The 71,283-nt window shown below is 40.5% G+C and overlaps 5 protein-coding genes and 1 pseudogene across 6 annotated transcripts; 5 read left to right on the plus strand and 1 right to left on the minus strand.

Annotated features, from left to right (window-relative positions):
* The first annotated feature begins 24,674 nt into the window (after positions 1 to 24,674).
* LOC115665522 (vestitone reductase-like) lies at positions 24,675 to 26,636 on the plus strand (annotated as a pseudogene).
* A 1,973-nt stretch (positions 26,637 to 28,609) lies between these two features.
* On the plus strand, positions 28,610 to 37,471 carry LOC115678142 (uncharacterized). Its single transcript, XM_030601457.2, has 10 exons — positions 28,610 to 28,928; positions 29,504 to 29,609; positions 30,860 to 30,920; positions 30,992 to 31,287; positions 32,271 to 32,410; positions 33,258 to 33,332; positions 34,559 to 34,649; positions 35,473 to 35,676; positions 36,469 to 36,513; positions 36,964 to 37,471. The coding sequence occupies exons 1-10, from the start codon at positions 28,716 to 28,718 to the stop codon at positions 37,047 to 37,049; spliced, it is 1,317 nt and encodes a 438-aa protein (XP_030457317.2). The 5' UTR covers positions 28,610 to 28,715; the 3' UTR covers positions 37,050 to 37,471.
* Positions 37,472 to 38,041: 570 nt separating this feature from the next.
* Positions 38,042 to 42,729, minus strand: LOC115678159 (glutathione S-transferase 2-like). 2 transcript variants are annotated; one of them, XM_030601487.2, is made up of 10 exons: positions 42,456 to 42,724; positions 42,255 to 42,354; positions 41,992 to 42,048; positions 41,720 to 41,805; positions 41,423 to 41,494; positions 41,122 to 41,175; positions 40,974 to 41,049; positions 39,922 to 39,983; positions 39,254 to 39,313; positions 38,042 to 38,489 (listed from the first exon to the last, which is right to left on the minus strand). In XM_030601487.2, exons 1-10 carry the CDS (start codon positions 42,471 to 42,473, stop codon positions 38,391 to 38,393), a joined length of 684 nt encoding a protein of 227 aa, XP_030457347.1. In that variant the 5' UTR covers positions 42,474 to 42,724; the 3' UTR covers positions 38,042 to 38,390. The 2 variants fall into 2 exon arrangements, with proteins under 2 accessions (XP_030457347.1, XP_030457349.1); XM_030601489.2 differs by lacking the exon at positions 41,423 to 41,494 and having other exon boundaries at positions 42,456 to 42,729.
* A 520-nt stretch (positions 42,730 to 43,249) lies between these two features.
* LOC115678191 (protein cornichon homolog 4-like) lies at positions 43,250 to 45,118 on the plus strand. Its single transcript, XM_030601531.2, has 5 exons — positions 43,250 to 43,566; positions 43,938 to 44,119; positions 44,360 to 44,482; positions 44,582 to 44,639; positions 44,776 to 45,118. Exons 1-4 carry the CDS (start codon positions 43,300 to 43,302, stop codon positions 44,613 to 44,615), a joined length of 606 nt encoding a protein of 201 aa, XP_030457391.2. The 5' UTR covers positions 43,250 to 43,299; the 3' UTR covers positions 44,616 to 44,639; positions 44,776 to 45,118.
* A 2,571-nt stretch (positions 45,119 to 47,689) lies between these two features.
* LOC115678138 (uncharacterized) lies at positions 47,690 to 49,925 on the plus strand (the record flags this gene model as incomplete). The annotated part of the gene is made up of 1 exon (XM_030601451.2): positions 47,690 to 49,925. A coding segment is annotated over one exon (1,971 nt), but the record flags the coding sequence as incomplete, so codon positions are not given.
* A 12,955-nt stretch (positions 49,926 to 62,880) lies between these two features.
* LOC115678203 (LOB domain-containing protein 18-like) lies at positions 62,881 to 65,911 on the plus strand. The gene is made up of 2 exons (XM_030601543.2): positions 62,881 to 63,333; positions 65,252 to 65,911. The coding sequence occupies exons 1-2, from the start codon at positions 62,995 to 62,997 to the stop codon at positions 65,651 to 65,653; spliced, it is 741 nt and encodes a 246-aa protein (XP_030457403.2). The 5' UTR covers positions 62,881 to 62,994; the 3' UTR covers positions 65,654 to 65,911.
* The last annotated feature ends 5,372 nt before the right edge of the window (positions 65,912 to 71,283 follow it).

The following is a 71,283-nucleotide window of genomic DNA, read 5'->3' on the forward strand; positions in this document are numbered from 1 at the left end:
TAAAAAATTTTCTAACTTCTTTCTCTTCCGCTTCATCCCACCTGAACTTCCGCTGCAAGCAATCAATAGAAAAACAATTGTACACTCAGTATGCTAAACCGAACTTAGTTTGTGAGGAAATAGAAGGACAAAACTTACCTTGAACTCATTCCACCACAATTCCTTTACTTCTTTTGGAGTGGTGGTCCAACTACTATACTGCCCCATTCAACAGTTATTGATTATTTTATTAAGTCTCCTAACAACATACGTAGCATCCGTGAATCTGCAAACGGGTTATAACGATGTCAACATACGTAGCATCCGTGAAGCATACGGACAATTCAGTTGACATACATAATAATTTACATATACTTAAAAAAATGAAGTACTTACGAATCTCCAAATGGGGCTATCATGAATCGGTTATCTTCTTCATCATTCGAGTGTTGCATTGAAGAAGAAGGTGGAACCGAAGGAGATGGAACTGCAGTAAATTCAGTTCGCATTTAAGGGTCGGAGGAAGGGCCAATGTGTCCATGTACTGGTTGAGGGTTAGATGAAAGGCCAGGGGAAGAGGAAAGGGACGGGGACGAGGACGAGGAAGGGGAAGGGCCTGGTCTTCTTTGTGAAGCATCACCACGACGCATTTGACCTCCACGTTTATACTAACAAGTTGGAAGGTTAGACAAAAATGTAAAAAATTATGAATATGTATTAGGGACACATAATGATGTGTGTCGTGAAGCTTACCATTTTGTTATTGAGAGCAAGAGAGAAACTTGGCCCCTGAAAAAAAGCAAGCTGTCCGAAAATGTCTACGAGCTAAATTTCTGGTCGTACAACAGTAAAAAAGGGAGAACAACTCATCTAGTTGGTCAGGGTCATCAAAAGGATCATCCAGTATATATGTGTGCCTGATCCTGCTCAAAACAAAAGGAAATTTACAGCCCAACTTTTCCTGCAAGACTTAATAAGAAGGAAATTTACAAATGGAAAATAAAAAATCAGATAAGCAGAGCGAATACAATTCATCTCATTGATGACATGATCACATTCACACATCTTGAAACAAAGGCACTCATCACCCTCATGGATTTCTCACCACATTAGAAATCAAAGAACCCTAAATTTTTTTTATTGGTTTCAATATGCAAACCTAGATATAAATAAAATAATAACGAAACGACTCCAAAACGCAAAAAAAAAAACTAAAAATTCACGGATAACACTGTTCACCAGAATAGTTTTTTGCTTAAAAACCCATCTGAACGACTCCGAAACGCCAAAAAACAACTTGTGTCACAGCCAAAGGTAGTGCTTTTGGATCAGCGGGCCGTTTCCACTTGATTGACTAAATTTCAGCTCATTCCGACCACATTTTACCTCATTCCGACCAAATTTCAAATGAATTTCAACCAAATTTCAACCCAAATCCGATCAAATTTCAGCTCATTCTGATCAAATTTTAACCTAAATCCGATCAAATTTCAACCTAAATCCGAGGAATTTGATTATGTTCGTGGGCGAAACAGAAACAGAACCATTCTGTTTCGCCCACGAATAGAATGAAATTTGTGGGCGAAACAGAACCATTCTGTTTCGCCCACGAAACATAACCAAATTCGTGGGCGAAACAGATTGGGTCTGTTTCGCCCACGAACAGAACCAAATTCGTGGGCGAAACAGACCCAATCTGTTTCGCCCACGAACATAACCAAATTCGTGGGCGAAACAGACCCAATCTGTTTCGTCCAACGTCCAACAGTAGACCTAACACAATGGTTCTGTTGTCCAACAGCAGACCCAACGTCCAACAGCTTGCCCAACGTCATACAGCAGACCCAAGGTAAGTCGTCCAACAAATACAAAAGAACGCCAAGAAGCAGAAGCACAGAAGCAGAAGCAGAAGCAAAAACAGCAGACCCAACAGAAACAGTAGAAGCAAAAGAAAACGTCCACAAATAACGCCGAGAACCAGACCCAAGCAAACGTACCTCACGCTTCCCAACAGAAGCAGACCCAACACTCTCGGACGACGATCCTCGCGCTGGGTGTCCTCGCTTCCCAGTGTCCGCCGCCGAAGAACGCCGAGAATCGCGCCGAAGAACACCAAAGAACGCCGAAGAACGCCAAAGGTCGCCGAGAATCGTTCGACCGAGAGAGAGTGACAGAGACACAGATAGAGAAGAGGGAGAAGTTCAAAAGAAGATTTGTTCGATTGTGACAGAGAAGAGAAGAAACCCTAATTTCTACCCGCACATGAAGATGACTCCGTTTTGTTAATTTCCGCTGAAATTTGCCACGAATTAAAATTCGTGGCTAATATCGTGGCAAATTAGCCACGGATCCAAATTCGTGGCTAATTCCGTCGCAAATTAGCCACGAATTTTATTCCCTGGCTAATTTGCCACGACATTAGCCACGAATTATAATCCGTGGCTAATTTGCCACGATATTAGCCATGAATTTTAATTTTGTCGCGGCAAATTTGAATCGAAATATAAAATTATGGCGGAAAACCTAATATTTAAAACTCGTGGCTAAATCCGTGGCAAATTTGCCACGAATTTAGCCACGAATTTTTAAAAAATAATTTTTATGCGTTTTTGGACATTTTTTTACAATTCGTGGCTAAATCCGTCGCAAATTTGCCACGGATTTAGCCACGAATTCCATTTTTTACTAGACTTTAATGAAATTCATGGCTAAATTTGTGGCAAATTTGCGACGGATTTAGCCACGAATTTTAAAACAACGAATTTTAGGCGTTTTTGGACTTTTTTTAAAATTCGTGGCAAAATCCATGGCAAATTTGCCACGAATTTTAAAAAAATACCCACACACATGCCTACGTAAATTTTTTTATGAAATTCGTGGCAAAATCCGTTGCAAATTTGCTACCGATTTTGCCATGAATTTTCATAAAAATGCCAGCAATTCATATTTGTTGAAATTCGTGGCTAAATCCGTGGCAAATTTGCCACGGATTTCATCAAAAAAATTACTTAGGCGTGTGTGTGGGCATTTTTTTCAAATTCGTGGCTAAATCCGTGACAAATTTGCCACGGATTTTGCCACGAATTTCATATAAATGCCCACACACACGTCTAAATAATTTTTTTATGAAACGGATTTTGCCATGAATTTCAACAAATATGAATTGCTGGATTTGTTATGAAATTCGTGGCAAAATCCGTGGCAAATTTGCCACGGATTTTGCCACGAATTTCATAAAAAAATTACTTAGGCGTGTGTATGGGCATTTATTTAAAATTCGTGGCAAAATCCGTGGCAAATTTGCCACGGATTTAGCCACGAATTTCAAATAAATGAACGGATTTAGCCACGAATTTCAAATAAATGAATTGTGGGCATTTATATGAAATTCGTGGCATTTATATGAAATTCGTGAAATTGTTGCCACGAATTTCCTTAAAAATAATTGCGGGCATTTTTTAAAAATTCATTTTTTATGAAATTTGTGGCTAAATCCGTGGCAAATTTGCCACGAATTTCGTAAAAATGAATCGAGCGTGTGTAGGTTAGTAGAAATGAAATTCATGGCAAAATCCGTGGCAAATTTGCCACGGATTTAGCCACGAATTTCATTAAAAATGAATTGTGGGCATTTTTTTTATGAAATTCGTGGATAAATCCGTCGCAAATTTGCCACTGATTTAGCCACGAATTTCATTTCTACTAGCCCACACACGCCTAATTCATTTTTTTTCCCGACAATTGCGTTTCATTAACAATAATAGCAATAATAATCAACAACAACAACAACAACAACAACAATAATAATAATAATAATAATAACAACAACAACAACAATACTAATAATTACGACAACAACAATAATAATAAATATGACAACAACAATAAACTCTTGTCATAATAATAATAATAATTATTATTATTATTATGACATAATTAGTAAAAAGTCTCAAAAATCTAAATCTTCATCTTCACCTTCGTCTTCATCTTCTTCTTGAGCATCATCGTCGTCGTCATCATCATCATCATCATCATCATCCTCATCATCATCATCATCCTCATCATCCTCTGTCTCAAAATCAGATTCTGCAACACCTTCTAAATTTGATTCGTGAATTTCAGTTAGATCTACATCTATCATTGCTCCACATGGATCTCGTAGAGTAGGAATGTTATATTCCTCAATTTGAACCGTGTTACAAACTTCCTCTTGTTGATATGCTATATCCTTCCAGCGTTCCTCGATTTTTCTTCGTACTTTGGTTTTACATACAGCCCACCAATCAACTTTGTCACGTTTCAAACTAGGATATGATGCATAATATACTTGAATTGCTTGTTGTGCCAACACAAATGGTTCATATTTCATATACCTTTTCTTGCGATTTATTTCAACCAAATTAAACTTCGTATGCACCTTCATTCCTTTGACGGGGTCGAGCCACATGCACTTAAATAACACAACCCACATTAATGGTCCAGGGTACTCTATCTCCATGATTTCATCAAACAAGCCATAAAAATCATCTTTTGAACTACCACAGTTGGATGACCGAACACAGACACCACTATTCATTGTGGCTTTTCCCATTCCATATTCTTGAGTGTGAAAATTATACCCGTTTATGAAATATGCTGGCCAAGTTCGTATGCTTGAGTTTGGACCCCATGACAGATAATATAGCAATCCTTGCTCTTTAACTTGATCATGATTACTGAGAACCTAAGACCACACTCGCAAAGTCAATAATATATATTTAAATGATGTATAAAATATTAATAACTTGGTTTTGGTCTATAGGCAACTTACATATATTTTGAACCATGCTGCAAATTGTTCATCGCACAAACGGTCAAACTCATTTGGTGGTAGTCCATACATTGAATTTTGAAAAATCATATTAACAATTTACATTTATATATTAGTAAATATTTGATACGCAATACATATATTTGCAAATATATACTTACTCGAAGTATGGCTCCACTTCTGGACAGTTCAGTAAAATATATGTATGGGCTGCCTGCCGTTCTTCGCCTGTTAAGCAACGAAACTTACATGCGCCGCTTGGTCGACCGAGATAATTGAAAATAGAGAATGATTTGCAATTGGGATCAATGGGACTCTCATCATTTCTTCCTGCTCTCCGCCTCTTGCACTGCACGTGCGGCTCAAAATAGTATGATGCAAATATTGTCACTTCTTCCATAATATATGCATTACAAATTGAAGCTTCAACACATGCCTTATTCTTCACTTTTTTCTTCAAATGATATAAGAACCTAGTTGCAATAGAAAGAAGTTTATCAGAACATAATATATAATAAAGTATTTTGAAATTTATTTTGAAAATTTTTTTACCTCTCAAATGAATACATCCATCAAAATTGGACGGGACCTGCAATTTTGGCCTCATAAGGCAAGTGAACTAAGAGATGCTCCATTGAATCAAAAAACGATGGAGGAAATATCATTTCTAAGTTGCAAAGAATAATTGGAATGTCTCTCTCCAGTTTCTCCATGTGTGATGCTTTTAACACTGTTGAGCAAATATCATGAAGGAAATTACTTAACTCTGTAATGGCGCCCCATACAAAGTTTGGTAGAAGTTCCTTGAAAGCTATTGGAATTAGTCTTTCCATAAATATGTGACAATCATGACTCTTTAATCCTGTCAACTTGCATTCGTTCAAATCAACACATCTCCCGATGTTCGAAGCATATCCACCAGGAAACCGCACAGATTTCAACCACTGACAAACGACTCGTCTCTGCTCCTTATCCAATGTATAAACTGCTTTTGGTTTTGGTCCCTTGCTGCTTGCATCCACATCTAATGTTGGCTGATCACAAATATCTCTTATATCTTTTCTTGCATTCAAGTTGTCTTTTGTTTTTCCCGTGACATCTATCACAGTATTTATGACATTGTCGAAAACATTCTTTTCAATGTGCATGACGTCAAGATTATGATGAATAAGATGGGCCTTCCAATATGATAGATTCCAAAATATATTGCGTTTAGTCCACTTATGTGTACTTCTGTACGCAATAGTTGTGCCATGAGGGTTTTCAACAACAGTTGGAATGTCCTGCACTCGCTCCCAAATTTGATCACCGGTCAACCTCAATGGTGGAGGTGTTCTTTCAATCCTATTCTTGATGAACTCTTTTTTATTCCTTCTGAATGTATGATTCATCGGCAAAAATTGTCTGTGACAGTCAAAATAGCTGGTCTTCTTACCATGTCTTAATCTGAATAACTTCGATCTCTCGAAACATATCGGACATCCTAAAATCCCAGCTGTACTCAATCCAGATAACATTCCATAAGCTGGAAAATCATTTATCGTTCAAAGAAGAGTAGCCTTCATTATAAATGTTTGATTAGTAGAAGCATCATACGTAACAACACCTTCATTCCATAGCCGTTGTAACTCTTCAATCAATGGTTGCATATAAACATCTATATTCTTTTTCGGATTTTGCGGGCCAGTCACGATCAATGTCAAAAACATATAAGGTGTCTTCATGCACATACCGGGTGGAAGATTGTACGGAGTTAAGATAACTGGCCAACATGAATAACTTTTCCCTGATTTTCCAAATGGGGCAAATCCATCAGCACAGAGACCTAACATGATGTTTCGAGGCTCTATCGCAAACTCAGAGTATGTTCTATCAAAATGTTTCCATGCCTCTGCATCTGAAGGATGACACATTAGAACCTCTTCTATTTCATGATTTGCATGCCAAGTCATGTGTTCAGCAGTGGCTTGAGACGCATAAAGCCTTTGCAATCTGGGGATTAAGGGCAGATAAAACATTTGCTTGCATGGTCTACGGTTCTGATTATGACCCTGCCTCCTGTTAATCTTGTACCTAGGTTAGCTACAGAATTTGCAAGATTCTGGATTTTCATCATCTCTCCAATATAACATACAACCCCTACTACATACATCAATCCTTTCAACTGGAAGACCTAAGTTATCCACTAACTTTTTCATATCGTAAAAATCACTTGGCATGATGTTATGACGAGGCATTGTTTCTCGCATTACTTCAACAAAAGAGTTGAAGCAATTCTCAGACACATTATGCTCTGCCTTGATATTTAACAATCTTGTTGTCACTGATAACTGAGTATGGTTGTCACAACCTGCCCATAAAGGTTCATCTGCTGCTTTCAACACTTCCCAGAACTGATTAGATGGAAACGTTTCATTACACACATTCTCATCAAAACCTGTTACTCCTATCTCTTCCAATTGTTCAAGTGTATGAGTAAAACTAGTACTTGCATGATTCGAATCTGAAACAACATTCTGACCGCTGCATCAATCACCATCCTCTGGTATGGGGGGTTCAATTGGTTATAATAGCTACATTCTTCCCAAACTGAAAATTGATCACTTATTCGATATCCTTCATCAGATATAAATGGTTCACGATGGCAAGTCCAATTATAGTAGTTCGGAGTAAACCCAAATCTATAAAGATGTTCTCTAACTTTATCACACACATGAAATTTACCATTACTACACTTGTTACACGGACACCGTAACTTATTTCCATCCATCAACTCATATTTACTACTAGCAAAGTCCAAAAATAGTTCAAACCCAGTACGAAACTCATTGGTCAATCCTCGACATCCAGGTAAGTTCTTATTATACATCCAAGCCCTGTCTCTTTGCATTGTATCTATATCAAAATAACAAAATCTCGTAAAATATTAAAACCATAAAATTCTAAAAATTAAAATTTTGTTTTTGATGAAACAATTACTTTGAAATTGAAAAAAATAAAACAATTACCATGTCAAGAAGACTTACCCAAGTATTTGACTGAAATCTTTACAGTAGAAAGTGCTCAATTTGATGAGAATTGCAACGTTCACTTCATCTGCGAGACTTTCAAATGGACACGTACCTACAAAAAAAAATGACTTCAGATTTTTTTTTAAAAATAATTTTTTTTCGAAATTTTTTTTTGAATTTTTTTTTCCTTGATATTTTTCGCCGGTCCGGCGACCGGCTGAGGCCGGCGAGTTGGACCTTGCCGGCCATGGGCGAGGTCGAGCGGCGGCCTCACCATGGCCCCCGTTGGACCTCACCGCGACGACGAGGTCCAACGGCGCCCATGGCGAGGCCGCCGCTCGGCCTCGCTGCCCAGATCTAGGCGCCGTTGGACCTCGCCTCGAGGTCCAACGACGGCCATGGTGAGGCCGCCGCTCGACCTCGCCGCCCAGATCTGGCCGCCGTTGGACCTCTGCGGCGAGGTCGAGCGGCAACCACGGGCGAGGACGAGCGGCTATGGCCGCCGCTCGACCTCGCTGCGACAGCGAGCTCCAGTGGCGGCGACCATGGCGAGGCCGCACGGCCTCGCCCAGATCTGGTCGAGGTCCAACGGCCTCGCCCATGGCCGGCGAGGTCTCGCCGGTCGCCGGTTGCCGGACCGGCGACCGGCGACGAAGTTAGGAAAAAAAAAAGAGAAAAAAAAAAACTCAATAAAATAAAAAAAATTCGAATCTAGCAATGAATAGTTTTGCAACGAACCGTCTTCGTCGCAAATTAGCCACGCCACTTACCGGCAGAAAAGCTTTACCGAGACAGATTTGCGCGCGGGCAGAGAGTTTTATCGAGAGAAATGAAAGAGGGAGAGGGAGGGAGAACAACGAAGAGGGGTATGAGGAATTAGCAGGGAGAGAGAGAAATTGGGGCTACAAGTAGCGAGGGGGACAATTAGTGACGGATCTATTTTCCGTCGCAAATTAGCGACGAATTTATTTTTCGTTGCAAATTACGTCGCAAAATTAGCGACGAAAAAAAATAAGTCGCTAACTCCGTCGCAAATTAGCAACGAATAATTTTTCGTCGCAAATTCCGTTGCAAATTAGCGACGGATTTTTTTCGTGGCAAACTCCGTCTCAAATTAGCAACGAATTTTTTTCGTGGCACATTCCGTCGCAAATTAGCCATGACATTTTTTTTCGTCGCAAATTAGCAACGGAAAAAGAATTCGTCGCTAATTCCGTCGCAAATTAGCGACGAATTTTTTTTTCGTGGCAAATTCCGTCGCAAATTAGCGACGACATTTTTTTTCGTCGCAAATTAGCAACGGAAAAAAATTCATCTCTAATTCCGTCGCAAATTAACCATAAATTTTTTTTCGTGGCAAATTCCGTCGCAAATTAGCCATGGATTTTTTTCCGTCGCAAAATTCGTCGCAAATTCCGTCGCAAATTAGCGACGAAAAATTATTCGTCGCTAATTTCCGTGGCTAAATCCTTGTTTTTTGTAGTGACACTCGATCTTCTGTATAGCTTTCCATGCTAGTTAGACAATTGAACCGAACTTAATATATTTTCGGCCAAATGATGTACATTACAATTTGGAAAGATATTTCCAGGACAAAAAGAAACATACCTGATATAAAAAAGATGTTGTGGATTCATTTTTCTACTTCTTTGTAATATATGTACTATGTATCTTCTATGTCAACTTTATATTATGATCTTTTTTTTTTTGGGAGGGGGGCTCAGAAATATTATGATCATTTGTGCAGTTTTTTTTTTATCAAGAATAAAGGAAAGTATGACTCTCTCAATTAATTATGCTCTCAGATTGACTTCCAAACTTTGTGAAATTCTCCTAAAAAAAGTGGACATGGTTATAAACAAATTGGATGATCAAAGCTATAGGTCTCGCGAAATCAAGCATTTGATCAAAATGGAGTTTAAGCTCCTTTAAAATTAAAAGTACAATTAGAAGAGTTATTAGGAGTTCAATGAGAGTTGGGGTCTAACGTGATACATAAAAGACATGAATAAGATTATAAATACATAATATGTTCAATGGAATATCTTCTTTTTTTTTTTTTGATAACCGAGGTGTCCGCGTGGCCGGCAAGCTAGGGCTCAAACCCAACGGTTCAATGGAATATCTTTATAAGTAATAAGATGAATGTTTAGATTCCCCTAGTATCTTTTGTGACATTCCGAATTTTGACCCATTTTTGGAATTTATAAAGCGTGTATTTCGTCAGTTTGCTTATAGTAAAATCTCGCCCGGAACTGATCACTCTTGGGTTATTTTTAAATTAGAGATTTTGCTAGAATCGCACTCGATCAAATTTGGCCGTTATTTTGCATCTGAACTTTGGTGTCGAATTTCTCGGAGTTTCGTGACGAATTTAATTGGATGGTGTCGATATTATTGTGGCCAGCGTCAATATTACTTGAAATTGTCGGAAAGTGAAATTTGGACCGGGTGCGAATTTTGACCAACATACCTCCCTCTTGGTTTATTTTATCTAGTGTCTTTTTAGCCTTTTCTATAATTTGAAATCTGGAATTTTCGCGGCCCTAGGATCTTGGCTTGCTCACCGAGATCAAATGAGAGCCCTAGGATGAGTCAAGAGGATTGGGTGGGCTTTTTGAAAAGTGTTTGACCTTCTCTCTCTCTCTCTCTCTCTCTCTCTCTCTCTCTCTCTCTCTCTCTCACGATCGTCCCCTCCCCTCTCTTCTTCTGGTTCGGCCGAGTTCTTCCTCCCTCTTCCGCACGCCGCTCGTCCGGCTGCCGCGGGCCGTCCGCCCAGCTGACGTCCGGCCGCTCGTCCCGGCTCGGAGCCGCCGTTTGCCGTTGCTGCTCTTCCCTGGCCGGCTGCTTCTTCCTTCCCCTCCCCTTCCCCTTCGCGTGAGCAGTAGCTCGCTAGCCGCCGGAGCCGCCATCGTCCATCTGGCCTTCGCCGTTGCTGCCACCCGCCAGCTCTTGCCGTCGCCACCTCTTTCCTCACTCACATTTCTGTCCCCATCTTCACCTTGCTGATCTCTTCGTCACCGCCTTTCAGCCCCTGCCTCCGTAGGTGCCACTATGTCCGCCACTGACCGAAGCTACCTAGCCGCCAACCACCACCGTCCCACCTTGCTGCCGTCCCTCTCCTTCTCCCTCCCCTTCCTAGTCGCTCAGCACCACCACCTAGTCGTCCGCTGCTCAGCTAAGGATGCCTGCCGCCGTCCGCCTTGCCTGCCGTCGCCGTGAGCCGTCGCTCGACCGTCGGAGCTGCTGCTGCCTCGGCGACGTTGTTGCTGCTGTTCTGGCGAGCCCCTCGCAGTCCGCCCATCGCTCGCCCTTGTTTTGCCGCCGTCCCAGCAGCCGCTCGCTCCTGCTATCCCAGAGACGGCGTGGCTACTTCGGCTTCTTTCTTCGCTGCCCTTGTCCGGTTTTCTTATTTCGGATTGCGGTAAGTGACTTCCTAATTCCGACTTAGGATGATAGGTATTGCTAGACTTGTTTAGGGGTTCGTGTGTGGGCTGATTGTAGTGGGTATAGTGGCTGCCGTGGGCTGTTCGGCAAGGTTTTGGTGGTTGTTTTGATGCGGATTAGTGAAGTAAACGGTGGTTGGTTCGGAGTGGGTGATTGGGGTTGAATCGTGGGCTGAACCAAGGCGGTTTAGGGATGATTTTGTGGCTGAGTTTGGAAGTCAAATAATGATGGAAATTTATGTCAAGTTTATTGATTGTTCGTGTTGTGTATATATGGCTGAATTGTGGTTTGAACATGGCTGATTTGTAGAATGATTTGTGGTGATTTGGAGGCCAATTAGTGGCTGTTCTTGGCTGATTGAATTGCTGGGATTATGGACTAATGTTGTGGAGCCTATGGTTGGAAAGTGCATGGAAATGTGATGTGTTGGTGATTGTGTGCATAGCCGGTTCATTGTGGCACTTGGGAGTGAATTTGGGTGCTAAGTATGGTTGGTTTGTGTGAGTAGTGGGTTGAGTTGACTCAATGATCTTGAAGCTTGACTATGGCGTGAAAATTGATTGAATTAAGTGGCGTGTGTGTTTGCTTAACCAAGCCCGGATCGATCGGAGGGCTGCCAACCTATGGGGTGTTGACCCGGGTTGTGAGAAAGGACTTGTGGGGTGTTGACCCGGGTCGTGAGAAAGGCCCTGAGGCGTGTTTATGTGGGACTAAGCTCGGATTGATCGGAGAGCTGTCAACCTGAGGCGTGGTTACGTGGGACTAAGCCCGGATTGATTGGAGGGCTGAGCCCGAGGTGTGTTGACGCGGGCTGTGAGAATGGACCTGAGGCATGTTGACGCGGGTCATGAATAGTTGCTCGGCCACGCATGCGATATGTGTTTGGTTAAATTGGGTGAATGTATGTGGTTATGGTGTTTGAGTGTTTATGTTATGTACATGAGATGTTATTTCATTAATGTTTATTGACTAATATGCAGAGTTGACGTGTGAATTGAGGGGAAGTAAGTATGTTTGTGTATATTCTAGTACGTCGAATGTTAGATTGCATGTGGAGACTTGTCTGGGTACGCATTGTCCTATGTGGGGTTTAGTGGTCTGCTTATTGAGATTTATTCTCATTACTGTAGTGCAAACAATTTCAGATCCGCCACCGTGATTGATTTGGAGACGCCGCTAGAGTACCTCGGGGATCGAGGATGGGTCAAGTTAACTCGTCTTTTGAGTACCCCTTTTGTAGAGGAGTTAAGCTCACCAACCACCGCCCCCTTTTTATGAATGTGGTTTGAAGTGAGTAGCCTGGGTTGATATTGTGTATTTATTAATGCTGTAAGTTATGCCATGCAATGGAAATGCATTTATTGGTTTGTGTAAGTACTACCCCTTCTTCATCATTTACTGTCTGGGTTATTTAAGATTTTGTTTCCGCTTGCGAATGACGTTGGGTGTTTCGTTTGGGTCGGCGACGAGTCCTGGGACGTCGCGTTCGATACGACCTTCGTAGGGGTGTCGCGAGCCCGTTAGGGTCCGGGGCATGACATCTTTAGTTGGATCTAGGTCAAGTTGAATTTTTCCAAATTAATATAGTTGGTTGATGGGACATATGATATTTTCCTTACAATTGCAAATGTCTTCGTCGAGTTGAATCTTTCCAAGTCTCTAGCTACAAACTTGAATTTCTTATTATTAAAATCCAAAAATTTAGCGACAGCTTTAGAAGCATAAAAGTCATGCAATTATACATTCCAATGTCATATCAGCAGTCCTAGAGATTACCGTGAAATTTCCAAGATTAGTATAATCTACTAATTACAAGGAATGAAAATATTATTAGATCACTTAGAAAATTGTTTTAGTATATATCGAAACGACATGGGCTTGTCACATTTGTATTGTAACTGGACGGTTATATCAAGTAGGAAGCAGAGCTTGTTCTCTCTCTTTCATATGCAAATTCTAGGAAAGAGCACGATCATATAACAAAGAGGATATTTGTCGTTTATCACAGATCAGAAAACGACACTATTGATCAATGAATGCGAAATTCACTCAAACTCACAAATTATTTCATTAACGAATGCAAAAGGTGTACTCAATTTGATAAAGGTGTAGTGCTCAGAATGAGCTTTTCAGATTGGGATTAAGGGACTCGTAACTCTTTATAGATCAAAAGTTATAGTCATTTTCTAGCACGCTATGCAGATTGTTGTCCTAAACCCGTTTGCCAAACAATCCAAAAAGCCATTAACAGCCGTGTTTGCATCAAGTTTGTTAGTATTTTCTGAACTAATGTACTGGGAAAAGGATCCTTTTTACCTTCCTTCCCCGCTTTCCATCCCCCTCGGATGATGTCATCCAATGAGACGTGCTGAAAATATAGTTAAATACTGCCCATAAAATGAACGTATATCCCAAAGTTTTGTCGCCCGTTATAAAACCACCTAAACTTAACACCATGCAAGTTCCATGATACATAGACGAAAATGCACCGGACTTGCTAATTAAATTCGACAGTCTAAGTCCAGTTTGGGTTTTGAATTTCTCGTTGAAGTATATGGAAAGTTAGGTGAGAAGTAAAAAGATGAGTTCATTGCTTGCATCATCTCTTTGAAATAAGAAAATTTTAGGAAACAGCGTGCTCAATTTCAGAAAGAAAATGTTAGACAATTTGTCTGATTGCATATTGGATTTTGACCCCATTAAGAAATCAACATATTGAAACAGTCTTGCCGTGTAGGTAATGCATAAAGGAAATTGTTGAAGAAAAGGAGGAGCTAGAGGATGATGTGTCTGGTGAAGGAAGAAAGATAGAACAAATATATGGTGTGAAAAGTCAAAACATTAATTGGAGGAAGTATAAACTGCTTTGTCATATATTCTCCATGCCCAGTTTGTTCCACTCGCCTCATCAAGAATTTTATACTTCTAGCCTACTGATTTTATCTAAACACTAGGAATAAGCGCAGGAGAAATCCTAAAATTTGTGTTTCAAGTACAGTTGCATGCTAGGTAAATTGTCCGAAAAGTCCTAAACATATTGCATTTTTGCCAATTCAGTCCTAAACCTTTTAATTTTGCCAATTGAGTCATAAACATTTTCATCTTTTGCCAATTGAGTTCATCCAGTCAAATTTAGCCGGAAATCGCTGATGTGAACATCGGCCATGCCACATAGGACAGCCAATGCTAGTGTGAATAATTTTTAATAATATTTAATATTTTTTAATTTATTTTAGTATGGCTAACATCTCTAAGCGTTACATTATCAAATCTTATGTAGGGAAAGATATTTATCGGGAATTTGAAAGTCATTCGTCACATAAATTTTACAACGTATATTTGTTATATTGAATTGTCTATCATAAGATAAATTATAGAGAAGTAACTAGCATTATTCATTGTATCTAAATTGATCTTTTTTTCGAAGGAACTGTTGCCTTAGTAAAAGTAATTTTATTAATTCTCGATTAGCACTATCTTTTGCTAATTTTAATAAGAAGAAAAGTTGGTATGGATCATTCAAAAAAAATCTTGTGAATTACTGACTAACCTAGATTGATTAATCAATCAAATAAATATAAAAATACTCTAGTACTTATATAAATATAGTGTTAATTAAGATAAGCTATGTATAAGAACTTATGCACCAAGTGTTTTCTAGTAACGATATTTTTCTCAATAACATAATTCCTTAGACGTAAGATTATCGATTGAGTTCTGCTGCACATACCCAAAGCAAGAATGATGTTTCGTAACACCACGAGCCGAACCCATGAACTGAGGCCCAGTGCATATTAATCATCAGAATCTACTTTCAAAATGTCATTTTGCTTGTGCCATATTCAAATTTTTATTTCATAATGTGTGACATTCCGAATTTCGATCAATTTTTGGGATTTATAAAACGTGTATTTCGTCGGTGCGCTTATAGTTAAATCTCGCCCAGAACTGATCACTCTCGGGTTATTTTTAAACTTGAGATTACGCTAAAATCGCATTCGATCGAATTTGACTGTTATTTAGAGGCCGAACTTTGGTGTCGAATTTCTCGGAGTTACGTGACGAATTAAATTGGACGGTGTCGATATTATTGTGGTTAGCGTCGATATTGCCCGGAATTTGGGAAAAGTGAAATTTGGACCGGATGCGGATTTTTGACTAGTAGAACTCCCTCTTAGTGCATTTTTAGTTAGTGTTTTGGCTTTTTCCTAATTTATAAATTAGGGATTTTCGTAGACCGTCGGATCGACTTTGAGTTTGAACGTGGGCCGTTGGATCGTACTCGATTAAGTTGACTTTCTCTCTCTCTCTCTCTCTCCGATCACGTCCCCTCCCCCCACTCTGCGCACGTCCCCTCCCCTTGCCCCATGCAAACTCTCTCTCTCTCCTCCCTTTTCTTTTTCTTCTTCTTCTCTTTCTTCTTTACTTCTTCTTCTTTCTTTCTTCTTCTTCCCCTTCGCCGATGCTCCTGCTCCCCTCCGCCCGACCGCCGCGCACCCAGCCACAGCCCGTCGGCCGTCCGCCTTGCGCCGCTCACCGCCGCAAGTCTCGCTCAGCAGTCGCCTGCCTGTCATGCCGCCGTCGCCAGCTCGCCGAGACCAGCCTAGCCACCGCGACCGTCCGCCTTAGCAGCCGCGAGTCTCGCCGCCCCTGCTGTGTACCGGCCGAGCTCCCGATAGCTCAGCCCGCCACCAGCCGCCGCCGTCGCCCGCGAGTCCCGTCGCCCGACTCCCCTGGTCGCCTTGCCCGCGATCGCGGCTGCTCCCACCGGCTCGCTACCATCACCCCAGCTCCCCCTATCGCCCATCGCCGCCCCGGCTACCCGTCGCCGTCGCTGGCCGCCAGCTCAGCTCACCTAGCCGCTCGCCGGTCGCTAGCCTAGCTTGCCGGCTGCTCTCCTGCTCGCCTAGCCGAGCCCATCGCCGTCGCCGCCGTCGTCGCTCGTCGCCGTCGCCGCTCGCCCGACCGTGTCGCCTGGCCGCTGCCCAGGCCGTGGCCGAGCTCGCCTGGCCGCCGTCCCGGCCGTGGCCAAGCTCCCCAGCTGCTCGCCCATCATTGCCCAGCCGCTCGCCCACACTCCTGGCCGCTCGCCCGGCCGTAGCCAAAGGCTATGCAGAGTCGTGGCCGGCCACCTTGCCCGTTGCGCCCGTGCCGCGCCAAGCCGCCATTGGGCCATTTTGGCCCCTTGCCGGTTTTCCTTGGGCCATAACCTAGGTAAGTGACTTCCTAATCTCTACTTCGTACTTTGGGTATTATTAGACTTGTTTAGGGGTGATTAGTGTTGGTTTAGTGACTAAGTTAGGTATGGATTAATTAATTGAATGTGATTGGTTTATGGATTATTGTGGTGGTGATTTTGTGGCTAAATTAATGATCGATCGAGATGGGATCAATGATTGAGATGTAGTGGCGTTTGTGGGTGAAATTGGTGTTTGAATGTGGCCGACTTGAAGATCGGATTGATGGGCTAATGTGGTGAGCATGACTTGAATTTGATTAGTGTGACGTGTTAGATTGGTATTTGCGAATTGTGTTGTGGAGTATGTGCATGAGAAATGTCCTGAGGCGTGGTTACGTGGGACTGAGCCCGGATTGATCGGAGGGCTGTGAACTTGAGACGTGGTTACGCGGGTGTGGCTAGAAAGGCAAGAAATGACCTAAGGCGTGGTTACGCGGGTCCAAACATGGCCACGGTCCGGTTTTGGCCCGGAACCAGCCCGGGTCAAACTCGGAACCGGCCCGTTGACCGGGCCCGCGGTTCGGAACAGGAACCGGCCCGTGGTCGGCAGTTCCGGGGCCGGTTCCAAAAAAAAAAAAAAAGACTAACGCTGCTGCAGTCTGCAGCAGCAGCATCCCCCAAACTTTTTTCCATTTTCCCTACAAGCTTCCCCCTCCGCCATCTTCTCTCTCCCCAAACTTTTTTCCTTTTTCCCTACAAGCTTCCCCCTCCACCATCTTCTCTCTTGTCTTCTCTCTCTCTCTCTCTCTCTCTCTCTCTCTCTCTCTCTCTCTCTCTCTCTCTCTCTCTCTCTCTCTTCGCGGTTCAAATTCGATCGGAGAGGAAAACCCTACCTTCCTCCTTTTTCCCCCCTCCGGTGATCCGCCCATGGCGAAGAAGAGGAAGTCCGTCGCATCCCGCCTCGACGAGGTGGATCGGAGCCTCTACTCCTCCTTCGGCAACACCGCCAACTCCCTCTCCCAGCTCTACACCCAGGCCATGAACCACCAGCGCCTCTCTTTCCAGGCCGGGGAGCCTTCCCACCCTCAGATCTGACCCTCTGCGCCTGCGCCTCCTCCGGTCCTCCCTTTTTCTCCTCCACTCACCCCCGTCTTCCCAGATCTGACCCCCGCCGCCGTCGCCCCCGCCCATGGCCGCAGCCGCCGATGCCCCCTCCTCCTCCCCCCTCGTTACCCTGCACCTCCTCCCCTTTTCTCCTCCTCCCCCTTCAAACCGGAACCGGCCGGAACTGGAACCGGCCCGGAACCGCCGGTTCCGAACCGAAATCGGAACTGCCCCTTGCGGTTCCGGTTCCGGTTCCGGTTCATACATGGCCACGAACCTGAACCGTGGCCATGACTACGCGGGTCGAGAGAAATGTCATGAGGTGTGGTTGCGCGGGACTAAGCCCGAATTGATCGGAGGGCTGCCAACCTGAGGCGTGGTTACGCGGGTGTGGCTAGAAAGGCAAGAAATGACCCGAGGCGTAGTTACGCGGATCGAGAGAAATGTCCTGAGGCGTGGTTACGGGGGACTGAGCCCGGATTGATCGGAGGACTGGACCTGAGGCGTGTTGACACGGGTCGTGAATAGTTGATTGGACACGCATGTGAAATGTGTTTGGTTAAATTGGGTGAATGCATGTGGTTATAGCACTCGAGTGTTTATGTTATATTCTTGAGCTAGTATTGCATTATTGTGATTTGAGTAATGCGCAGAGTTGGCGGGTGATTTGAGGCGAGGTAAGTGTGCATGGGAATTCTGTTATGTTGATTGCTAGATTGCATGCTGGGACTCGTCTGGGTACGCATTGGCCTAGGTGGGGTTTAGGTTGTCTGCTTATTGAGATTTATTCTCATTGCTGTAGTGCAAACCATTTCAGATCCCCGACCTCGACCTTGATCATGCCGCCACCTCGGAGTTTTGGGGACCTTATACATATGGTGCATGAGGAGATTGAGTATCCAGTAGGTCCAAATCAAACTTACGTTAGGCACCTCACTACGGTCTGGGTAGACGTAGGCCTAGCCGACTTGCAGCGCCACACGTATTTGGCCTGGTTCTATCGTGACGGGTTGGAGCTAGTTGGCCCAATCCGGGGTTTTGAGAGACAGTAGCACGGCATTGAGGATGCCATGGATTGGGAGCCCGGGGATGTATATGCTCCCGATGGTGAGATTCTGGACGCCGAACATCCCCCGAAGAACCCTGGTCCCGAACCCGAGCCCGTACCAGAACCCGTAGTGCCTGTAGATCTCGAGCTCGAAAAGGAATTTGAAGAGCCCGAGCCTGTGCCAGAGCCCGTGCTAGAGCCCTTGGAGTCCGAGCATGAGGAAGAGCCGATCGAGATCAACTCTGACACAAAGTCGGAGTCTTCAGGGTTTGATTCAAACTGAGCACCGTGGGAACGTTTGGGTGCTGGGCTTAGAAGCTTTTTGGTAGAGCCCTTTTTGTGCAGCTAGCTAGCTTACCCTACCACCTGTCCCTTTTTGATGATAATGGTGGATGTTAACCCTAGGAGCCTAATGTCTGATTGCCTAGCCAAATGTTGTAAGTGACTGCTTTCCATTGTTATGAAATTATTGTTTTGTGCTATTGTTATCCCTTCGTCATTGTCTATTGTCTGGGTTGTTTTATTTCGGTTCCGCTTGCGTATTCATGTGGGTATTCCGTTTGGGTCGGCGACGTGTCCTGGGACGTCACGTTTGATACGACTGCCGTAGGGGTGTCGTGAGCCCGTTAGGGTCCGGGGCGTGACATCACCTGTTGATTTGGTATCAGAGCAATGTCAGCTCAATCCAAGTTGGCCGAAGCCTGGGGTGATAAGGAGCGATGACTTTGGGGTAGCTAGTTTGGGAGACTCGTGTGTCATGCGTACCCCAGACTGTGTGATTGTGGTTACTGAGTGATCTTATGCATTAATGTGTGAAGGGCAGGTGCATCAGGACTTGAGATAAGTGCATGAACCATGTTGGCTGCGATTGAGTGCTGTATGTGATTGGCTGCCTGCTTAGTGAATTGTTATTGTGATTCACTGCCTAGGACTTTAGACTGGTCTAGTTGGCCTAGGTTTCTAATTCCTGAGTGGAATTATAGCAGGTAGGCGAGTGTGAGATCCTGCGAGGATGAGCAGTCGAGGTCGAGGTCAAGGTCAAGGTTCAGGTAGAGGTAGAGGTCATGTGGTCCCGCAAGCTAGAGTTGCAGAGGATCCCCGGGTGGATGGAATTCTGAGGGTACTATAAGAAGTTGGGATTTTAATGGGTAGACAGACTGAAGAGTGGAATGCTACTGTCACTACTGCTGCTGAGGCCGCTGTTGCCTCCACCAACGGAGCCAATGGAAATAATGGAAACAATGGGAACAACGGGAATGGTGGGCATCTCGCTCAGGGCCAAGTAAATGCAAATAGGCCGATTCTGGACTTCAAGAGGCACACACGTACCATCAAAGGACTTGAGATGTTTGCAGATAATTTTTGTGAGTTTTCAAGTCAAACCTAACTCGAAAGGATCCCGTATGAATTATGATCAAAGTGCAACCGTCTGACCTCAGACATTGATTATATATATATTAGCACACTCTCTAGCTTGCTATGTACCCAATCAATTATATAATATATATAAACACAAAATTGATCCGGCAATTAATTTACAAATTATCAATAAAAATAAAAAGTAAAGTAGAGGGAAAAGTCACTTTAGGAGAAATTAAGCCTCTTGACTTAATTTGGATACAAGTCAGTACATCAACCGTCAATGAGGTAATCCAAGAAATTAAAATTGGAACTTGGAACCCTAACAATTAGATTCTCAACATGTTTATGAGGAGGGACTTAGTGGTATTTAAATGTGATGGATGATGATGGGAGCGTGGATTCTCTCTATCTTTTGACTCATTCGATGCGTACAAAAGCGTCCCATCATAGCTTCTGGCGAAGTTTCTATTTTTTTTTTGTTTTTTGGTCGTGAGTTTCTATTTAAGTGTTGATTTTATGTAACCTAGAACGACTTTAAAGACAATTCGCTCTACTCAAAATGGTTATTTCTTCGTGAGCCCATGACCACCAACTTTCTCCACGCAATGTGGAGGAATTAAATGATTCTCAACGTACATCCAAGCTCGTCCATGGAATTCTAACCTGAGTTACCGACTACTTGGGTTAAAAGTTCGAATCGTGTAATAGAAAAATTCTAATAATAATTGTGAACGATTTCTTGGGAAATATGTATCTTTCACAACGCTCATTGACGAAATTGAGTCCAAACTTGTTCACGCGATTAGTTTAGTCCACACAAAGTTCTTTTCATTTCACTGTCCATGTGATTGAGGGATACAAATTTCCACTATGAAATAATGGAAAATTAAATTGAGCTTGTCCATTGAATTTCATCCCGATTACCGACTAATTGGGGGGAAAATTCCTCGAACGGGCCAATTATACAAGTTATGTAATTGACAAATTCTAATAATAATTGCGAACGATTTCTCAAGGGATATGTATCTTTCACGACACTCGTCAAAGAAATTGAGTCCAGACTTGTTCACACGGTTAGTTTAGTCCACACAAAGTCCTTTTCATTTCACTGTCTATGTGGTTGAGGGATACAAATTTCCACTATGGAACAATGGAAAATTAAATTGAGCTCATCCATTGAATTCCATCCCGATTACCAACTAATTGGGGCAAAAATTCCTCGAATGTGCCAATTATACAAGTCATGTAATTGGCAAATTCTAATAATAATTGTGAATGATTTCTCGAGGAATATGTATCTTTCACAACGCTCATCGATGAAATTGAGTCCAGACTTGTTCACGCGATTAGTCCTGTCCACACAAAGTCCTTTTCATTTCACTGTCCATGTGATTGAGGGATACAAATTTCCACTATGGAACAATGGAAAATTAAATTGAGCTCATCCATTGAATTTCATCCCGATTACTGACTAATTGGGGCGAAAATTCCTCGAATGGGCCAATTATACAATTCATGTAATTGACAAATTCTAACAATAATTGCGAACAATTTCTTGGGGAATATGTATCTTTCACGATGCTCATTAACGAAATTGAGTCCAAACTTGTTCACGCGGTTAGTCTAGTCCACACAAAGTCCTTTTCATTTCACTGTCCACGTGCTTGAGTGATACAAATTTACATTACCGAACAACGGAAAATTAAAGTGAGCTCGTCCATTGAAGTCCATGCTGACTACCGACTAATTGAAGCAAACATTCCATGGACGGGCCTATTATACAAGTCATGTCGCAAACAAATGTAACAATAAATGTGAACAATTTCTCAAAAAATTTATATCTTTTACAAGGCTTAACAATGAAATAGTTGAGTCCACACGGAATCTTTTTCATTTCACTGTCCATTTACTTGAGAAGTACGATTTTCACAGTGGAGTAGTAGAACTCCAAATAGAGAGAGCCTACTGAACGTATATAGTGAGACTATTCTTCAATAAATAAACAAATGAAAACATAGCATTTCTCTATAGTATGGACCTGACTCACAACAAAGTTTTAACTAATTCATAAGCGCTTATTTTATGTGTTTGTCCAGCTCGGTATCATAGCTTATACTAGTAAAATGTCCGTGTACGGGTTTAAGAGTACAAATTTATATCTTGTTGACGCTTAAATTTAGAGACCCTATGTAGTCATTCATTGCATAAGAAAATTAGGATTAGACTCCGATCTCTAAACAAAAATATTGTTAATTCACATTTGAATATTAGGAGCAGTTTCCCTTGAAAAACATTAGGACCACATAAGTTGCATTATAATTAGATCGGTGCTAAAAGGGTTTAAAAAAAGGAGGTTCTAAGCTTAATTAAATTATCTGGGCCAAGCCCACGGGAGCATGGATTTTGGCCAAGCCCATTGAATACATGTGGTGGCCAAAATTTATATGTGATGTGCACATGAGAGGTGGCAATTAGGAAAGATCGCATTATTTGATTAAGTTGGGAGTGGATAAAGTTAATATCTTTAAAATTTATGGATATAAAGAAGAGAACTGCTTTAATATCTTATTTTGGACATATCACATATTCTCTTGATCCAAATTAGGAAATTAACATGTTTCTTACTCTTGCAAGAGTGCCCTAATTCCTCACCCTATATAAACCCTCTTTCTCTTAAGATTAAGGATAATTGAACACTATATATATCATCAATATCAAACCAACGAATAAGATTTTATGTTTGATATTTCTTGAGTATCTATATTGTTCTATTAATGCTAATGTGATACCAATATCAATATATAAGTGATAAAATTCGACTAAATTTCAAAAGCATCTATGTACAAAATAATATAAATTTGGGTTAATACCACGAAAAACCCTAAACTGGTTTACCTGTGATAATTTTACCCCGAACTATTTTTTTGACCACAAAAAATCCCAAACTGGTACACCAGTGACAATTTTATCTCGAACTATTTTTTTGACCATCAAAAATCCTAAACTAGTACACTTGTGACAATTTTACTTCGAACTATTTTTTTTACCACCAAAAACCCTAAACTGGTACACATGCGACAATTTTACCCCAAACTAATTTTTTAATATTATTATTTTTTATTTTTTTGATTTTTGATTTTATTTTCTTTTTCCTTTCGTTTTTTTTTTCCTTCATCTTCTTTATCTTCAACCTATGGCCGGCGAGGTTGGCCACACCAGCCGCTGGCAAGGCCGACCTCGCTGTTGTTGGGCGAGGCCGACCTCACCGGCAACTGGCGAGGTCGGCCCTACCCACCCCTGGTGAGGGGTCGTCCTCGCTGTCGCTGGCGAGGCTCGGCCCCGCCGTCGCTGACGAGGCTCGGCCCCGCTGGCAACTAGCGAGGTCGGCCTCGCTTAGAAGCGGCAAGGTTGAGCCTCGCCAGCGACGGCGAGGACGACCCCTCGAGGACAACTGGCGAGGTCGAACCTCACCAGGGGTGGGCAAGGCCAACCTCGCCAGTTGCCGGCGAGGGGTTGTCCTCGCCGTCACTGGCGAGGCCGACCTCGCCAGTTTCCGATGGGGCCGAGCCTCGCTAGCGATGATGAGGACAACCCCTCGCCAGGGGTGGGCAAGGCCGACCTCACCAGTTGCCGGCGAGGTCGATCTCGCCTAGCAACGGCGAGGTTGGCCTTGCCAGCGGCCGGCGAGGCCGACCTCACTAGCCCCCGCCTCTAGTCGGTCGCCGGACTGGCGACCGGCCATAGGTTGAAGATGAAGAAAAAAAAAAGGAAACGAAAAAGAAAATAAAATAAAAAAATAAAAAATCGAAAAAATAAAAGATAATATTAAAAAATTAGTTCGGGATAAAATTATTACAAGTGTACTAGTTTGGGATTTTTTGTGGTCAAAAAAATAGTTCGGGGTAGAATTATCACAAGTGTACCAGTTTAGAGTTTTTTGTGGTAAAAAAAATAGTTTTTGGTAAAATTGTCACATGTGTACCTGTTTAGGATTTTTCGTGGTATTAACTTTTTCTTTTTCTTCCGTCCTCGTCCTAAGATCATTAAGCTTTGAAGAGAGATGAGATAGCCGGACCATACTATAAAAGTGTGTGGGAATCGTGCCAATTGCTCTTATAATTGCAGGCTGCGACATTATACTATGTCTTAACACTCTCCATCGAGCAAAGGCCGATTGGACGAAGGAAGTTTCAATTGCGCAAACGCAACCGATATTTGTGGACGAAAGAATGTGCATTTTTCATATCGTGCGGAATTGTACGGGACCATTGCTAACCGCTCTAAAAGCGTAAGTAAATAGAGTGCGGTGCGCGACATATTTTATATCTTGATATGCAGGTTTAACACGCTTTCTAGTTGACCTGATATTCATAACCTTGAATTTGATGTTGTATCATTAACAATCACACACTAGCTGAAACTAGATTAACTAGTGGAATTCAAGCCCTCGTTTCCTATCAATAGAGGCAACCCAAAAAAGAAAAAAGAGTCGCGTTATGAATTCGATTGTTTAATAATTGAATTACAGCTAGTGACCTTCACCTTTTAGATCAATTTGATAAATCTATCCCTGGCAATGCTATGCTATTCCATATGGTTCACTTGCCGTTAAATCGCGACAGGAAACAAAAAGGACCTCAGCTATCTCAAAAACTTACCGGGCGCGGTGGAGAGACTCTAGATCGTCAATGCCAACCTAAGCGACCCAGACAGCTTTGGGCCGGCCATCGAGGGATGCGTCGGTGTGTTCCACACAACGCATCCCATCGACTACACCATGAGATCGCCGGAAGAGACCATCACGCAGATCGCCGTCAGGGGCCTCCTGTGGATCCTCACGACGTGCCTCACTGCCAAGACCGTTAAGCGGGTCGTGTACACTGCCACCGCCGGCGCGGTCTTGTTCCATGGCAAGGACCTGGGTGTCACCGACAAGGGCACGTGGAGCGAACTCGAGGTGTGCCGGAAGTCACCGCTCTACCCGAATTACCTGGTGTCGAAGATGGTGCTGGAGTTCGGAGAGCGGAACGGATTGGAGGTCGTCACCTGTGCTCCTCCCACGGTGATCGGGCCTTTCATCAGTCCCTTTATGCCGGAGTGCGTGGAGAAAGCCCTCGGCTTAGTGGCCGGTAAGCAATGACGTGTGTTTTCTTGATTTCTACTAAAGTTCTATTGGAAATGAGAAAGCACAAATACCAGGGAACGACTAAAAAATCTTAATCAACAAAGCTAGGCACGATCAAGGTTCTCCGGAGTATGGAATGTCTACACAGTCTAGGGGAAATTTTCACGATTAAAAATCTTGATGCACGCAATTAAATTTGCTTAATTTGACAATTCACGACAAAAACAAAACACTCTCGAAGATAAAACAACAACTAACAAAACCAAATTGCTCTTTTCTTGATCGTACTTGATGCGACCTTATGCTATAGGCAATTTACAATGGGACAAGCTTTTGCCCATGGGGACTTCGGATAAAAGTGCCAAAAAAGTCCTAAACCTTTTGTATTAGTGCCAATTTAGTCCTAAACCTTTTTTTTGTGTCAATTCAGTCCTAAACCTTTTGTTTTTGTGCCAATTTAGTCCTTCCGGCCAATTTTGACCGGAATTTGCCGACGTGGACGCCTGCCGGCCGGTCACCGGCGCTGACGTGGCGCCGACGTGGACAACTTTAATATTTTTTTAATATTTTTTTGAATTTTTATTTTTATTTTCCTTTTTTATCGTTTTTTTTCCACTTTTTTTTTTGGTCTCTCCCTCCTCCTTCTGGCCGGTCGCCGATCCGGCGACCGGCCAGAGGCCAGAGGCCGGCGAGCTCGACCTCGCCGACCACTAGCGAGGGCGGCCTCGCCCGGCGAGGGCTAGCTCGCCTTGGTCGAGCTCGCCGGCCTCTAGCCAGTCGCCGGACCGGCGACCGGCCAAAGGGAGGAGGGAGAGACCAAAAAAAAAAATTGGAAAAAAAAAAAAAAAAGGAAAAAAATAAAATTCAAAAAATATTAAAATAATATTAAAGTTGTCCACGTCGGCACCACGTCGCCGCCTGTGACCGCCGTCGGCCGGCAGCGCCCCACGTCGGCAAAATCCGGTCAAAATTAACCGGAATGACTAAATTGGCACAAAAACAAAAGGTTTATGACTGAATTGGCACCAATTTAAAAGGTTTAGGACTAAATTGGCACCAATGCAAAAGGTTTAGGACTGAATTGGCACCAAAAAAAGGTTTAGGACTAAATTGACACTAATGCAAAAAGTTTAGGACTTTTTTGGCACTTTTCCCGGGAACTTCGTCCACACGGACGACTGAACGAGGGCTCACATATTCCTCATGGAGAGCCCAAACGTGAAGAGTAGGTACATTTGCCGAGCAGTTGAGTTAAGGTCTCGCGAGCTGGTCGAATTCTTGTCCAAAAGATACCCCGAGTTCAACATCACCCATCCCAGAGTGAGTTTTTCCTCAACATTCAACACTGATTCCTCAACTCATCGCACAAAGATTGAAATCTGCCGGGCATGTTTTGCAGCAAAATGAAGGAGTTGAAGAATCAAAAGGCGACCAGCATGTCCTCGAAGAAGCTCTTGGATGCCGGGTTCGAGCACAAGTATGGGCTCGAGGAAATGTTTGACGACATGATCCGGTGCAGCTGGGCGCTGGGCCATTTTGGGCCCAAGTTTGGAGAAGAAAATAACGTTTGATGTGTTTTGCATGTTCAATTGTTCATTATGTTCCGGTCGTACCAAATGGAGTTCGGCTTGCGTTTGGAAAATTTGCGCTATCTGCTGTCCGTTGGTTTCCAATAATTCCTTCACTTACTCGTTTGGAAATGTATCGAAGAAATCTATATCTAATCAACCCAAAGAGAAAGGGGAATTACCCATCCCCTATTCCACACAAAAGCTGGAGAATGACTTAGCAAGTATATATAAATGTCGCCGTTAAAAAGTGTCGATAGAAAACCTTTCAAAGTATGGATCGATGAACCAATCGACAAAGGAGGTGATTGGTCATTTTCTGATTCTTGAATAGAAAACTAGATTGACGAGAAATTAAAAGTACTGAAACTGAAGGCAACTATGTAAACTATCCAAACAAGTACATGATTTCTAGATATGAAATTCTAAACTAGGAAACTCATATGGAAGCACTCTATCCTAAAATGCAATGCAAATAATCGCTTGCAATAATCAAAACCCACATAATTGAAGATTCGACACGCTAAAAAATAGGAAATAATGATAATCGGTGATCCGATCTTAAGTCTTAAAGATCGAAACCTCGATTATATGCACAGCTCAAAAAGGAAATTTCCTAATCGGCAAGCACATAAAAATGTCAAACAAAATCATATTAGAATTGAAATGATCCAAATCAGGCAATTGAATGTGAGCAACCAAAAACAGAAGAAGAATATGTGTGGATCGTTGTCTCTTGGTGATGTGTGTGTGCATGTGGATGATTGATTATGGTGCAGGTGATCGCGGCGATGAAGTAGCTCGCCGGAGGTACGCTAAGAATGAGGATGGCTCGCGGTTGGAGAGAACTTTTCTTCGAAATTCACTCGCTCTACACGTTCTCTTCCATGCTGATCGGATATTCTCTTGTGACTTACAAGATAATCTTGAAGAAATCAGTAACGATTTTTGGACACTTCGCAGATTTGAAATTAGAGTGAATGCTATGGATTTTTTTTTTGACAAAAAAAGTTCAGGACATGATTGAAATTGCACCTAAAGTTGAGGTTTTTTTTAATTAATTAGGCAATTTTTAAAGGAAATATTTTGAGAGAGAGAGAGAGACTGTGGATGGTTCAAAATTAAAATTGGAGTGAAAGTGAGATGTGAGATAACTATGAAGCAAGCATCAAATACTAAGAAATTGAGCACAAAGATAAAATTTATTGTTAGTAATTGCTGTGAGTTCCTTTAATAAATAATAATAAATGTAGAGATAATTAAATTTATAGGTTGTATTTTTCTAGAATTTTCTTTTTTTATTAAAAAATAAAAAGTTTAAGGATTACATTGAATAAATTAAATGTTTATGAATTACATTGAATATATTAAAAGCTCATGAACCACATTGTACATTGAGTAAAAATTTAAAAATCATTTGCGTCATTTTCTGTACTCAAAATGAAGTAATATGGAGGGAACCGAAGTTTATCGACAACTACTTTTTTATATGACATATGATATAAACCTAAGGGTATGTCGATAATTGTCGTCAACAACTTTTGTGAAAGTTTGAGGTTTTTTGAATTAAGAAAAAAAATCACAATGCATGAGTTGCGAGATTCAATTTAAACAAAATAACATATCTATGTAAACCTATTATCAGATTCATCGACTTCAGAAGAAAAAACTTGATTTGGCCATACATAGAAAGTTTCACAATACGATGTGGCGAACTTATCAACATACAAGCTTGCTACGAGCCTCATCATGTTTGGCATGTACCATTGTGCATTTCCAATTTTCGATCGGGTTGTTTCTCGACATGTCAATGGTAAGTGGTATAACCGTCACATTAAAAAAAAAACGATGGAGGGTCAATTGCCGAAGAATCGAAACCATAGGGGCTGGATTGTAATCGACCCTAAAGTACAGGGGCTAGTGTGCAATTATCCCTGAACAGTATAAATTCATAAACCCCTTTGAACTTTCTTCCATCTTCTTCTTTGGTTCCAGAGTAAAACCTCCTGAACCAGAAGCTGCTTCAAAATCCAATCGGCGCCGGGAAAGTTTTCCGATCGATCGTCTCCGATCAGAAGCCGCATGGATTCCGCCGTCGCGATCGTGGTGGCGTCGCTGGTGGTCGGAGCCGCGATCGCGCTCATTTTCTTCGGCAATTACTTCCGCAAGCGGAGATCCGAGGTCGTGTCCCTTGCCGCGGCGGACCTCCAGCCGCAGCACAAGAACCCGGCGAAGCCTCCTCAGCCCGCCGCCAGGAAGATTCACGCCAGGTCCAACGCTCATGGCGCTGATAAGGTACCGATCGCTTCGTTTTGCGCTGTTTCGGAGGCTTCATTTAGTGCGGCTGAGTAGAAATGGAGCAGTGGCGAAGGAGAGATTAGCGTTTGGGACTTGCTTGTGCGTTGTGGTTTTGCTTTGTGCTTCAATCGGATGAGGATTGAATTGCTTCGACAAGCGAAGAGGGGAAATGAAGAAGCGATGACCGGATTCCGGGGTTAAATCTAGTTCATTTTGTTTGATTTGGGAGCTTTGGGTGGCGAAAATGTCTATTAAGCAGTATGACCGAGTCGTCCCGAATCTTCATTGGCTGGCTCTGTGCTGCTTATGGTAATGCTAGTGATAAAAAAGGTAGGAGTGTCGAAAGAGTGAGCCGGTCAATGATGGACCGACTTTGATGTTCTGATGCAGCAGTTTCTGAGTGTCCAAGCGATGTTCATACATACTATTTTTCAACTTCCATGGAGATTTGTTTGAGTTTGCCCTCCTTTTGTAAATTTTTTGTTGTCTTTCTTGAGATTAGTTGCTAAGCTTTTATCGTCCATGCAATATTAGCTTGTGTATTTTACTTGCTTTGTAATTCTGGAATGTAGGATAAAAACAAGAGGCATCATCCTTTGGATCTGAATACTTTAAAAGGTCATGGTGATTCAGTCACAGGGCTATGTTTCGCTTCTGATGGACGAAGTTTGGCAACAGGTAACATAAGGTTCCTCACACCGGAAGATATGATATCTATAAACATAGAAAATTATTCAACACTATGTGACCTCAAGGTTAAAGCATCGTACTGTGGGATGGTTTTCTTTTGAAATTGTAAGTTTCTTTGCTTAGCATGGAAAGTAGCATCCATATTTCATGTGTTGCATTTTACTAAATGAATGCTAATTAACATTTTTTGATGTTATCTTCAGTGATTTTTACTGTTTCTTTATGCAAGAAAAATGGACTTTTCTATAAGTGCATGTGAATCTTAGTGGATGAAAGCTAGTCGAAAAATGGTCTTAAAAAATGAAACCAAGGTTTGAATCTCTTTATCTCCCTGTGACCCAAGGAAACAAGTGGTCATAAGTAGTAGTAAAAAGGGTAGTCAATTCGAATCTCTGCATTGTTACGTAAAAGTTGTTTTGGTTTTTTATTATGGAGGATGAGAGAACTCTGTGTTAGTCCATTCATCATACTTGTACTTTGATGTTGAGGAAGCGCAACTAGCTAGGTAGATCCTAGACCATGAAATATCCTCTAGCCTCATTCACCTAACCATAATTCTTTAAAAAAGGAAAAAATAATACAGGCTTTGCATTCCCTCGTTTCCGTTGATATGTTAGAAGAGCTCTCTGCCAGGGCCTTGCTATGAAGAGAAAAGTGAGAAACATTATCCTTTATTTGTGCCTTCTTACTGAACACGGTACTAGCTCTTTATTTGATATATGAGAGGTCGATCTACAAAAGAGTGAAATGCAATGAGGTGTTTGGTGTGGAAATCTTGAAGTATCCTTATTCATTTGCTCATATACCATCAAATCAGTTGAGAATCAAATGTAAAATTGTGTTCTGTGTGCTTTATCTGAAATTTCTGTGTTCAAGTAGGCTAAAAAATTGCATTTCGATACAAGTCAATTCTGTAGAAGTTCATCACTTTGCATGTGTGTAGGATGCTCTTTTTGTTATAAAGTTTTTGTGTCAACTGGACAGAAAATGAAAGTGCCAGCTCTTGAACTTTGAGATTTATCCTCTGTTTTGCTTCGCCAAGGTGTAATAGTACATCTAAATTTGTAAAGGAAGATGCAGAAGAAGGTGACTTGGATCCTTAGTACTCAATTGCTATATAAATGGTTTTCTGCTTTGCTGGAAAGAGAATGCATCATCCATCCTCAATTAAAACAGAATACTATTGAGTGGCTTTATTAATGTGAGATCTGATTCATACATCTCTTATTTACATGCAGCTTGTGCTGATGGTGTTGTAAGGGTGTTCAAGTTGGATGATGCTTCAAACAAAAGTTTTAAGTACGTCTCTCTCACAAGCTTTGCGATTAATCACGTTGTTTAATTTTTAACTTGACAACTCTCATCTGCAGATTTCTGAGGATTAACTTGCCTGCTGGAGGCCATCCAACTGCTGTTGCATTTGGTGATGATGTATCATCGGTAATTGTGGCATCTCAAAATTTGTCTGGTTGTTCTCTGTACATGTATGGAGAGGAGAAGCCCAAAAATTCGGACAGCAATAAGCAGCAGCCTAAGCTACCTATGCCTGAAATCAAGTGGGAGCATCACAAAGTACACGAGCAGAGAGCAATATTGACCCTTTCTGGGGCTACTGCAAGTTATGACAGTGGCGACAGTAGTACAATAATTGCATCTTGTTCAGAAGGTGCGGAGTTTATCTCCAAAATGTGTCCTAAACTAGCTCAATCTTATGTTTGTTTTAACACGAATTTCTTTTGAAATAACCAACGTTCATGCATCTAGTAAACATAGTTGAGGTAGAACATTGAGATTGAGATTTCATGAGTTAAGTTGATTGGTGTTAATTCATTTAGAAGTACTCCAACTGACTGTGCAGAAAACTCTTATCGTCTTCCCCCTAGTGTTGTTGCCTGTGTGGGAAGGAAATTGAAAACGACAGACTTTCTGGACTTTGAATTGATGAAAAAACAATTTTTTGCGTGCTAGTGTGTTTATTAATAGCTCAATGCAAAGTTTCTAGATATCGCTCATATTTTCATAGTTTGAATCAGTGATATGGAAAATAATTATATCAGGTTACACAAAGGAATCAATATTGGAATATGAAACATTGTGCCATTATTGTGGTCTTGATAGCACCCGTTAATATATTTGTACATGGGATGAGTGGAACTTAATGCCTTTTAATGAATCATTATGCGTAAAAGTTTACAGACTTCCTCTTGGAGGGATCTGAAGCTGTATAGAAAGTAGTCTTTGGGATAAATTGCTAGAGCTTGAATTTAATTTTTTTTTTCTGGCTTCTTTTTGACTGGTGTCATGTTGCCACTTTTCTGCTTCATTTGTGTGGTCCTCTCTCCTCCTCTCTTTTTCAACCTTCTATCGCCAAAGAGGCTGTCTGTGTTTCTAACGTCTCTGAATTCTTTAGTAGGAGCTTCAAAATTCGTACAACTATTAACTAGGTGTTACATAGTAATGTATTTGAGGTTTAAGGTGATGGCTATTTTCAGTTGTTACAACTAGCAGAATTATAAGAATGACCGGCAAATGTAGTTTCTCGTCTTTGCAGTAACATTCTTGATGGAACATCACAATGGTCAGTTAGCATATTATGTTAAAGCTGTATAAACTTTTATATTTTGCAGTAATCTTTTGCATCCTGTCCAGGAACTGACATCATAATATGGCATGCAAAAACTGGGAAGATCTTGGGGAATGTCGATACAAATCAATTGAAAAACACTATGTCTGCTATCTCGCCCAATGGGCGTTTTATTGCTGCCGCAGCTTTTACTGCCGATGTCAAGGTACATCATCCTTGATTAATTGTTCAGCTGAAATAGTGCTTTTTTTGGATAGTATATCTGGGTTATGTCTGATAGTGACTGCAGTCTATCAAATCATCAATAGTTTGGTGTCCGATAAGCATATTATCCATGAAATGAATGATGTGCAATTATTTCATCTTCTACCGCTGTGTGATAGGAATAGGTCTTATATATAAATTACAAACCCGCCATTTTTTACTGTATTTGAATTGAAATATCACGAAACATTGGTTTTTTATGACTAAATGTCAAAAGTAGAAATCTCATAAAATATATTCATGTCTTGTTGATCTTATATCATAAGTACGAAGAAAACTGAAGAGCCACAATTTTGCAAATCAAAACCAATTTACAAGCATCTTTATCATAAAATCAAACCATGTTCATGTTGTAAACTTTTAGAATATTCATTAAAGATGACAACGACAAAATATTTAGTCAAAACTTTATTTGGGACAAAACACATCCTTGGGTTTAGCTATCAAAAGATGGCCCTCACCCAAAAGCCTCCTCACTCTCAATCGAAAGAACTTGAATATGGAGAGAGTAATTGCAAGTAAGAACTTTGTGCTCACTCCACCTATATCTACACTATTCTAAAAGTTTAATTCCCTTGGCCACTACTAGGTACTAGACAACGTAGTATCTTCATTGTCTCAACAGAATTCCTGGTGTTCTTGCTTTCAGTGAACATGTCTGAGAAACAGATTGAGTTGCAGTTTTTAAATTAGGCAGATAATCTGTCACTCTGTTGTGGTACATGTTGCCATGCATGTGACAGTCTTGTGCTTCTTGTTATGTTTACTGAGTGCATATGTTTTGGCAGGTCTGGGAGATTGTTTATTCAAAAGATGGTTCTGTGAAGGGTGTTACAAGAGTCATGCAGCTTAAGGGACACAAGGTCAATAAGTTTATGAATGCTCTCCAATATTAGTTATATTTGGCCAAGTGTCTTCTCCATTCAATTATCTGTTTTATTCATGCTGCTGTGAATTGAGATGCATTACTTTTTCTTATAATCTTTGTGGAGAAAACCAACAAAAGCATAACTTGAGTACAGCAATGATAATTTTGTTAGAGTCATGTCTTTTAGTAAGGAATAACCATGCTATGCATGTGTAGGGGGTGTAAATATTCATGTCACATATTTTAAAACTGGACCTGACTAGCTGGCTACCTGTTTCAATGCCACTTCATTTTGTTTGGACCATGAATTGGTCAAAAACAGGTTTTGACTCAGTTGAAGCAGTGAACACGCTTGACTGGATCTGGCATTGGAAGAAATTCCGTTGATCAGGCAGAGTTGGGTTCAACCTTTTTACCTGTAAACATTTAACTTGGGATGACAAAACCCCAAAAGCATATAATTTGCCATCCATATTGCCAAGGAACCAGAGAAACCACCTTGCCTGATCTATGTTGGTGGCTTTGATTTCTGATTGCATTACGCACGCCCGTTGACCCTAAATAAGTTATCCTTTCTCCTTTCCTCTCCGATTGAGTTATCCATAGGATTTGACCAGCACAACATTCACGTATCCCGCCTTGGCTTGATGCTTAACAATTTCTCGAGCCATCCTCCATTTATGTTGGAGTTTACATTTGTTTTAAACTCCCACAAACTGCGAGCTATATCCAACTATAATTGGCTTGCACTTTTGTCTCTCTTTTTGATAATTTAGAGTTGATTTTGTTATCTCCACACATCAGACATTTGCCACAAAGTCCTTGAAGTTGTAGCATAGCAACAACTCCTAAGGCATCATTCCCTTCATAAAGCAGAACCTAACATTCAGTGAGGTTGAAAGAAATCCCCCCGCATTTAGAAGAATAGATTCATGTCAAGAGTCAAAAGAGTTCATTTGGGTCAGGTTTAAGGTTTTTGACTGACAGGTTTGGCAAGGTATGATAAACCCGTTTTCTTAGGAAGAGGTATTGGACTTCCCATTGTTTAAATTTTTCTATTTTATAGGTTTTCTTTGATTCGGATGATATTATAGTTTTCCAGATAGCTATATTTTCTTGTTAAGACTCCTAATTTCCTGTGGTAATTGTGCTTTGTCATGATAATGTTTTAATACCTAAAGGTCGTACTTTCATTTCTTAAATTCCTGTTTTCATATTTAGAGTGCAGTGACTTGGTTATGCTTCACTCCAAACTCAGAACAAATAGTTACTGCATCGAAGGATGGCTCTATGAGAATTTGGAATATCAACGGTACGTGCTATCCCAGTCAATTGACTGCGCATTTCTGATACATCCCCCACTTTTTGGTTGGGGTGGGGTTGGGCAAGGCTAAAAAAGCACAAGGAAACGGAGATATTAAAGTTGCTTACTTGCTGTTTACTGCTTGTTGCATTAATTGCATTTTTTTTTGTACAGAAGTGGCTCCTTCATGTCTCTTATGCATCCTGAACGGTATAATGTGTTGGCTCAATATTGAAGTATGGGCTGCATGCTCAAAGTTATTCTTTGTGTACTGCACAAAGAATCAAAAGATATGTAGGCTTATTGTCAGAAGATGAACTAGCTGCAGTTTATCAACGATTCTGGAAGGGGGTTTATACTCTATTGTCAGTGTTAGTCTCATTTGATCAAACTCACCTGTCACCAATTTCTATAGAAATTGAATGTTTCAGTTGGGGTTTAGGGCCTCATGGAATGAAAAGGAGGGAAGAGATGGGCAGATTTTAGTCTACTATATTTGTTAGTTTGAGCCTTTGCAAGTGCAAATAACTAGCTTATCCTTATGTTAAATGAGCCTTTGGGGCAAAACAACTAACAGAATATTTGAGGATAGAATTATGATCAGCTGATTGGGTTTTGCTTTTGTATTTTGCCTGGAGTCATTGAAGTTGATATTTCTCCAAGTTAACTTCTTATCTACCGAAGACAGCATTTGTTGATTGAGAAATATGATATACCTTTCGTCCAACTGAGACGCTAATAATATTTTGCGGGGTTTATCCCATTTCTTTGTTTTAGTATTTTTCAAATTCCTACTTCTTAGTTCTAAAGTTTCTTTCTTTATTCCTTGAAGTTCGATATCACCTTGATGAGGATCCAAAGACTTTAAAGGTGTTTCCAATCCCATTGCAAGATTCAAGTGGTGCTACTTTACACTATGATCGCCTCAGTCTATCCCCTGATGGAAAGATACTGGCAGCAACCCATGGTTCATTGTTGCAGTGGCTGTGCATTGAAACTGGAAAGGTTTTGGACACAGCTGAAAGAGCTCATGATGGTATGCCCCAGCCAGTAACATTTCTATGAAGCATTTCCTCCTTTTTGATCCTCAATAAGTGATGCATGAAGTTTTATGGTCCAGTTAAATGATTGGTGTTGGTTCTCTAGATGGCAGAACTTCTTTATCTATGGCTTTACAGTGTTGATCTATTTGTCAAGCGATGGTAAATTGTGGATTGAATGACAAGACTGGTCGATGGGATTAGTTGAAGGTCACCACCATTTTTTCACAATAACCAACTCCATCCCTCCGAACTCCCAGCAGAAAATGGAAAAACTTAAAGGCCATATAGTGTATATTCTTGCTTGCATATATGAATAAGTATACTAGAAATCCTGTAATGTGAATTGATCATGTAAAGCATTATATTTTCTACTTTTCATTCCGTGTTCATCGAGATTTGGATTGAAACATAGAAAGATTGCAAGACTGCATGGGCAGTGTGGTTGAAAATGAGATAGTTACCTGGGTCTTTAGCTTAGCCCCTGCGCATTCTCCTCATTTACCTTTTCCTTTGTTTATTGCAAAAAATAAAAGAAATGAAAGATGTTACTTTACCCAAGCCCCTAGAATCATAAAGGGCAATGAGAATCTTTTCTTAAAATGATAAGACTTATCAATTGATGAATATATTTCCCATTATAAGATTTTATGTGCAGCAACCGATCTTTATTCTCTATTCTCTTCAGTGGCAGCCAATGGACTCGATCAGCATTCCTAGTTTGAGTTTTACAGTTCTTTTTTTGGCCCATGTTGTATAATTTCACTCACAACTATACCTAAATGCAGGTGACATCACATGCATGTCCTGGGCGCCACAGAGTATTCCGACAGGTAAAATTATATTGATGTCACTAAGCACTGTTCTTCTATTATGAATAAATCTGTGGATACTGAGGAGCCTGCACTTCGCATGATGCGGCATTTTAAAAGAAATTTCACTTGTTAGAAAAGCACGTTGCCCCACCATACTGAGGCCTGCATGAGATGAGACAACTCGAGAGAGAGAACTGGAACAATACATCCTTATCTTGACCAGAGCATAGAATTGCTTCAACCTTTCCGTAATTCTCTATCCATGCACTACCACATGCATGGATAGAGATGCTTATCAGTCACCTGTTTTCATTTTTTATTTTATGAGCTCTCTTGATCAGAGCATAGAATTGCTTCAACTTTTCCGCTATTCTCTATCCATGCACTACCATATGCATGGGTAGAGATGCTTATAGTCGCCTCTTTCTTTTTGTTTTTTATTTAACTCTCTCTCTCTCTCTCTCACAGGCGATAGAAAAGTTGATGTTTTGGCGACTGCCAGTGTTGATAAAAAAGTGAAGCTTTGGGCAGCCCCACTACCCCAAACCTCATAGATGAGTTAATACAGGAGGCTGATATTCAGCATCAGAACAAAGTGAAGGTTGCTCTGGCGAATATGCTTTGCCATTTGAGGTGCATTGTGGGGTTCTAACTTATATCCGAGCCAAGTCACTCTTCACAAGAAACCTCTGGGTGTCCTATGGAACGTTCTAACACCGTCCGTTCTGACAGCATCCGGACATACAGTCCGTCCTTCGACATTGTTAGTCTTTCTTTAAAAATTTTGCCGATAAATTTGACCTAATACAGGATCTAACAGGAAGAGTTTGCTGTATTCCTTCTGTTTATTTGTCTGTTCTTTGGGGGGAATATTGAGAAGGTTGTGCCTGAGATGGTGGCTGAACTCCGAGGTGACGACAATCTAATGTATCTGAGCCGGACTGATCTGGGCGGCTCAATCGAGTGCTTTTCCTTTTATTATGCTTGCTTTTTGGGACAGGCTATTACACTTTCCAATTTGCATGGGTAGCTGAAGCCCCATTTTCTACTTGAGTAACTCAGCCTCAGAGTAGGGGGCCGAACATATGCGGATGCGCATTGACAAGTTTGAACACTAATTCCGTAGAACACTAGAGTCTATATGCTTGACTGCATATCGGTTAATTTAAGCTGATCCCAATAGTGTCACGGTGAACATGTGGTCTTCAAAACCAGTCATTCTTCATGATGAGCCTAGTGTTATAGAGAAGTGACTAAATCCAAGGAAGAAAGAAACTTCGCAACATCATGATTCCTAAGGGATTGAGTATAGATCTGCACTTTTTTCTCGCGATGAAAATTTTGAATGTGAAGAACGGGTTTGAGAGATACTGGACTAGTGATCATGGAATCGGGCACTTACTGGAGAATGTATTTGAGCAAAGACCATGAAGTCAATGTCGACCGTACCGAATAGATTGGAAGTCAAGAGTAACAAGAAGTCCATCTTTTCACGTGTAATGTGGATTGCAAGATTCTTAGTGCTATGGAAGCACATACTCATCACTTGACAGCAAATTTCAGAGTAGATCCCGACATTTGATAAAGAAACGATACAACCCTGTCTTACTTAGAGTAGCAACTTGACGAGAATTCGAAAGAAAACCAATAAACATGGGCTGGCGACCAACCAAAAACGTAAGGACAAGCACCACCAGCAAGGGGGTCATAAGCATACGTACCCATGAAGCATAATAAAATGGGAAGTCACTATTACACATGATTACAGTCAAACTCACATGCCATGGCACAGACAGTGCAATGGAAAGCGAGAGAATGAGCGTCATCGCAGAGATGACGCCTGATACCGAGACTCTTCGGCTTCCAACTTTGAGATTGGGAAGGAGATACCCAGGTCAGCTCGTGGCATCAGGTTGACTTTCCGGTAACGATGCTTCGTATTCAGGCAGAGTCTTGTACGATTCGTGTATCCTCCTCAAAGTAGGGAACTTGGCCTGCAATGAAGAATGTGGGACTCAGCTACGTTACTCAAGCAGCAGTGTAAAGACAACATGCACGGATGTTCGATCCACGAGTCTAGCACCGATGGGTTTCGAGAATTGCAAAGCTCTGACATTAACCATTCCAATCCAGAATGTGGATCATTAGAAAACCCTCACGCAGTGCCATACCATAAAGACAGTCTCGGTCTCGAGGTGCATCATGAATATATTTTCATATGTTTTTGCTTGCAAGACATATCTACAGTTATGATACATGGCGGTAGATTCGCATAAGATGAACTGTGAATTGAGAAGCAAGGGCCCTCTCGTCTGAAGATCTTTATACCCCTATTTGGTATTTGCAATTTGAAAATTCTCCCAGCGAGACAACTAAACCCAAAAATAAGATCTTCGAAAGAGGTGGCACCAACATACTTGTCTAACATTAAGCAGAATCGATCTGCATTTGCTATCTTCATTAAAGAGAAGTATATATAACATATCTGAAAGGCGTGCTCGCTTAGCTTTTGAAAACCAAGGAATTGTCTATGGAAATCGCACCATGATTCAGGTGGGATAGTATATAATCCTCTCATCAAGTACTCGCAGAAAAATCTTCCTAGCAAGGGAATGCTTTCACTGATTCTTCCAAGATGCTTCGCTATTTGCAGGAAAGAATAATGCACATGCAAATGACCACAAGATAGAAACAGGCACCATAATAGCAAACTCAAAATGAACTGATCATGGACAAAGAGACAGGGAAAGAACTTCACCATGTCAATGTGAAATCTCGAGGTTGAAGTAGCTATTTGTGGGGCCAAAAACACATCAGCCTGCATAACGTACATCTCAGGTTGTTAATACTGCGTTCACTTAAGTGCGATAAACGAAATCAGTATCAGGGGATTCGTGATATTTACATCATTCAAGTCCAGTCACTGTTTCAAAAAGAAGAGCGTCAGGACAAGGGATACACGGTACGACATGTTCTAATCTTCTCATGCGTCATTTTAACGAGTTTAACCTGCTCACATTTCATATGGGAATCTAAGTCCCAAACAGAAGCATGAAAAATGAATCGACTGTCGAGCTGAAGTGGGAATAGGCAGTTCATCTTTAAAGATGGCCCCCAGCACGAATGGCAAAGTAAGAGTAACAATATCAAGTAAAGAATCATACTTCTAGGCAGACACACGAGTTAATAGCATGGAAGGACAGCAATTGCTAGCTACCTTCCCTCATTAGCACATTTTGACAATTGACAATTACTTTTACAAGTCCAAAATACTTGTTACGTAGTTTATACAATGTGTTCATTGGTAGGACTAATGTTCTTTCATTTAGATAATTTTGAGGTTATAGAGTCGGTGTAGAGATTAAGAGACACAAAAAAAAAAAAGAAAACAGAGGAAAGATAAGATGTAAAGATTCAGAAGCAAACCAAGCACATTTCATCTCCGGTGGCATATCTGGTCGCAACATTTTCAAGCAACTTCTCGAGAGCTGCACATGGAGGAAATTGGTCTTATTCACAGCTAAGAAACATCTTCAGCTTGGTATACAGGCATGTGCTGCTAATATCCATTAATACTTTATGAGACTACAACACAATTTAAGATGCAAACAAGATAGGCTCATGAGCAGAATTATTATGAACAATTCTAGCCATTCAGTTATTCTTCTCTTCCAGGAATTGTGCCGACCTAGATGGTTCTACCTTTTCTTCTTTCTCTTTCAGTTTGGATATCCAAATTTCTGACCTGATAAATATGTCTTGCCAATGTGAAAATCTCGTTGCAATTATGTATGGCAGAAGTTATACAATATCCATTCTTTAATTTGAAGTTGTTTACCATCATGATCTTGTGATTGTTAAGCCTCAAAAGAGTGCCTAGCCTTCACTTTAGTTGGTGTTTCAAAAATGGTGGTCAAAGTAGCGTTGTTTCTATATACAAAAATTACAAGGCTCCCAATTTTTGGAATGAGGGTACGTGACAGAATTAAACAATGCCATCATTTAAACCACGCTATAATCATTTGTCAAAGGCTTGCTTTAACCATAGGTCCATAGCAAATAAAAGCAAAGAGACTGATAACATTACCGCAAGGAGAAGACAAGCCAAAGAGGGGTGGAGCATCTACTGCTAATGTCGATGAACTAAAGGTATCTGTTATCATTGCTGCCACTTATTCAATCAAGTGCCGAAAAAGTAATTTCTAGGTTTTGTGAGCAACTCGAAAATCATGTTTTGCACCGTGTGCTCAAAATGTGCTTCATTCCTCACTGAAGGTGGACTCTGATTACGCTCAAGTGATTACTAATGCTTTGCTACGGGGGAGCTGCAAGCACAGCCCAGTGTTTCTCAAGCTAAGAATTAACAGAGTCCTTGTACTTAGCATATGTTTCTTTCTAGAGAGAAATTCAAGGTCCATTCTTATGCTTTTAAAGTTAGTTCCAGAGATCACTTTGTACAGTCTTAATGAGACTTTTACCTTGGAAACCTCTCTCTATTGCATATTGAGCCCATGATAGCCTCTCTTCAGGGCCAGCTTTCTCCTCAATGTACTTCTGCAGAAAACAAAGTATGCATCTCACAGACTTCTCTGGTCCTAAGAGAAAGCATTACAAACAGAACTATACCAGCACATTCAGCATCTGAAGAGGTTGTACGCTAGAACTGATTATACTTGCAGCCTGCCAAATCATATGACAACACCAATCGTCATTCTACTGAAAACACCCACCAAATTGATTCTGAAGTCTGTTGTGAAGTGACAAAGCAGAGAGGATAAGGTAATGAGGAGCACGACAATGGAAGATCTCATCTAATCAATTTTGATCATGTGTGATTCAGCAAAAACTCCAAAGTTACGTGTAAATGATCCCCAAAATCTGCAGGAAACTTCAACTTTAAAGGAATGGAAAGCGCAAAAAAAATGACCTGGAGGTTAAGTGCTTTCAATCGAGGATCACGAGGTAACAATGCCCTCTCAGGATACTTTTCTTCCAAATACTGAGCAGAGATAACAGATGCTTTAGCAAAAATTCAAAATCGAAATGCACTCAAACCAATCAAATTGATCGAATCAAGAAAAGGGCCACGAAACTATGCATTGAGTCGAAAAGGGAGCTATGAAGCTTCTATGAAAGGCTCCTAAATGATGATCTCATCTAAGTTACACGTCCATCCAACTCTAATTTATTGTAAACTTTGCTGCATAGCCTAAATAACACCCACCAGCAAAATTGCAAAAGAATCTGAAACCGCGATATCTCCATCGACTAATACCGGAACGAAGTGCATGGGATTTAACTTCTCAAATTCTGCAAAAATCAAGCACACAACTTCGATCAGAGCTAGAGCATACTCCACTAGATTTCACAGACCTGAGGTAATCGTGCCAGCCGGTATTATGCATACAAAATCTTTCCATTGTCACTCCGAGGCCTACCTACATAGAGCTTGAGAAACAATTTGATCTATAACTCAAAAGAAGGATCTGAAATTACCAGCAGTATAGTGCTCTTGTTTCCTGAGATCCACCGCTTTATACTCATATGAGATCCCTACACACCAACCAAGAACAAAGTTGAAAAGCATCATCAAAAGAAAGGTCTTTTTAACAGCTGCAAACTTCCAGGGTTACTTTCAGATTATAAGCTCAACAACCGGTTAATCATAATGCCAGAAACAACAAGAAGCTCCCCCCCAAAAGAGAAACGAAAAGGAACTGGAAAAAAGAAAAAAAGATAGCACTGACTGAAAATTGGACCTTTAAGGCTCAGCGCGAAGCGCACGCGCCAAGAACAAGAACTCTGCCAATTGGAATACAAAACGAGCTTTGGGGGTTCGACTGACTCAGCAGCTCTCTCCTGAAAAAGAACAGAGAAAAGAAAACCCCAGAATCGAAGTTCATTTGCATCTCCAGATGGGGGTTGTTCTCAGAGGAAGATTTCGAGTGCAGACGCGAGACCTGATTCTGGGTGTCCATGAGATTCAGAGGGGTGATCAAGGTGACGATGGTGAAGCAGAGAGTTCTTGGTTTCAGGGTCTCGTCTTGTAGATAAATCACTAACTCCACACGATCACATGGAGGTCTAGTAATGGAGGATATAGCTTTGAATGGATTCGTCCACACGTCAAGCAATGGTCCGTGCAGAGTACGGCGAGCTCCAGCTCAACCAGAGACAGAACAGAACAGAGATGGTCTGTTTTTAATTCGATTTGCCAGAGCCCGTATTTTGGTTTGATCCTTTGAACTCGAGCATCAGCACAAAACCAAGACTATGCAACTGATAAAATAAGATGCCCCTCTTGTCGTCAAACTGACACAAACATCCGAAATGCATATCAAAATGTACCTTTTTCGACCACTTGATTGAGAGAGAGAGAATAAGATAACGGGCAGAATTATGTCACATGTCTCAATTTATTTTCGACCGCATAATTCCATTTCCTAACTTTATTTTCCTTAATGTGATAGTGATGAATGCAAATAATGATGACGACTGCCACGTCGATAGTTATAATTCCGATCTATTAAATGGGAACCGATTGTCGATGCTGATTGAATTATTGGAGTGAATAGATAATAATCACCATTCTTTTTTTATAATGCATGAGATAAACATACATGCCGGATTAGCTGATCACATGAATCGGTTAAGTCCAAGTCAATGGTACGTGAAAAGAATTAATTTTGCAAATAGATACCGTATTAGATTCGTATCTGAAACATCTTTTGTGGGATTAATAGGTGATCAACCAACATAAATAGATATCATCCAAAATTAGAAATCCGAGTCCTCTCATCGCCAATGCCGTTCTTGTTTTCTCTTCTGGTCAGAATTCAGTCACCAGGTAACTGGAATCCCCAAATTCAGCAATCTTCCAAAATTACATCCAAGAATAGAAGCTTATCTACTCCAAAGGTCAAGCCATGGTTAACATGGAAAAGAAACATTTGCAGAGAAAAACATAAGCAAAAAGAGGGAGAAAGGGACTCTGAAGCCATGGATCAACTGCTTTCATGGTTCCTTGCCTTTCTTCTTCTTTTTTTTGTTCTCTGCATGGTCGGGTATCAGGTAATTCTGACTCTTCCTTTGATTTTCTTTTATGACTTTGTTTTTATTTTTCTCCACGAAAAATCAGCAATTTTAAAAAATATATTTCTTAGAATTTCAATCGTTTTAATCGCTTAGAAAAATGGACCCATGAACATGTTTGCATTATTGAGAGTTTTCCTTATCGAACATGGTCTGGGTGAACACTTGACTGTCATTTCTTGGCATAATGATGGTGGAAGACTAATTAAATGTTGATTTTGGAAATGGGTGATGTATTCTGTATCTGAACATACTATTTGATTATGAGCATTGGAAAGTGACCTGAACAGCGAACAAACATAGCTTCAGAAGTCTTGTGGTTTGGTTCTGAGAGCATGCTTTTGTTGCAGATCATTTGCTTGACGGACTTGGAAATCGATTACATCAACCAATACGATGCGGCGACTCGGATCAACAAGGTCGTCTTGCCCGAGTTCGTGTCCCAAGGAGTCTTATGCTTCTTTTATCTCGTGACGGGCCGCTGGTTTATGTTCTTGCTGTCTCTTCCATACCTATTTTACAACATCAGATTGTGAGTCTCCCTTGATCTTCATCTCTGTTTCATTTCATATGGAAGTTCTCCAAATGATTTAAATCTGATCAAAGAACATACCTCCACTGATGTTTTTTAACAGATCCTTCGTTAAAGGAAAAAATCAATGTTACCGTCCAAATTGTGCATCTTCTTTAGGTTTTCGTTCATAAAGTGCAATCCTTGTAGCTTATACTCTCTTTACATGAGAGCTGGTTCATTTGACTAGCCCGTTTTCAGGTGGAAGCGGAACCGGTACTTGATCGATGTGACGGAGATATATAACAACCTAAAATGGGAAAAGAATCGACGGCTTTTCAAGCTCTACTACCTCCTCCTACTAGTGGTCATTGTCATATTCTGGTATCATGGGCAGCGCTTTGTTTACCAAAGAAACTTAGCAACTTATATGTGCTTTCGAGATGATCTTATCGTATTCATTCTCTTTCGTATGTGCATCAGGATAATCTGGAGCAACGCAGATAAAATGCATTGATCGGGAGCGACGAGGCATGCCCATGTAAGTCACTAATGCTCTTGTTTTCTTCTAAGCTGCAGTACATATACCTTTGCCGTGTGAAAGAGGAAATACAGATGATTCTGGGCACCGTTCTTGAGTGTGTTCTCCTGGTAATCACCTGCTATTATGACAGTAGTCTCCTGATCTCAATGCCCATCGTATGCTGGCTTTGGCCTCGATCAAAGGAAAAGGGACGTCGTTTCTCGAGAGACATGCGCATGGCTCCGAGAATTACTGGCAATGTTCGAAGCGTATCGCCAGCGGCCTCTCGAGTTCAACTTCAGCTATCTATTTTCAAGATGTTACAACATGCAAATGTGCAGCTTTGTGTAGTCTGTTTTGGATGTATGTTTTTTTCCTTCCAAAATAGTTTGTTAAATTGGTTCGAATACATCGACATCTCAAAGCCTTTCAGCTAATTAAACGTGTAGTTCAGCAGCGTCACAATTTAGGGCCCAAATTACATTTTGGCCACAGGATTTTTTGGGTTGTTGCAAAATGCCCCCTGATGTTTCCATTTTGCAAAATAGTTTGTTGAAGGTTGGCCGAGTTGATCAAAGCCCCCTCAAAATTTCTTCTTAATTCTGTTTGCTTATATCTTGAGAAAAAGCTTGTGATTTTGATTGTAATTCTCTGAGAGAGTGTTGTAGTCATTGTGAAGAGTGCTTTAAGCATGAAGTCGAATGTGCATACTCGTAGGTAGAGATGATCGATTCCAGAGAGATAACTTCTTGACCTGAAATCCTGGAACCTACCCTATTAGGGTTGGTTCCCAGTTTTTGGTTCTGAAAACCGACCTTGTTGATCCTGGAACCGGCTTGGAACCGAATTAGCCGGTTGTAGGGTCAATCCGAGAACGCATTGGTTATTTTCCTTTTGTTTTTGTTTCATTTTGTTATATATACAATATACATGAGTTAAACATGAATACAATTCTTTCTTCTTGAGAATAATAGGTTAAACCTATTCAATTTCAACAAATATTTTTTATTTTATAAAAAGATTAAAAGAACTTACTTAAAATTAGGAGTCAACTAGTTCAAAGTCAATTCAGTTCTAGGTGGTCGGGGAGAACTAGTTAGTACAGCGCATAGAACTTGAAACTAAACCGATCAAGGCTAGTTCCCTATTTTTGGAATCCGAACCCGAATTGGTTAGTTTTCGAGTTGAACCGGCCCGGGTGGTCATCCCTACTTATAAAGTGAGCTATAGTCCCTCGTAGAGATATAAAATTTCATATGTAAAGGCTGTTAAAGGTTTTAAAGATCACACTAGCGGACATACTGAGTTGATATGTTAGGAGAGTGAAGTAGGTCATCGAGTGGAAAAGCCGAATCACTATAAAATATTTTGCAATCTCTTTTATCCCTTAGTCTTTACAATTATGTTGATAAGAACATACTTGCCTTGCATTGCATATTTTGTTAATAAATCACCGTTTCATCATCTACACGATGTTCTGCACTTAAATACGGAAAAAAGTTTGGAATTCCGATAACAGCCAATTCACTTCCCTCTTGGTTGTTAAATTCAGTCCATTTTAATTTGAAATTTTTATCTAAAAGCAAAAAGATCTTCTTGTTAAACGCTCATAAAGTCTCAAGTTTCCATAGACCAATTTCATTTCTTCACATTGTATCAAGTTTGTCAACAAGTTAAAGTAGGACTAACTTTGAAAGTGCAAATTGTAATTACATGATTGACTAATTCTACATGTTGTTCTTAAAAGGGCACGTGCTTAATTTACTTCCTTATGGGGCTAGTTTTGCTTGTGCCTATGAGTATTTGGTCCCCAACTTAGTAAACGTGTTATGAAAATCTCTAGTAGTATTTCGCATTCTCTAATAGTATTTTGTAATGTTGTACCGAGTATAAGACCAAACATCAAAGTTAGATTATAAAGAATTATCACCAAATACAAGTGTTTAGAAAAACGTTTTATAAGGACTAAATGACGCGCGCGTAGAGAGAGACACATTCAATTTGGCCCCATAAATTTATTCTATTTCAGTTGCAATGTCTTTTTGTAAATTTGATTGAAGTGACGTCATGCGACCCGATATGATTTAGCAGAGTTAAATGATGAGCAATATTGTCATAAATTGTAAATAATAGGCATGTAAATAAAATCGAAATCATATAATGAATTGTTGACGGAAGAAATTATGGCATTTCAGCCAATCACACGTGTTTGTCACAAGAAAATTTAAATGAAGACACCGTAGACATATTTAAACACCTCCAAGCGATTTCCCACTCACGAACTTTATTCGGTATGTCTGTTTAAACCGGCAGTTTCCTGGTCACGACCAGTTAAAAACTAAAACTCCATTAAAGTGCGTTTTACACAGGGCAGAACCTCTTTAAAACAACATAAAATTTGCACGGGATTGATCTCGAGAGCCCCGTTATCTCGCTTAACGGAAGCTGCGACACTGGTTTTTCGACCCGTGGTGCTTATTCCGACAAGTAACAATTTTGAGACCATCTTGCTATCTCAAAGCTAAGAAAGACAATCGAGCTTTGTCGAAGTTAAGATTTCCAAAGAGCATAGAGGGCTAAAAATTTTGATAGAGATGATGAAACTTCAATTTGAAATGGGGGTGGCACTCATAAAGCTCAAAAATTGAAGTCTTCTTAGAGAGAGAGAGAGAGAGAGAGAGAGAGGGGAAAAGTACAAACAAAGAACAGAAAAAAACACACGAATCGAACTGAAAGAAGAAGAAGAGAGAGAGAGAGAGAGAGAGAGAGGGGAGGGAGGGTTAGACTTTTGCACTACAGATAGAGCAGGTCTCTGTAGAGAGAGAAACGAGAGAGAGAGAGAGAGAGAGGAGCAAAACCCTCGAGTGCCCCCCCAAATGTCAGACCCGGAGGAGGAGACGAAGAAGAAGAAGAAGAAGCCGAAGACCCACCAACGCTCTGCTCCCCCACTCTCGAATCCTCCCTCCCTCTCTGCAGTTCGCTGAGCAAAATTCGACCTTTCCCCCTCTCTCTCTCTTTCTCTCCCTCTAAAAATCGTTCCTTTGGTGCCTTCCGCTTCCTTGAAATGAATCCAAACAAGGTTGAAGACGACCTCTTCCACCACCACCACCCGCCACCGCCACCACCACCACGAGCTGTGCCCACCTCCTCTCTTGCCCGAATCTCAGCCGTCCGTCCCCCACCCGGATCCCCCCGACGAACCCACCTTCTCCCTCCCCGAGATCGTCCTCTTCCGCACCTCCGACTCCGACTCCCACTCCCCGTCCTCCGACAACGAGGACTCCGTCTCCCAGCCCTCCTCCTCCGCCGCCGGCGCCGGCGCCGGCGCCCTCCCCGCCCAAGGCGGCGGCGGCGTCGGAGGCGACAAGAATTCCTCCCACCACCACGCCCACGCCCTCGCGTACATTAGCCCCGAGCCCCACATCTCCTCCCAATTCTACACCTTCAACGCCGAGTCCCACTCCCTCATGATCCAGTGCATCCTCGAGCAGCGCCTGGCGACCCCCGCCGAGATTCGCGCCGCCACGCCCTGCCCCGTCCTCAAGTCCTGGCGCGCCGTGTGGAAGGACCGCAACGAGGACACCGCCTACCTCACCGCGTGGAAGCGCATCCAGGAGAAGCTCGCCGCCCATGTTGACCCCGGCACCGGTAATAAGTTCCTGTACTTCAAGAATAATTCCCAGCAATTTGTGTCCCATATCAATCAGTGGCAGGATATTGTTATGAGTTTCCATGGGGATGCTGATTTGAAACATCTGGGGCTGAAGGAGACCATAGAGCGGATTAAGCAGGTGTGGACCGTAGGTGCCAAGTTTTATGGGATCCCCGAGAGTTTCATTAGGGTTTGTGTTGCGGCCTGCCTGGTGTGTAATAGTTCGTCGCCTGGGTCCGCGATTAGGAGCAAGCGTCGTAGGTTTGAGTATACAGAGTCGTTTGATGTGCCTGCGAAGGAAGTGCCCAGTAGGTTGCAGCAGCTGGCAAAGAAGCATAAAGTTGTGCTTTGCATTAGGCAGAAGTATATTAGGTATAAGCCATTCATGGCTGAAGTAAAGGATTATGCTTGTCACAGGGCAGGGGAGCCCGCGACGAAGAGGTCGAGGATGTTGAAGAGGGAGCCTTATGTGTCAAAAAGATGTGGGTGTGGTTTTCGTATTAGGGCAATCGTTCCCATTACGAATTACAATGAGAAGGATAAGACTTTTGTGTATCAGGAGGAGGGTATGGCGGTGTTTAAGTTGTATGCTGTGCATTCGGGCCATGAACCGGGACCATTGGATGGAAACGCAAGGATCATGCACCGTGTTGTTGGGCACAAGAATGGGCTTTTGATGGATCAGGACACTGTTTATGGGGTGAGTGAGGAGATGGAGAATGATGGGTACGGGTTGACTGGGAAGGATGATGGAGATTTGCAGCTTTCAGTTTTGCAGCAGTTACAGGAACTCAAAAACGAGCTTGGTTTGTTGGAAGGAAGAATTTATAAAATGCCTCAAGAGCTATTGGGTTCGGTGTCTCACGAACTGTTTGATATTGCCAATAGAGTTAGAAGAATAGGCGAAGAAGGACCAAAGTCTGTTGGGTTAATTTCAGACAAGCCACATTCAGATGATGTGCTGGTGTGTGACAATGACATGGCTCATTGGGGTGATCCTCACTCTGAACAATTATATGGGGGTGGAAAGGACACAGAATTGATAGATGATGATGAAGACAGTTTTGGGACTCTTGGGGATGTTGTCTCTTGGGAGCAGATAAGGACTGACTGTACTAGTCAAAAGGATCTGATGGCTGAGCCTTGTAAGCCTGAGAAGTGGTTGAAGTGCAGTGACTTCGATGATAAGAGCATACTTGATTGCGAAGATACCAAACTAGGTAAGCCCATAAGACATGATGAAAGTATTGTTGGAGATGAAAGCCTTGTTGGTATTCAGGTCGATAGCTTTTACCAAGAAAATGCTAAATGGTATGATTCTCCTCGTGGGTTGGACACTGGTGCAGATTGTGGGGATAGTGGATTTAGGCATGAAGAGATCGTGTAGCATCCTCGAGTGCTGCATAAATCCTGTCTAACTTAGTTTTGGGACAATTGTTTGCCTATTCATCCCTTCTCAAAGTTGGAAGTGGGTTGTAAATTTCTGTATACACAATATTGGGGCTTCTCACATGCTTTTAGGTGACTTTGCTGCTTGTGTCTCTAATTAGTCCTGTAAAGTAGAGCCAAATTGGGTTCCTATGCACATACCCTTTGTAACTACTTATTAACTCTGTTGCTTTCTCTCTTCTAGTCAGTTTCTTCCAATACTACATATGGGTGGCTCTATCTTGTCAATTGGCATTATAACTGTTGTATCTGTTATATGTGTCATGACTGCTTTCAAGCTCTTTTGGTGTTCTGTCAATCTCTCTTCTTTTGCCCGTTAGACTTTTCTCTTTGTGTTGCCTATGTCTTATGACCATGAGGGGAACACATGTCTCATCCACTGATCATCTAGCTTTTTTTGGACAGTGGTATGTGATTCTGGATCCTAAACCACTACTCATCGTTGGTTGTGTTGCAACTTTATTGGTACCTTTTTTAGGCATTGTGCAAAAGAAGGTTATGTGACAAGATTTTTTGTTCTTGGTATGGATTATTAGCTTGATGTTACTTTGCCGGACATATAACAATCCGTAGCGGGATTGGTTGGCACTGTTCTTGGGATGTGTAGTGCTGTAACCGTCTTTTTTTTTTTTGTCTATATTTGGCCCTATTAATGACAGAGCTTGTGCTTTCAACCGTTACGAAAATGTCAGTTTATATCTAAATTTTCAATCTTATCACAGAGATTGCATCAGCAATTCTTGTGTTCACTTCATTATAGTGGCTTAATTTGGAAGCATGGTTTGATAATTTTGGGGCATTGAGATTAATGTACATATCAGAAGAAAAGAGATACCTATAGCCGAGCGCAATGCATTATATTCAGATTATAGTGACAATCTATCAGTTCTTTGTGTTAATGCTTCTTGGCTCTCTGTCTTCTGAAGAATATTAAATGCCCAACTTATGTTGGCAATGTTGTCAGAAGTAATTTGCCTTTGAGAGAGAGAGAGAGAGAGAGAGAGAGAGAGAGAGAGAGAGAGAGAGAGAGAGAGAGAGAGAGAGAGAGAGAGAGAGAGAGAGAGAGAGAGAGAGAGAGAGAGAGAGAGAGAGAGAGAGAGAGAGAGAGAGAGAGAGAGAGAGAGAGAGAGAGAGAGAGAGAGAGAGAGAGAGAGAGAGAGAGAGAGAGAGAGAGAGAGAGAGAGAGAAGAATAAGCAGCATATGGACATTATGATTCTGTTGCTGAGTAATTTCAAATCAAATCTAAGATGTCAATGTCCAGAGTAGTTTACCGCAGAACTTTTTTAAGCCATATTTATGTAAAATAAAATAATTTTATCTAGATTTCTTTTGAGAACCATTGCTTTTGAAAAAGTGCAGGATTTTTGCTCCCAGTGATATTGTGAATTTACTTTTCAGAAAAAAGGAAAAGGAGGAAGATTATTCTTCCTTGCAGATCAATGTTTTGGTGTACACCCATTAAGCACTGATCTGTTTTTTAAGAAATCACTTCATGAGCCTGGATATTTAGCACTTTTTACTTGTAGAAAATAAGCGAAAGTGAAGAGATCATTTAATCAATTAAGTATCCATCATCGGGTACGCGATCTGAAGAAAGCTCTTATTCTTGCCCGAGGCTTAATTTAATTAATGCAAACCAAATTTGATTTCATCTCTTCTATCTACTTTTCTACATGTGCATTATCCCCTTGGTTACTCATTTGCTACATTCCTCAGAAATTTTCGGGGCAATATTACCATGCCTTCCTCATATAAATAGGGTGTTTGTGATGATGGTCAGCAACCCCATTGAAAGAAGTGTGGCATGTCCTTTGTTGTGGAATATGCAGGAAAGGAAGAACTGAAGGCTAATGAATTATTGTGATTCCACCGTTTAACTTGGAAACATGTTTGTTGTTAGTCTTACTTCTTAGTTCTTGGCCATAGCTTGTTACGGAATTTACGTGCCCTTGAGAAACTATCACACTCTGCGTGAGTGAGCATTACACTGCACTTTCAGTGTTGGCAAATTGTTAGGAAATTGTTGTTGACGTCTCCTTTTCCTTAGAGAAGGTTAGTGTCGGTGCTTCGTCCGCGGGTTTGGGTTTTAAAATACCCTTAAGTTTGGTTCAGATAGCACTTCAATGCCCTGTTGTCCATAAGTAGACTTGGACTATTTCTGCAGATCTATATCCCAAAGAGACATAGCAGATGTACTGCGATTAGAATGAGTATTTGCTATTGCAGGTTGAACTTTTGCTCTGACCATCAGTCGTCTTCATCTTGTATTTGAGATTGACAGTCAAATACCATAAAGCATGGTTTTACCACCACAGTAGATTGACTGTACATTTTTTTCAGTATGAGATTCTTGGCCAGGAAAATTCCCGCAAACTAGTGACAGCTTTTTGTTGGTTCAGGATAATGTGTGACAGGTACGTGGCACCCTATTCTTATCGGTTCTCAATCAGATAACCACTTGATGTGTATGTTATCTATATTTCCATCATTTGGACAGATAGAGCAATAGGTTTGTGAAGCCAGATCCTATTATTTTATGCTTGTTTGATGTTTCCGGTGTTGTGTTTATCCTGGAACATTGGTTTGCCATGTAGTAGTCTGATTATATTTTTTTGGAGTCTGGATTTGTACAGATTCATCCACATTTGTTCTATTTCAATTATCATCTTTTCTCTTGTCACTTAGCTGAATTGCACTTCAAGGTTACTGCAATGTCCGTATGGGTTAGCCTTCTGGGGTAAACATATTCATGCATCCTTTTGTTGTAATACGCACAAGCTTTGTTCCTTTGGCTAAGCATGCATATTGTTGCTTCCTCTCAAATAGAACAGAATATTTCTGTCAAGCGACCTCATAAATGGTGCAACAGATGGGCCTCAGCTTGGAGTCGTGCCAGATTTGTCTTTCTTGATTTCGAGATTCAGAGTAACTGGTAAGTCCAAGCTTGTAAAACCCCTCCTTTATAAGTTGTCTGGTCATTGACTGAGCGAAGTGTGTTTTTACACATTAGAATACTGTAAAAGTAAACCACAGAGAATTTGCCCTTGCCCTTTTTATCGTTGTTTTAGTTGCTAGTAATTTGTGTGGGATTTCTTCTCATTAGTTATGCCAAACAGCACGATGTTCATGAAGCACCAATGGACTTGCATGTGCAGAGGGATTTAGAAGACTCAGATTTTGGGCAACTTCGCCGTATGTTGCTGGAGTAATTTCCAGCCTTTGTGTTGGTTTCACGGGGTCGACGCGATTTTACAGAGAATAAGCATGTCATGTAGACAAGAATGCGAAAACAAAGAAACGAAAATAGACACTTTGAGAGAAAAGGGGTTGAAGATTTGATCTATTTGAATGAATGAACCTGCAAAACAACAGAGATACGGTAATTTGCCTAGTCATGAATAACGATTTCGTTCACTTTCTCTAACGATGTATAAGACATAACTCGGATTAGATTAATACAAATGGATTTCTGATGGAATGTTTCTCATCTATAAGACATAACTCGGATTAGATTAATGCAAATGGATTTCTGATGGAATGTTTCTATAGTAGACGAGAGATTCTATGATCAATCACAATTGTTTTTTCACTTTCTCTCTCTCTCCCTTCCCGGTCGGACTCAATAGTCACTGCTCCTCTGAATTTTTTGTTATCTATTTGGTGAATTGCTTGGTATGCCCATGTAAATTCGGTTCTAATTTTTTCAATTCGATTAATTTAGTTTTAAACATTTTGAAAATTTACCAATGTAGTCATTTTGGCCAAAAATTGCCGATTTGGACGCCTCTGCCATTTTACGTGACACGATCGGTGTTGACGTGAACAATTTTTGTAATTTTTATATAATTTTATTATATTATTTTCATTCTTTTCTTTTTTCCTTTTTTCATTGTGGTTAGCGAGAGTTGCCGACCGCTGGTGAGGGTCACTGCTGGCGCCCTCCCCGCCACAATGGGAAAAGAAAAAAGAAAAGCAAAATAAACAAAAAAATTACAAATAATTGAGAATTTTTTTTTAAAAATTGCAATATTTGTCTACGTTAGCACCAACGGTGCCACTTGAAATGGTTGGCGTCCACATTAGCGATTTTCAAGCAAAATTGATAGGAAGGGCTATATTGACAAATCATCAAAATGTTTAGGATTAAGTTTGTCAAATTTAAATATACCGCTATGTCTATAATCAATGCTTCCATGCATTGATGTTTATATAACTAATATTGGTGTGAGTTTGATTTAGTTTAAGATTCTACTTTTACTCGAAACTCAGGAGGTTAGCGCTAAAGTAAATTTTTTCGTCCTAAAGAAAACATATTAATTACTCATAACAGTTTACTTGTTTTCAAAAAGGGCATCATAAAGATAGAGCTGGTCTAAGGTAAATGATTCGGTGAAAGACAACATTATTGATTGATTATTTTTTTATAATAGAGTACTCGTAACAGTTTACTTATTTTCCCGTGATAAGCGAATTAGGCCAAGAACCGCAACTGCAGATACTACCAAATAGCAGCAAAACCTGCCAATAAAACAGATTGGGATGTGTGTTGAGTTCTGACCTTGAATATGGGGTTCGCTTGTCCTTTGTCCAACATCTGTTCGAGAGTGCCTAGCTGTTACAGGCTAAAGATCACTAAAGTTTGTAACAGAAGTTGCAGTCCTAGTAACACAGTTCTTCTTACTTGCAGAATGTGATGGGACAGGGGAGCCAAACATCGAACCACGGGTAAAACGAGGAACGGATGCTTTTCCCCTTTTTTACATTTGTTGCGTGTGCGGTTTTCGAGATCAAACTTACCGAGTTTCGCATGCAGTTCATGGAATGGATAGACGAGGGAGCAATTGCACTTATTGCGAAGGCCTCGGTCATGCAATTTGACGGAAAATGGTGGTCTAGGCAGCATACACAATTTGGTTCAGTCCATTCGGTTATATAGAGCATCTTTAAATTATAGAGCTCCTGCACAGCAAGAATCACTAGCAATAGTAGACAGTATCATTGTTCAAGAGACTGAATCACAAGTAAGACGCGCCTTCAAGAGGCATTTGAAGCATTCCGGGCATTAGACGGTAAATTTCAGGCTGTTAAAAGAAAACAGCAATGCTGTGAGTATTTACGATTCTTTAGTCCAATTTTTTTCAGGCTAAACGAACTTGAAGACGCTGAGGCAGTGCGCACTATGGCTACAGTGGCTTTGAACGAGGTGGTTCATTCCTCCAAGGAGTGGAGATGTTAACTCTCCATACTCCACAGCAGGCGAGATTTTCTCGCCGCGATTTAATAGCCACGGCAACCTTCAAGGGGTCGAAATCGTTAATGTCGGCAAGCGAACCATATGCAGCAATGCACCGCAACAGGCAGTCCTACCACCTTCCGAACCTTCCACAGTAGACTCTAGGTTCGAAAAGTGGTAGAACTTTCTGCAGCGGCACATTTGCTGCAGGGTCCACATGCGACATTAGCGATTTCCACCTATTGGAGGTTGCCGTGGTTATTATATCACAGCAAGAAGATCCTGCCTGCCGTGGAGAATGGAGACTTAACATCTCCATCCCCTGAGCAATGGAACCACCATTTCAAAGTTGCTTTAGCATAGTGTGCACTATCTTAGTGGCCTGAAAATAGAAAAGAAGATGGACATGAGAGAGAAACAAAAATTTGGGACTAAAAGAACCGTAAAAACTCACCCGCTATTTTCTTTTGACAGCCTGATATTCACTGCCCCGCTATCTGGATTTGAAGTATTCCAAGCAGATTGTTAGCTATGGGTGCTTTTTGTTTTTGTGGTTGAAGAGATGGGTGGAATATATAGGTTGCCACGTGGAGTTTAAAAAGACGGTAAATGGTTTAATAGAGGCTTTTGTTTTCATGCCAAAAGAGTGACTTACCTGGACTTCCTCCCTCTCTTGGAATGAAAACGTGTTAGGAAGGACGGTAAATGGTTTAACAGTAGCTTTTGTTTGGGGTTTAGGCCCCATCCAAAGGGCTCAATCGCATCAACAACATTCCATCACTATAACACCTCTCATTCAAATACAAGCTCCCGGTAGTGAGCCCAACACAAGTAAACTGATGTAGATTACGTAGATGAATATGAATGTGGAATGTGGTCACTCCCTCAGTTAGTGGGCTCGTGAATATTTTCTTGTTCGCCATGGGCCAGTGTTCTGTTTCGCCCTGTCTTAGTAGTTTTTGCCCTAATACTTTGTAGTCCTTTTGGTCTCGTGGTCTTTCGGGAACCTAAAAGCAATTTAGGTAATTAAACATTTAATTGAGCATGATTGAGGAAATTACCTAGATCGGTTTATCAACTCAAACAACGATTGGTGGCGAGGGGGAGTGAGGATTCGGCCATTGTCATGTTATGCAAGCTTAAATGTTTGATACACAGAGCGCAAGTTATACTGAATGAAGAATGAATATCTCAACTCAGAGAGAGAGAGAGAGAGAGATGCCATAATCATAACGCCATTGTTACGTTAATCAAAATGATTGTGGCCACTGTATGTTATTAGAGACAGAGTATTTGACACTAATCCGTTGGTTTCGCAGAAAAACATTTTCCTCATTTTCCGGCGTTCGGTTCTTGCTTTTGCCCTAGACTCGTCTGGTCCGAGTTCTGCAATTCCAATGCGAAAATTCAATCCCATTGTTGCGTTCATTGTGCACTCAAGTGCTGGATGGGCTTATGCAAATTCGCCACACGCGATACAGGAGCGAGGTAGCTTCTGCCCAATTTAGGGCCGAATATCGTCCAAGTAAATAAAATGTGGCGATCATATACTTAGGAAAACGTAAACGGTGAAAACATTTGAGGTGATCTTGGAAGAACTTTCCAACGGCGTCTTTTTTGTTTTTTTTTTTTCCGAAATCGAAGATAAACTTAGTTTACGAAAAATATTAAAAAAAATATGTACTTCGATTATCAAAGCTACTTAAAATGTTAAATGGTAAATGTCCCAAAGAGCTCATATGCTATCTTTTCTCCTAAACTCGAAGAGTTGGTGGGGTCGAACTCCTCCTCACCTCCCACGTTCCACAGGGTCAACACAATCGCTCTGTGGATCATCACTTGACTACAATCACTGATTGAGAGATTATGAACTAATTAATTAATCAATCAATCAATCAATTAACTAATTAATGTAATTCCTAAGCATCTCCTCAATATTTGCAACCTGGCGCTGCCTCCTCTCCTTTTTGACCCCTTTTTCGCTGTGCTTCTATCATTGATTAGACCTTCCTCGCTCATGGCTTTTCTGAACTTTTGATCGATCGCCACCCAAAAGAGCTGTCTCCCCCACACTTTCGTCTTGACATCTCACGATTTCAAGATACATGTCATTTCAACAGCCCCTTTTGCTCTTCTTAATTTAGGACAAGTGACATTGAATTGAGGTACGCATGTCTTTGTCTGAAGCCTTTGGGCGCGTGTGTGTTGACCGCACGGGCGAAAGAGGGGGAGAAAGTGGGGCCTAATCACAAGTTGGGGTTCTTGACAAAGTTGTGCTAGGAATTGGGTTTCTGTTGTCAAAAGCTTTGAGCAATCCCAAATCTTTAATTAGGAAAAAAAAGTACAGCTTGATTTTCAATTTTTTTATTGTGATCATGTGCCACGTTTGGGTGGGCAGTCCCCTAGATTTCTGGGTGATTGTTTCTTGAACTCCCAACATGCAAAACTATTGAATTTTGCACTCAGTAATTATGGTTTTTGACCACACATCTTTACAGAAAGATGACTTATTTTTGTTGTGTTTCTTTTAGGTTTTCTTGTAGATTAACGTGGTTTTGCACTAAGCTAATTACGCAGTTGCAAAAGTTATTAGGGATGAGCCGTTGGATCATTCTTATATGTGCATTAACGCTTTTAAACATAGTTCACACATCTTTTTTTCTAATGTGCATTCTTAATGTTAATGCTAATGGAATGCGATTAATAGCTGTTGTTCGTGTGTCATACGGCAGCAAGTGCTACGTGTTTACTGAAAACTAAAGGTGGACCTAAAACCAATTGGTTTATTGAGGGAAAATTATCCATGAAGTCGTAAACATATTGCACGGCAGGCAATTCAGTCATAAATTGTTTGATTTGATCAATTTAGTCCTATACTTCTTGGCGATTTTTCAATGAAACTATACCAGCCAATTTTTGCCATAAATCACATGAGAGGAAATCAAGCCATCATTAGAGAGATCCAATGGGTAGGATTGAAGGATGATTTGAGAGGTCACTGCAGCAATTTTCTTTATATATTATGCACAAATTTTTTTTTTATCTCAAATTGAAGTTTAATTTGAGCCATAGTTTAGTCAGTTCTCACTAATCTAAATGCATACGTGCCGATAGATCCTCAACAAATGGTGGGTTGACCTATCAAGCAAAAATTCGAAGATGATGATCTAGATCACGATGGATACTCGCATAAGATGAGGTTGGAACACGCTTGAAGTGCAAAAAACAAAGAGGTGAGCTGTCTTACGAATGAAAGCATAACGAATGATTACGAAAGAATTAAACCCTAATTTACGAATCAAAATATCCTTTTTTATATAACTCCAAGAAAAAGTAAACAATATCTACTAAATTATAAAGATAATATCTAAGATCTTTTCGGGTAACTAATAAAAAAGAAATAAAATTACCCAATTGTATAAGAGAAATCGATATGAATAATATGTTGGGTGCTGAGTGAACTATTAAATGAACTCATGAACACAAAATAATCTTAGCACTTAATTATCAGAGTAGTCACCAATTAAGTTCTAAAGTAATTGTGAGGATGTTAGTAAAGTTCTAAACTTTTCAATTCTATTAATATTGTCCAAAATTTTTGCGCGAAAATTTAATGTAATCCTTCAAGCTCATTGTCGACGGAAAATCTCTAACGGATCGTCACGTCAGAAACTATTTCTGATGATAATTGATCGGAAGGACAATATTGAATCTTTGTGTAAAGATTTAGAATTATTTTGATAAAATTAAAAAGTTTAATATCAAATTAGTAATAATGCTTCAGATTATCCAACGGATGCAGCATGTCACCAAAGAAGAACTGCCCAATTAATTTCTTGGTCCCTAAAGTCGCATTGGAACGTCATTGCAAAGACGCGCACGTGTTGGTCCGTCTGGCTTGACTTGATTGAAGCTCCTGTCTATGCTTCCTTGACGAGATACAAAGACCGGACAATCTCCGGACGGCGCGGTGGAAGCTGCGTTACGAACTATTAAAAGAATCTCTCTCCTCCTCAAGTCTTTTGACCAACTTCGTTGAAAATTAGGGAAGTAGATTTCTAGAAACTGTTGCATGGTTCGCTACGTTTGCTTCTTTTTGACGTCGTCCTTTCATGTTTTGTCTGCTACGAGTCCTGCATCAAAGAATTCAGAAAAGAAGAGCCTGGCAGAGAAGGTTTGCATCGTGAAACGCGCATGCATTACGTGACATGTCGATATAGTATCATGAAATGACATATTTTTATAGCATTGATAATAAAATTCCGATCGTGTCTACCCTTTTACGCTGTGTAAGTGTTGAATGGAAGAAGTTTGGTTTGGATTTAAGATTTTATCGCGAAGCGGCGTTCTATCTTCCACTATTGTGATCGGCCGATGAGATGGGGCTAGATTGCTAATGCCATGCTTTGGATGTAGGATTTGGCAAGTTGGTTTTTATGATTGGCCCACTCATCGGTGATAGGACGTTGGGTGTGATCGATGTCCTCGTCCTATCACAGATGTTTGGAATCAAGATCATATGAATGAGTAGTAGATGAATAGAAGATTATTGAGTGCTTTGAAAATGAAGATTGTGATCTTTAGTCGAGGTAATTTTTCGAAGAAAGTATTTATGTCCTATGTATGTACTGCGGTGGTTTTATAGTTTTATGCACAACAAAAATCCGATATTTCAAACAAGGGAGATCCCCAAAGTAAAGTCTAAGTTAGATCACGTTAACATGTCTAGTTGGATAACCTTCATTCATAAAATTAAGGCCAATAAGTTATGTCCTAAATGTAATACATATGAACTAACTCCGAACTTATCCAACGCAGTACCTTGTCTATACCATGTCACACATGTACCTCAATGGTAAATGAAGTGTTGCTATAGATGTATAAATGGTATCATATGTGATATACTTTTTCTCTACTTTTGATCTGGCCGGTTATTGCACAATGTTTAACTGATGTATTCGAAACTTTAGATTATGTGGGTCTCGCGAGAAGCGCAAAAATCTAAATGCTAGCATAGATAGGGTGCGGATGCACTCGAATTCGTGGTAGATTTGTTTAAGCCAAGGAGTTATTACTTCTTAATTTGAAATTTAATACCCATATTATTAGAAAAAGTATCCACTTTGATTGGGTACGATCAAGAGTCTCGTCTGTAAAGTTGAAACTTCTACCTATTTCTGACTTGGCGTGTCCGTGGACACTCCAAAGTTCTCACTTATTCATCAAATCCAAAGCACCCCCAATCCCCAACATGGACTTACAAGTGGGGTCCATTCTCCCCAAAAGAAGCAATTCTAAGAATTATGATTATTCTGATTAATGCACTCCATTACTAGGTTGGAAATCCATGATTGCACTAAAAAAATGTCCTGTATATTTCCTTTGTTAGGGCAGTACTTCTGCCGATGGTGCGCAATTTTAGGTTCCGTTTGTTTTCGTGAAATACGAATGATTAGGAAAGCATTTTTCTAAAAATAATCGTTTATAAAAAAAAATTATTGAGCGGAAGATATTTAGATATAAATCGTTATCGACAATGAAAATATTTTTTATTGACTAATTATCTCAAGCGGTCATTTTAAAAAAATCATTCATTTTTCGCGAAATAGGCGGAGTCTTAAAAATCCCACGATTATGCAAGGATAGCATTTCATGCTATCCGAATTGATGTCTAATATTATAGTAAGCAGAACCGGTAGGAAAATAAAGTTAAGGTTTAATAACATAATGTCCGATGGATGTAGAGAGAGAGAGAGATTTTTGTCTCAATTTTGCCACGGAAAGTTTAGTTATTTGGGCATCCTTGGCATTAAAATTTAGAATGTGTCTTCTAAAGGGGACATGAGTGGGTCACGCACTACCAAATCTTAATATTAAGCACATCAGCTTCCTAGAGCAATGGTAGGGAATTCGGGGCGAGTCACGATTTTGCTAAATCTGTAGTGTACAACTCGAGAAAAAGATGGAACATGGGGAAAAGCTAGATTAGTCCTGAATCTTACACATGAATTATTGGAGAAAAGTGTAAAAAAAGTCCTAAACCTTTTGCATTTGCGTCAATTTAATCCTAAACCTTTTTTGGTGCCAATTCAATCCTAAACCCTTTGTATTGGTACCGATTTAGTCATGAACCTTTTTTTTGTGCCAATTCAGTCCTAAACCTTTTGCATTGATATCAATTCAGTCCTAAACCTTTTGCATTGGTGCCAATTCAGTCCTAAACCTTTTTTTTGGTGCCAATCAGTCATAAACCTTTTGCATTGGTGCCAATTCAATCCTTCCGGCTAATAGCTGTTCGCATGTCTAAGGACTGAATTGGCAAATACAAAAATTTTAGGACAAAATTGGTACCAAAAAAAAAGTTTAGGACTGAATTAGCACCAAAAAAATGTTTAGGACTCAATTGGCACCAATGCAAAAGGTTTAGGACTAAATTGACACAAATGCAAAAAGTTTAAGACTTTTTTGACACTTTTCCCTGAATTATTGGATTTGGAGACACTATGGCATGCATTTTATGTCAAAGTGAAAAAAAAAAAAAAACAACAACAAGAACCCATAAATTTGCTACGAATGTATTCCAAGATGGATATACAATTTATGAGTACCTGTTTCATTTCTCAATTAACTCTTTTTAATAAATGGCATCTCCCTTGTAACTTTCGAAACTTCTTCGTAGTGGCTTCATTTCATGTCTCGTTTCTTGAGCAAGCGGCCGTTGATTATTAACTTTATTTAAAATCTTAGTCATGAGATAGAAGAAGCGGAGAATTCTAGCCCGGAGTTTGTTGATTCAATCTCTTCATGTATCTTTGAGTCAAGCACTTTAGGGGAAAAGTGTTAGAAAAGTCCAAAATTTATTGCAGTTGTACCAATTTAGTTCTAAACATTTTTAATGGTGCCAATTTAATTGGGAAAATTATCTAAAAAGTCCTAAACCTATTACACTTTTGCCAATTCAGTCCTAAATCTTTCAAGTTTGCCAATTGAGTTCTAAACATTTTCACTTCTTGCCAATTGAGTCAATGCGGCCAATTTTGGCCACTCGGAGCTGACGTGGGCGCTGGCCGTTCGGCCAACGCTGAAGTGGCAATTTTTAATATTTTTTTCGAAATTTTTTTTATTTTTTTCCTTTTTTTTTTTGCCTTCTTTTCCTCTGACCGGTCGCTAGACTGGCCAGAGGCGGAGGCCGGCGAGGGCGAGCCTCGCCGGCCCTTGTTTGTGCGAGGTTGACCTCGCCAGCCCTCACCTCTGGCCGGTCGCCAAATCGGCCAGACGGAAGAAGTCAGAAAAAAAAGAAAAAAATATATTTAAAAATATTAAAAAATTCGAAAAAAAAAATATTTAAAAATTGCCACATTAGCGTTGGCAAAACGGCTGGCCAAAATTGGCCAGATGGACTTAATTGGTAAGAAGTGAAAAAGTTTAGGACTGAATTGGCAAAAGTGCAATAAGTTTAGGATTTTTTGGACAATTTTTTTCAATTTAATTATAAACCTTTTGACCTAAAGTCAATTAAGTCATTCCAACTAATTATGGCAAAAAATTGTTGACGTGGTCTCCGAACCTCGGCATTCGATGTATTTGGTGCGTATGTTTCCTCTTCAAATAGCAATATGAGTTTTTGGTTTTAGAAGCACTTGGCAATAATCACGTTGGAAAAACAAGCATGTAACAGTTGAAAAAAAAATATTAAGGACACGTGTCTTTCGTTGGTGAGAGACTTGCCTTGAGTGGAAAATAGACTGGAAAGACTTTCTTATATATAAAAGTAGTTGAAAAAATTGGCTATGTACATCGCATGTTTGCTTCACGCAAACAGCTAAAGCAACTTTGCTATATCGCGTGGCTTTAAAGACTCCTTCCTATCGTTTTAATTACATCCCTCCATCGTCATCTTCATCACACCGAAAACAACAAAGAAACCAACCAAACCAAACCCTAAAAACCCGGCTCTTTGCTCTTTCATCAAGCTCCCTCATCTCCTCCAAATGACCCCACAGACCCCCACCATCCGATCATAAATCCACTCGGAGAGATGAGCTCAAACCCTAGCTCCAGCGCCTCCGGCAGCGGCGGGATCGCCAGCACCGTCGCCGGCGGTGGAGGGGGTGGACCGTGCGGAGCATGCAAGTTCTTGAGGAGGAAGTGCATCCTGGGATGTGTTTTCGCGCCGTACTTCGACTCGGAGCAAGGAGCGGCTCATTTCGCGGCGGTTCACAAAGTTTTCGGGGCGAGCAACGCTTCAAAGCTGCTGCTGAACATCCCAGTCCACAGGCGGCCAGATGCTGTCGCGGCGATATGCTACGAGGCTCAAGCTCGCCTTCGAGACCCTGTCTATGGATGCGTCGCCCACATCTTCGCTCTCCAGCAACAGGTAATAACTCTATTTACAAGAATCAATCCAATCCTTCACCTGGAGGGAATCACGGATTCTTGTTCCAAGTGGTTGACTTTCTTTCTTTCGTGGAAGGGAGAGATGATCAAGTCTAACAACGCGTAGACTGACTAGTTTCTGATATGATCAGAGTCATTAGCTTCTAGGGTTGCAGAAACTGAAACTCGAGAAAGAAGAATCATTGGAAAACAGCGAACATTTAGAGCATGCCGCGATATTTGGCATGAGCATTTCATGCTTCACAGAAACCCAGAAAAATTTTCTGATTGTTGAGCTATACAGATCATGCTGTCGGCGGTTACTACAAGTGTGTGAGAGTCTGTGTGCTCTCGTCGGTGCGTGCTAAGTTTCAGTGTTCTCGTATCTCGTCTTTTCACGGTAATTAAGGAAATGGTCGGTTCAACGTCTGGATAGGTTCGCCAGAAAACCATTATGCGATCATTAAATGTCTTCTTTTCTTTCCTTTTGGTCACCTTTGTTTTCAAGATTATCCACTAATTCAGAGTCAACGTTTTTTAGGCTCAAGTGCAACACTGTGTTTAATGTATATCTGCCATCGTTTTTCTTACCCTATTTCGTTTATGCACGTAAAATGATCTGCAAAGATATCCTGACAATCTTATGCTCTCTTAAATGCTCGGTCTTTTTTCTAATGTCACACATTTGGGAACAGTTACAGATCATGGTACATATGGAATCCTTCGTTATTGACTTGAAACGACACTTTTCTTGCGATTAATTGAATCATTGGTTGTTTCAAGATTCTGACAGCATCCTAAACATGAGCTGTTTCGAGTTTTTTCACTAACATATCCTATGGTACGGAACACACACTTGCACGAGAGCTAGCAGAAGTAATATTTAATTATGATTGGTGATTGTTTTGTTCTATTACTAGGAAAAATAAAGGCTATAGTTAGCTTTTAAGCCTAAGAGAATGCCTAGGAGAAGGCCCGGAAGCAGCTAGGGTGAACTTTAATACGGTTTAAGATGTATCTAATAACCGAAGTTGTGTATATTATGCTGCTTTTATATTAGACAAGGCATATATAATGCACATTTACAAGAAGAATGAAGTCGCCAAGAGAGATATTAATGAGTAATGACTGTGTTTGGGGGTGATGGCATACACTCATCCCAAAGTTTATAAAACGGAATATATAGAACCCAGTTTTCATTTTATTTTTCTTTTTCAATTTGAGACATGTCAAATAAATAAATAAATATTTTTTTATTGGATTTGGTTTATCATGTAATTTGGCAAAAATAGGTGGTTTGTTAACTAAGACTCTGTTTGTTTCATGGAAAATAAATGGTTTGGAAAATATTTATAATCGATTATATCAATTAAAATAATTAGTTAATGACAAATATTTTCATTACTGACAACAATTTATGTCTAAACATTTTCGTGGACAATGGGAATATTTTTCATTCTTCATTTTTGTAAGTGATACAAGCTACAATTTTTAGGAAAATGTTTTCCAAATCATTTATTTTTTCCGCAAAACAAACAGAGCCTAAGTGTTTATTGAGCAAGTACCGCTTAGATTGAGTCCACTAGATCAAGCCAAACAATTCGATTTCAAGAATTGGTGAGATTCAAATTAATTCCTACTGAAAAACACAATTTTTTATGGTTGTCTCCACCACATGGTCTCTAGACAAAATTTATATAAACATGTTCTCATGTTTGTTAGATAGAGAAAATGTTATGTATCTCGTTCGAAGCGGAAACAACAAATTTAATGATATGATAAAATGTCCTTTCCAATAATTTTATCTTGACTACCAAATATGGTCATTACCGACTTAATTGTATCTGGCGAACCTATAAATTTCTTTACCCAAGTCTTGTCTAATTAACTCTGGGCATATGATCTTCCTATGTACCCAGGTGGCAAACCTACAAGCCGAGCTTTCATATCTACAAGCCCATCTTGGACCACTAGAGCTACCGACGCAACCGCCGCCACCCTTTCTTCCAATGCAGTTGCCGGTGCCGCCTCATTCTCTCTCTATAGCTGACCTTCCAATTCCTTTGACCTCGCCGTCCATGGCTGCCCCATACGATGTGTTGTCATTTTTTGATCCGACAGCGCATCCATCTTCATGGGCCACTGGCTCTGTAATGCGGAGGACAGATCCACGTCAATTCAGTGGCGGCAGCTCATTACCGACCACCATGGGCGAAGGAGATGGCGATCTTCGAGCATTGACAAGTGAACTTCTCAGCACACAATGCCCTCCCCGACTGCCTGATGCTTCACCGTCGCCATGCACCTCTAAAAAAGACTAACCTTGATGATGGACCGGACGTTCGTTCAAAGCATTGCATAGCTCATACAAGCAACAACGCTTTTTTCCCATCTTGTTCTTGTAGTAGCAATCGCTTTAGTAAGTGATTATACTAGTTTTTGTAACTTTTTGGTATTTGGCTTAGTTCTGTCCCTATTCTTTTTGAAGAGTTAAACAGGAGTGTATGACTTCCAAATTGTTTGCGTTGCATTAGCCCGATATCGCACCAGAGAGGCAAAAAGGAAGAAAACGTTTTGAATGATGCTAAGTATACTAATACTGATTTACAAAATTAGTATACTAAACGACATGGTAAACTCTTATCAAGTGCTGAATATGATCCGCTTATAATTTATATGAGTGTATAAGTCTTATAGTTCAAGTTTAGTATACAAAGTATCATTCAAAAGTTTTCTTTCTATAGATTGGAGGGCATGGAATTGCCATCTCTACTGTTTTGATAAACCGCAATTGAAGGCAGATTTATTCTCTTGGATGGTATCTTCATCAACTGTCTATTTTGCCAGATCACTGGACGTACTTAATCTTTTATATTTGAGTTATCGTCATATCCAATCAAATGCGCAAAACACTAACACTAAGCACCTCTCTCTCTCTCTCTCTCTCTCTCTCTCTCTCTCTCTCTCTCTCTCTCTCTCTCTCTCTCGCTACTCAACAGTTTGAAATTTCAATTGCCGTTGCCCCTTCAATTTGGTTGATGGCAACCTTCGCAGCTTGACAAAAGGAACTCTCTCTCTCTCTCTCTCTCTCTCTCTCTCTCTCTCTCTCTCTCTCTCTCTCTCTCTCATTAATCTCGTCAACCATGATCTGTCTCGGAGCCGCGGAGCTCCGTCTCATCCCTATCAACAAGCCAATCATTTATGGCACCTTAAAATCTAGCCTAGTCTTTGAAATCTCAATGAAGACGATTAAATCTCAGTAAGATTTCGATAGCGGAGTCGAGACATTCCTCAAATATATATGGTGCTTGGTTGGGAGAGAGAGAGGGAGAGAGGGGACGAAGTTGCAAGTGGCACGATGCCATGGTGGTTCTGCAGCATGAGGAAGCTGTTTTGCCGAAAAGTGTCCCAATTCACAAAATATTTATCATCGAAATTGGCTCTTCAATTTTTATTAAGAGGAGATGGGTTTTGTGGTTATTCCGAACATGAATCTCAATGAATCACAAAAACCATATATGCTTTGTCAAAATTTAATCGACGGCGAAGATCTGAAAATCATAACTAAGATACATGCTGGAATTTAATCGACGATGAGATATCTGAAACTACAACTAAAATATGGGAATTTAAAGATATTTAAATTGCAGAAAGTAAAGATGAAAATAAAGGATGTTTAGTTCTGTTATTGATTGAGAGAGAGAGGTTTACAAAGAGTACACTTGGGGTATTTACAATCCCCTACTGGTGGTTACATAGGCGGTTACAACTTTGGAATTCAAATAAACAAGTAACTTCCTAATGGCAGCAAGTGGAATTTATTTCACGAGCACTTATCCAAAGAAGCTACAAAAATCCTAAATTCACGGATACGTAACCAGCCAACGGTTATTTTTTGGTTGATTGATCGCAGTCTATATCGATGACTTAGTCGAGAAACTTCAAACCTCTTGTCGATAACTTCACATTGTGTTGTCAATAACTTCACTGGCAAGTTATCAATTCTAGTCAAGTTATCAATAATTCTGTTCATAAATAACTAAACTTTACTCTCACCAACTAAGTTTATCACTTGTCAATAATAACCAAAAGTTGGTCATTTTAGGGTGTAAAAATATACCACTTTTAAAAGAATTGAAATGATTCATGATCATTCAATCCTTTTAATTTAGATAATCAAGGGTCATCATGTGCCCCCTTGTCATTGATAAATTCAACTTTTCTTTGTCGAATGTTAACATGGCCAAGATTCATCATCCGACATGTTTTTTCATGAAAGCCATGGTTTGTGTAAAATCTTCATATGGCCCTCTATCTCTGTCCTCAAGTAGTTGCTCGTACTTAGACACTTGCGTTGCTAATTAAAATAAATTGACAAAATTTTGGCCTTTGAAATTTTCTATTGAAAGCCAAATTTGCGAATTCTTTCTCTAAGAATAAAGTAAGACATCTATTTCTAGCTTTTATGAATCGAGTAATAAACCAATCGAATAACTCGTTATTGTATTGATAGAGTGTGGCCAAATTAGAAATTGATACCTCAAGTATTGTTCTATAAAATTAAGAATTAAATTGTTTCTCCATCTCTGCCCAATTACGCACTTAATTAGGTGGTAAATTAGTGTACCAAGTAAAAGCAGTTTTCAACAAAGACAAAAGAAATAATCTAAGTCTTAAAAACTCATTTGTCCCGCTTCTCCGCATTGGGATATAAATTAGTCGATCATCTTCGCCAGTAAAAATGGCAAATTCATGGATTTTCAAAGCCTCTTGCAAAAGTTTTGTTATTGACCCATTCACCATATCCTACAAACAGATATGATAACACCCATGTCTAACCCCAATCGTTGTTGAACTTCTTCAACAAACTATACTAGGTTCCATTGTTGATTTGGTTGGCCATTTTGCACCCTAGGCGGTAATACTAATCTTGCCAAATTATCAATGTTAATCGGTGTGGGAGGCCTAATGGGAACATTCGCATTGAGTGGAATTAGCTTTATATCTTCAATATTCGGCAATTGACTGGCCTATTGACCAGCTTGATTTGACAAATTATTGTTACTAATTTGGTTATTTTGACCAACATCAACCTAATTATCCTTATCAATGTGACCGAGATTACCAGATTCAGGCCTTTGCATAATTCTTATACGGGATGGATTACTCTGACCAATACTATTGGCATCAATAAATGAATAGGGTTAATGAACATACTCTGTTACCACTGGATTATATAGTGGTGGTTGATTGGATGATCCTAGCCTTGAGAAAACATCATTTATGGCATTGGGGATGATCAGCTTGATCACGTTTGACATGTGACTTACAATGTAATTAGCTATATCGTTTCGCTGCTCTTCAACAATCTCTTCATCATGGCCAGCATATGAGAATTTGGTGGAACTTCTCTCAATTGATCTCCAACGAGACATCGAATAGGTCCGCCCCCTCTCACTGGCCTTCTTCTACCATTCGGTTAACGACTGAAGATCCGGAGTGCACAAGCCTATCACTATCATTAGGATCGTTACCTGCGAGATTGTTAGGCTCTTGATGATTCATTGTTTTCAGCATTGGATTTCCTCGAATCGAACCACAAGTTGTCCCACCGGGCGTGCCAAAAAGTGTCCCAATCGACGGAATATCTTTCACAAAATTGATTATTCGGTTTTTATTAAAAAGAGACAGGTTCTATCGAGATTGTGGACATGAGTCTCAATAAATTACAAGTAACAGATATGCTTCCTCGGAATTTGATCAATGATGAAGATTTGAAAACTACAACTAAGATACACGCTGGAATTTAATCGACGACAATATATCTGAAACTACGACGAAAGATATCTAAATTGTGGAAAGTAAAGATAAAAATAAAGACCATTGAGCTCTATGATTGATTGAGAGATAGGTTTACAAAGAGTAAACTTGGCATATTTAATTATAATACGCTACAGGCGGTTACATAGGCGTCCTAAAGATTCGATTGGACCTTGAAAATTTGCAACTTTTTCAAGTCCTCCTAAAGAGGACTACACCCAGCTTGAAAGCTTTCCTCTGAATTCGAAATTCCATTTGTTGTAAGTTAAGTCATTATCTTTCAACGCTAATCTCCTCAAAGGGTTCAAAACCTGGATCAACTTGAGGTGAACGAGTTCAAGAATCATCTCTTCTTTGTGGTGAAAAGATTCCTCATGTGGAAATTCAACTCCAGTTATACATCCTTCGGCCTCTCAAAAGGAAATTCACAAACTATTATTTTCTTTTGGGTTAATACCACAAAAAACCTCAAACTTATACACATGTGACAAATTTACCGCAAATTAATTTTTTGACCACCAAAAGCCCCAAACTGGTACACCCGTGACAAATTTACCAAAAACTAATTTTTTACCACAAAAAATCATAAACTGGTATATTTGTGACTAATTCACCCTCCGTTAAATTGGATTAATACAAAAAAAAAATCACAAGCTAGTACACATGTGATAAACGAAGGGTAAAACCCCAAACTGGTACATCCGTTAATTGCCATGTGTAATTTAACTTAGCAATTTGACAATAAAATTTAACGAAAACTAACAGAGAGTAAATTGTCACCGATGTAATAGTTTTGGGTTTTTTATGGTCAAAAAATTAATTTGGGATAAATTTGTCACATATGTACCAGTTTATGGTATTTTGTGATATTAAACATTTTCTTTTTTGAATCTTGATCAGGAACCTCATATGACAGCTCCATTACTATTTTTACTCATTAATCAGGTCATCGATTGTCGATCTCAGTCGACTCGAAAATTTGGATACCTAATAACTAGAAAGCTTCTTTGTAGTACCCTCAGCTGGGGAAAATTGTCCAAAAAGTTCTAAACCCATTGTACTTTTGCCAAGTCAGTCCTAAACCTTTTAAGTTTGTCAATTGAGTCTTAAACCTTTACATTTTTTTGCCAATTGAGTCAATCCGACCAATTTTGCCCAGAAATCGCTGAGGTGGACGCCGGGCTGCCACGTGGCGCTGACGTGGACATTTTAAAATTATATTTTAATAATATTTTGAATTTTTTAATGGTTTTTTCTTCTTCTTTCTTTTCCTTTTCTCTATTTTTTTTCTGTGGGTTTAGAGTTGGCTGGCGAGGGTGGCCAGCCAACCCTCGCCGGATTTGGACAAGGGCGCACACGCCCTAGCTTTAGCCGGCGAGGGTCGGCCGGCCCTCGCCTGGGGCTGGCGAGGGTTGCCGCCCTTGCCAGTGGCTGGCGAGGGTCGGCCAGCCATCCTTGTCAGCCAACTCTAAATCCAAAAAAAAAAATTATAGAAAAGGAAAAAACCATTAAAAATTTCAAAAAATTATTTTAAAATATCCACGTCAGTGCCACGTGGCCGCCTGGCGTCCACGTCATCCATGTCCGGCCAAAATTGGCCGGATGGACTCAATTGGCAAACTTGAAAGGTTTAGGACTGAATTGGCAAGAGTGTAATAAGTTTAGGACTTTTTGGACAATTTTCCCCCCTCAGCTGGCTTCATATACTTGAAGGAATAGTCAAGCATGCTCCTCTGCACCTCACGGTTCTCTTAATATCATCGATGAAAACGGTATCATTCACAGTCTATCTGAAAAAATTCACCGTTTCAGAAGCTCTCGCATTCTCGACCAAGTTCTCTCGAGTGCTTTGCGTTCACTCCAACAATCCTCTTACAATCTCTTCCACAGACTTCAAAAGGCTTTACCTTTCCATGCTTTGTGATATCCGTATAGTGAACGAACTTATAGTCATCACATTCATGTCGCTCCCAAAACCCATCAAAACCAACGTGTGGAGGATGAAACGGTGCTTGCAGAGGAAATACTACGAAGAGGAAATGTCTTCTATCAACAAAAATTATAAAGAGACTAAGGATGGAAGAGACTACAATGCAATTTATAATAGTTCAACTGTTCCACCTGACTTGCT

The sequence above is a fragment of the Syzygium oleosum genome, unplaced genomic scaffold, assembly GCF_021117445.2.
Source record: "Syzygium oleosum isolate NSW1041296 unplaced genomic scaffold, Sole_v2.1 Sole_v2.15, whole genome shotgun sequence".
Lineage (NCBI taxonomy): Eukaryota > Viridiplantae > Streptophyta > Magnoliopsida > Myrtales > Myrtaceae > Syzygium > Syzygium oleosum.

Excerpts from the sequence above, each read along its gene's own strand:
- LOC115678203 (XM_030601543.2), top strand. The coding sequence starts at position 62,995 with ATGAGCTCAAACCCTAGCTCCAGCGCCTCCGGCAGCGGCGGGATCGCC. Across the intron at positions 63,334-65,251 it reads TCTTCGCTCTCCAGCAACAG|GTGGCAAACCTACAAGCCGA; the intron begins GTAATAACTCTA and ends CTATGTACCCAG.
- LOC115678159 (XM_030601487.2), bottom strand. Across the intron at positions 41,050-41,121 it reads TTCAGATGCTGAATGTGCTG|AAGTACATTGAGGAGAAAGC; the intron begins GTATAGTTCTGT and ends TGTTTTCTGCAG. Across the intron at positions 39,314-39,921 it reads CCGGAGATGAAATGTGCTTG|GCTGATGTGTTTTTGGCCCC; the intron begins GTTTGCTTCTGA and ends TACGTTATGCAG.
- LOC115678142 (XM_030601457.2), top strand. The coding sequence starts at position 28,716 with ATGGATTCCGCCGTCGCGATCGTGGTGGCGTCGCTGGTGGTCGGAGCC. Across the intron at positions 29,610-30,859 it reads TGGACGAAGTTTGGCAACAG|CTTGTGCTGATGGTGTTGTA; the intron begins GTAACATAAGGT and ends ATTTACATGCAG. Across the intron at positions 33,333-34,558 it reads TGCAGCTTAAGGGACACAAG|AGTGCAGTGACTTGGTTATG; the intron begins GTCAATAAGTTT and ends TTTCATATTTAG.
- LOC115678191 (XM_030601531.2), top strand. The coding sequence starts at position 43,300 with ATGCCGTTCTTGTTTTCTCTTCTGGTCAGAATTCAGTCACCAGGTAAC. Across the intron at positions 43,567-43,937 it reads TCTGCATGGTCGGGTATCAG|ATCATTTGCTTGACGGACTT; the intron begins GTAATTCTGACT and ends CTTTTGTTGCAG. Across the intron at positions 44,483-44,581 it reads GTGGTCATTGTCATATTCTG|GATAATCTGGAGCAACGCAG; the intron begins GTATCATGGGCA and ends TATGTGCATCAG.